Source organism: Pipistrellus hanaki (genome assembly GCF_964339955.1).
Source record: "Pipistrellus hanaki genome assembly, chromosome: 1".
In the NCBI taxonomy this organism is placed as follows: domain Eukaryota; kingdom Metazoa; phylum Chordata; class Mammalia; order Chiroptera; family Vespertilionidae; genus Pipistrellus; species Pipistrellus hanaki.
Genome location: NC_140503.1, coordinates 14,979,398 through 15,051,486, shown reverse-complemented (window position 1 = coordinate 15,051,486; position 72,089 = coordinate 14,979,398).

The following is a 72,089-nucleotide window of genomic DNA, read 5'->3' as shown; positions in this document are numbered from 1 at the left end:
CCTTAATCTATCTCATAATTATCAGCCAAGAAACAGTAATGTTAGTCAGTAGGAAATATTGTCAGGTACATGGATTTTATAGATTGCTTGTTTTCACTTGACATTGGAAAGTAGAAGTAAAATCCTTGTAGTTGCATCTTTCTAATTCCCATGAGGAAATTTCTGAAAGTCTATAAATAATTAGGAAATCAGAAGCATTTAGTGCAATCAGAGCAGACATATGTTCTTTGAATACTTTGAAAGTTCATCACATGGGGTTGTCATGTGCAACCTGAAAAGAATAACTCCTGAGGTCTAAGAAACACTGGTTCTCAGAAACAGTTAGCTCATACTTTTCATAGTGGAAAAATGTGGGATAGTGAGTAATCCTGTGGCTCTTCACTGTCCTGACAAATATAGCTCAGGTGGGGGTAACCCTAATAAAAAATACCTCACCAATTCATATAGGACCCCTTTCAAAATGGTTCCTTCAACAAATAGACATTTACCTTTTTTTAAAAAAGCTCTAATTAAAAATATAAACTATTTGCTCTTCTGATCAGGCTGGATGCATCTTGAGTTTATCAGATTGACACAGTTAGGTTGATGTGTATGTGACAATCTTTGTAAATCATTAGGCTCTAAACATTATTGTTATAATGGTGGTCGTCTACCATTTAAGCTTCGGAGATAATAAGGCACAAAGAAGTTTTGATGTGGAAGCTAAAATGATGATGCCATTAAAATAAGCTACTCTGTGGAGGCTGATCAGAAGCACCAGCTGAACACTTAGGTAGTGGAAAGATGTGAAGGACGAAGCCCTAAAAGGAAAGCTAGGACAATGAAAGAAGATGGGGAGAGTAACTAATAGGTGTTCCTTACATGTCTGTTTCCCTTCGCCGTACTTTATAATTTTGATTTAAGTCAGGAACTAGCAAGATCAACATGTTTTATATACTTGTACTAGAAAGAGTTCATGAAAATGAGTGAAAAAAAAACCTTTGAAAAATGAATATTGCTTAATAATACTGGTAATGTGGTGTAACCCCAGAAGGCAATGTCCTTGGAGTCGACATTATATACTCAGGCTCATCTTATCTTTCTGCGTTCTACATATTCATAGCCCTTTTGGTACATTCTCACCACTGACAGCTCAACTCATTATAGCAATCCAAGGCAGACAGAAAACATAGTGCAAACATATATCTCAGGCCCCGCTCTGTCAGTGAAGGACAAAGTAATAACGTAGGGAACTGTCTTCGCGCTCAAGTTGGGTGATATTCTGTCCTACTTGCCTGATTCTGTGTTAGGCTACATATCAATGTACAGCATTCTGTAAATTTGAATCCAAAATTAAAATAACATTTTATAACCTGTAAGGGTGAATAGAAATGAAAGGTCAAATGGAAGGTTTTAAAAGGCAAGAAGGAATTGAAAATCATTATTTTGGATTGGCAAAATTGACAGAGGAGTCTGTCACAGTAAGATATAACTAATAAGAATAGCTTATAGAACGTAATAGTCAATTCAATTAATAGTTTCTTCAGGACTCCTAATTTACACATTAAGCATAGGTATTATGCAAGGGGCAATATACTCACAGTTGTCAAATATTCAAATAGAAAAGATTGGGTTTCCTGGGAGGAAAACAGACAAATAAGCAGAGAAGTAGCATAATAGATACCATGTGGGTCAGCGAGAGATACACTTACATTTGGCAAAGCCATATTCTAAGTGCCATGGCCAGGATTTCAATAGAGTGGGACCATATATTTTTTGAAATGAAAGCAAGAAACTGGGGTGTAGCTCTGCAGTAGTGAAAGTTCCTAATCAAGGATGTGGCCTCTTTAGAAAGGGGGAGGTATTGAAGCTCAGGGCCTGGGTCTTTCACTGAGCTAACTTAGACCTGGTCATGTCTACTGATTGAAGTGGAGAGGAGAGGACAGGAGCCTTCAAATTAGGACTGATCTATCCTCAGTAGTTCTTGTGAGCACTCTTTTAGGTGGGCAAATAGACTCACAGAGGTTACATAACTTGCCCCAGTAATAAAATATTGATGTGTCACAGGGGTCCTCAAACTTTTTAAAGTGGGGGCCAGATCACGGTCCCTCAGAGAGCTGGAGGGCCGGACTATATGAACTACTAATTCCTACTGTAGCACCTCGGCTGCGCTCACTGCCCAAAAAACCTGGCGGGCCAGATCAGACTCCTCTGCAGGCCGCATGTGGCCCTCGGGCCGTAGTTTGAAGACCCCTGCTAGAACTAAGATGGGCCCAAAATTTTATGTTTTATTCTCATCTTTGTAGAGTAAATTGGGAAGCTTTCTTTTGACATTATTCGAGTAAGATAAAGGTTTTCTGTTTCTTGTAGGTTTTGTAAAATTTGTATGAGGAAATAATTGGGAGGTTGTTTTTCTCTTAGATTTTGTATTTTATTTTTGTTAGGGTATAGTAGGGATAGTCTGGAGTTATTGATTAACAATTGAATCTCTTTCACTGTCACTGATTTGTTTGGGTTTTCTATTTCTACTTAAGTTACTTTTCAAAAGTAATATTTTTCTAGAGGATTTTTTTATTTCAATTATGTTTTAATCTGTATTATTATAAAATTATTTTATAACTTAAAAATATCTACTGATACATTTCCATGCATTTTTCTTTCCATATGTATTTATTTCTTTTCATTGTTTAACAATCTTTATTATTGAAAGTGTTTCATATGTCTCCTTTCCCCCCCTTTGATCCCATCTAGCTCTGCCCTCCACCACAGGCCTTCTCCACACCACTATTTGTGTCCATGGGTACTTTTATCTTCTTACATTACTTATCACCTTTCCATTTTGTGCCCTTTTGTATATCTGTTTTACTTATTCTTCAGTCTTGTCCTCATTATGCTTTATTTAAATCTTAAGCATATTTATAATTGCAGTTCATATCAGGTTTAAAGTTTCTTTAAACTCATTCCATTATCTTTGTGTTTGGGGGTGTGCTTCTATTGGCTAATTATCTACTCATTTGTTGATGCTTCACAAGCTTCATAATTTTTTAGTAGATTTATGACATAATGAGTGATGCATAATTCAGTGTATGGGACTTGTTTTCTTTCTTTAAAACATGTTGAATTCTATTTTGGCAGGACTATGCTTTCAAAGCTTGGTTTTAAACTTTTTCAGGGTAAGACTGAAGTGCTAGGGCTAGTCTAGTCTTCCTCCTTTAGTGTGACTATTACACAATCTACTGATTGCCCTCAATGTCCAAGGAGATTTCTACAGTCTGGTTGCTTGGAATTTGGATGTCTCTTAGCCTCTTGTGAGATCTGAAAATTATTAGCTTAAAGCATTTTGTATTTTTTATTTGCCTAGTTTCATAGAGTTTCAACTTTCAACTTTATATGTACAGATGAGTATAAAGTCAAAGATTATTGGCTCTGTTTCTAAAGGATCAGATTTAGCATGTCCAAGGCGGAATATTTATAAACTAGATTATAAGAAAAAAATGAAAAGTCATGATGGGAGCTACACCAAAGGCTCGTTTATCCTGTGAGATATATAAACAAATAATGTGTAAAGCTCAAGAGCCTTGCTCATTTAACAAAACCAATAAATACAAAGGAAAAATAATTCATTTTTATCATTTTTTAGCACAACACTTTTCTTTTTATTTATTTTTATTGTTAAAAATGTTTCATCAGATGTCCCCCTCTTTCTTCCATTGACTCCCTCTTCATTAGTGTTTCATCAAAAAATGAATGAAAAAAATAAGCAAACAATTATAAGCTCATTGTTCATCTTATAACGTTGGTCATCCTCCAGTTTCTCAAGACCTGTAGACCATAGCATGTACATCAGCCAAGGTCACCCTCAGGAAATTGATTCTAACTCTGACGATGCAGAAGTTTTTCTCTGAGAGATGCAATAAGAAAGGTTGGGGCAAGATTCTTAGAGACTAACAATAGCAGAATGCCATTACCACTGCTGGGCTGAAGGCCAATGAGGACAGGGGAGCTGCCTCAGAATCTGCATCCTAGAAGACACAGCCACTGCTATCAACTTGACATTACGACAGGGAAGGCCCAGGGGCAAGTGTATCCAACGTTTTTCATCCTCCAACTTCTGAAAACTTTCTCATACCTCACATTTGGCAAATCCAACTAGAAATCTGATCAGTGATATGGAGAAGGAGAGGATCAAGGGCAGGGTAGTAAGCAGGGAGGGAAAGGTGGAGAATGGGTTTGAGAGTGATGAGTGTACAAAGCAAATGGAGAATACACAATACACTGAAAGGGGAAAAAAAAAAGCAAAAACAGGGCCACCAGCACTTGCTTCTTCAGATGAGTGTTTTCTTCTGTGTAGACTTTTGCTGCATTGTCTTTCTTACCTTTTTTTGTTATTCTAAAATGTACATTGCAATGTTTTGACAAAAGGGTAGTGAAATAATGAATCTAGAAATGTGTTTAGCTTCTTTCAAAAATGTACACTTAAATCAATAGGTGTGACATAACATTTACAACTCACTATACTCCCTCTGCAAAACATCAGGAAGCCTAAAAAATGAAATATACCTGGTGAAAAGTGCCTTGAATAGAACCTAATAAATCCTAGGCTAGCAGACAGTTCAAACAGGAAGACCTGCTGGGCTCTGATGCAGGAGAGTCTAATCCACTGAATAAATTGTTCCAAGAAGACTCATCCTTGTGAAAATATATTATCCTTATGACAATACCAAGGCCATCGTCCAAGACAGTTATTGGCTGTGCAAATGCCAGTAACAGAAGTGAAATATACAAGAAGACTCAAGGCGAAGAAAGTAATAGGTGATCACATCAAACATACAGAGAGATGGAAATGCCCTTGATTCTGCCAGTCTTATCTTTTACACGTGGCATTCCTGTAATCTGCCTTGGCTGGCACCACTGAACATAATCCTCAGATACATTAAAAAAAAATAACTCCAGTCCTGGCTGGTATGGCTTAGTTGGTTGGAGCATTGAAGATTGTGGGTTCAATTTCTTGTCAGGGCACATGCTTAAGTTGCAGGTCCATTGGGGTGTGGGAGGCATCTGATAGATCCTTGTTGGGGCAGGTTCAAGGAGCAACTGATCAATGTATCTTTCACATTGACTTTTCTCTGTCTCTCCCTGTCTAAAAAGTCAAATAAATATTTAATCTTCAAGAAAAAAATAATGTAAAAGATAACTTTAGAACTTCCTTTATATAAGTTAATTAATAAATGTCTCCTGAGATAAATCAACTTTGAGGCTAAAAGAGGTCTTAAAAGGAATGGAGATGTCCAAATAAACAAAAAAACAGACCTACATTAAAAATAATTTAAAAGATTATTCTAAGCACTGACATAACGTACTATTCTATTGGCATACCATAATTCCATAATTAATGTTCCTATTTTTAAAATATGCTTTTAAACTCACTGGTTCTTAGAAACAATGCTACACTGAATACAGAAGGGGTATGGGATATATGTGGATACCTCTGATGATTTAGGGCCAATTTTGTTAAGTGGACATAAGTAAAACCTTTTAAACATTTCAGGGTCTGATGATACATTCAGTTGAATTGCTTTCCTAATAATTTTTACTAATCCTGAAGCCCAAAGGCTGAACATCTGTGAACTACATCTTCAAATGTCCTTGGTTTTTGCTCAGTTCTGCTGAAGAGAGGCAGTAATGGGAGCTTTGGAAAAAAGCTATAACTTTCCTGAGGCACTGTGGAGAGTGAGACATGGAATTCTGCTCTTGCTCTGAAGTGGGTAGCTTCTTGAGCATCACCCACAGCCATTACCCAGGCTTTACTCAAACTTCCCAGGATTGCCAGACCTCCAGTTACCTGCTTTAAACTCTTCACTAAAATAGATAATTCATGCAGCTTTCTTTTTCATGATTGATTTTTATGGATACAATTAGCATCTTATTCTCTCAAATATTAAAAAAAAAAAAAAGTATCTTAGTTTCCCTCTTCCTCTCAGAACTGTCTTCTCTTTATTTCTGAGCCTTGCCATACTTTTTTATAATTCTACTCTAAGTCTTCATGTTATTTTCTCACTAGTTCTTCCTCTTCCACTTATTTCTGGAAAGAGAACACTTCCAATGATAATCTGTTCAAGTCCTTTTTCTTCTTAATATATGGGCACTCCTTTACTTATTTTGTGCAATCTTGGAATATTATTTCTTAGAACCATATCCAAAATTTGTATGTCTAGACTTATTTCCTTTCTAAATTTTGGACCACCACTGATACCTGGTCTTAGACATCTTTATAAGTTTATATCAAGGGCCTTTAGTTGAAAAAAATAATGTGAATGTGTTTAATAAATTTAAAAAAAAGAGAGGAAGGGAGAGGGAGATTGAAAAAATTGGAGATAGAAAACATCAACATAGATCAGCTGCCTCCTGCATGCCCCTTACTGGGGATTGAGCCTACAACCCAGGTGCTCTGACTCAGAATCAAACTGGGGACCTCTTAATGCATGGTCAACCACTGGTCAGGCAAGGTTCTTTAATTGTTGATGTATTCACAAGATTTCCTGACTCCTCCTGGGATAGCTGTGTTAATAAATGACACCAAAAGACTCTAAGTTATTCAGGTTTTATCTTGTTTATACCTTGACTTTCTCTAATATTTTACCTTTTCTATGCATCTTGTGTCTGTTTTCTTATGTTACTATTTTGTTCATTTCCTTCTTATCTTTGATCCTAACCAGTTTTTCTGCTTCAGATCATCTCTTTCTACATATTTTTCTAATAGTCCTTCTTCCTAAACTCATTTCTTATAGACCTATCAAGCTCAAAGTTTTCTGAAGTTTTGTATGCGTACAAAACTAAATAAAATATGCTCTGCCTGGATTTAATGTCTTATTCCATTAAGGACTCAACTTTTAGTCACATTTCTCCTCCTATAGTCTTGCCTGTCCCTAAATATCTACTCATTTCTATCTGATCTTTCAATATCAACAGACTAATTTAGCATTCTCCAAATATTTATTATTCTATTCCTTACAAATCTATGAAATTTAGTCTGAAATGCACACTTCCTTCTTTTGTTTAGAGTGACAAGCACACATTTATAAGTCACTTTTAAAAGCTGGCTCCCACATAAAAATCCTTCTTAGATCTCCTAGGAACAGTTCATCTCTCCTTTTGGCTAGAGTTCAAAGATTTTTGTTCCTTTGGAAAGTCCTATCTGTATTGCCTAAACCTATGCATTTACTTGCCTATCTCTCTTCTCGGATTTTGAGATTCAAAAAGTTAAAGCTGATTCATCTTTGTTTGTTCCTTCAGCACCCCAGAGTGTCAGGCACATTGCAGGTGCTCAATGCAGGAGCTGTCCCCTGGTGATCAGTGTGTTTCCACAGGGGGAGTGTGGCTTAGCCAGAAGCCAACTCATGGCTGGCCAATACAGCAGCAGTGGTGGGAGCCTCTCCTGCCTCCACAGCAGTGCTAAGGATGTCCAACTAATGGCTTAGACCCGGTCCCCTAAGCTATTATCCCCCTATTGGCTCTTGGAATGCCATAGGGATGTTTGACTGCCAGCTTAAGCCTGATACCCCAAAGAGTGAACCTAAGCCCACAGGTGGACATCCCCAGAGGGCTCCTGGGTAGTCAGACATCCCCCCCAAAAGGTCCCAGACTATGAGAGGGTGCAGGCCAGACCGAGGGACCCCCTCTTCCAAGTGCACAAATTTTCGTGCGCCGTTCCTCTAGTTATTAACTAAAATAAAGGTGACTTTGAACACTAGCTCTGTAATATTTATTATGTCAGTCAATCTGATAACCCAGTCAGCTACTAAGTGACTAAGTGGTGGGGACAAAAGGATAGATAGTTCACTTCCTGTGCTAGACAGCAGATTTCATCAGGCTACTCAGAATGGCACAAAATTAAAACTTATAATAGTTGTTTATTTCTGAAATTTCCCATTTAATACCTTTGGGCCATGACAGACCAAAGCTAACTGAAATCAAGAAAAGCAAAACCACCAATAAAGGAGATACTTGGCTGCAACCTGCTTTCAGACCTGACTGCTCTGTGTTTCTGTTTTGTCTTGGTTTTGGTTTTATGCTTCCATTCACTTTAGATTCTTTGAAAGAAACACATCAGATAAATGCAACCAGCAACATCCAAAATAATGACTGCCTCAAGTCTTGGAAACTGCCTTACATGGACTTGAGTTTTGGATTTTAAAATTTAAATTGGGTAGCCAATGGTTAAGGATAAAAAATAGCACACCGTACATATAGAGATAATTGCAGTTAGCACACCAATTTCACACCAATGGCTTCATGTAATTTTCACAACACTCTTGGGAGGCTAGGAGAGCATATTTTATATTTTTATAGTGTGCTGTTTAGTTGCAAAGGTTGTGGGTTTTAGAGTCAAACAACCATAGATTTAAAGTTCATCATTACCTCGCACTAGTGTGTACCTCTGGGAATATTACTATGCATCAATAGTAGTTAATTTTATGTGTCAAGCTGACTGGATCCATAGATGCCCAGGTATCTGGTAACACATGTCTCCTGGGTGTGCCTGTGAGGGTGTTTTCAGAGGAGATTAGAATTTAACCAGTGGGTGAGATAAAGTAGGTGGTCCTCCCTGGCTGGGTGTCATCTCATCTGCTAAAGCCTGCAGAGAACAAAAAGGGGGAGGGAGGAGGAGCTTTTCTCTTCTGTCTCATTGCTTGAGCTGAGACTTCTCTTCTCATCTTCTCCTGCCTCAGGCTGAGATTTTATCTTTGTCTTCCCCAGATCCCAGGCTTTAGGACTTGGACTAATTTACAGTTCTGGCTTTCCTGAATCTCCAACTTGTGGACAGCAGATCCTGAGACCTCTCAGCCTCCATCATCACACAGCCAGCTCCTCATCATAAATCCCCTTTTATAATCTATTAATTCTGTTTCTCTGAAGACCCCTGACTAACACAACAGTCTCCATCTCTTTCTCTCTATTTCATCCTCTAGAAAATGGACATGAAGAACATGAATAGGGATGTTGTGAGAATTAAGTGTCTAAAGACGTTTCATGAGTAAATGTGGATACTTTCAAATAGTAAAGATGCTGAGGATTATGGAAGAAAAATTATTTTTTGGGGAGAGCTATGTTAAACCATAACTCTGACCATGGAAACGTGGATATATCACAGTCTATTCCGAATTTCCCTTTCTTTGTTTACAGAATTGGGCTTGGTCCTTAACTATCATGGCTTGTATGAAGATTAAATGATGTAACACATTTGAAAGTCTGCTCTCTGGTAAGCAGTACTTCCTACCAGAGAGTAATAATAGGTTCCTTCATCTTTTAATAAGTCTCCTTTTATTTTTAATCAGTAAAATGGAGATTATACCTTGCTTTTCAGTCTCATGAATTTATTTTTGTGATCAAAGTAGATGATGAATATGTTTAATTAAAAATTTTAAGTGTTTAGTTTACATCTAGCCTTTATACTTATTTGATCAGGTTTTCTACTCTCTGTCAAACCGTTCATTAGAAAATCTTATTGACTCTCTTTACAAAATTTTCCAAAGGTTTGGACATTTTACCTTCCCCTATGCTGCTCCCATGCCTGCCATCTTTGCCCTGAGTGACTATTCCTACAAGTACCTCCCACAGGCACTTCTTATCTCTACAGTGAGGGTGAGCCTCATACATTATTGTCCATGTCATGTCATACCTTTGTTCAAACCCTTGAAAGATTCTGTATTTCACCTAGAGAAAGAAAGAGGCTTGCAATGCAATACTTTAAGTGATCTGTCCCCCTCACAATCAGTTACATCTGGTTTTATTAATTACAGTTCTCCTTTTGCTGATTCCCTTTCATTTATGTCTGCCTCGTTGCTATTCTTTGAATGTGTCAGCTAGACTTCTGCTTTAGACCATTTATAAGGGCTACTCCCACAACCTGGGTGTGACTTTCCTCAGATATTAACACAGTTAACCCCTCAACTCCTTCAGGTTTTCACTCACGGGTCACCACTTCAACCACACTGTTTGAAATGACAACCCTCTTCATCCTGCTTTCAAGTCTGCTCCACATGTTTGTCCACTATACTTATCCTATATAATAAAAGAGTAAGACGCAAATTAACCATCACTCTGCTACACTCACAAGCCATACCCACCAACCACACCCACCAACCAATCAGAGCGATTATGCAAATTAACCCATCCAAAATAGCTGTGGCCACCAAAAAAGCAGGAAGGAGGCTTGGGTTTCCCAGGCAATAGAGGAAGCTAAGCTTTCTACACACCCTTGCCAGCCCAGGCCTTCACTTAAGGCTACAATTTCAATTATAAAAGATAAATAAATTCCAGATGCCAAGGCCTCCACTTGGGTTGCCAGGGGGCATGGCTGGCCTGCAAACCACCACAGGCCCCTCACCCAGGCTGCCCCATACCCCAAGGGAACCCCCACCCTAATCCTGGACATCCTTCAGGGCAAACCAGCTGGCTCCCACCTGTTCACCAGGCCTCTATCCTATCTAATAAAAAAGTAATATGCGCCGAAGCCGGTTTGGCTCAGTGGTAGAGCGTTGGTCTGTGGACTGAAAGGTCCCAGGTTCGATTCTGGTCAGGGGCATGTACATTGGTTGTGGGCACATCCCTGGTAGGGGGTGTGCAAGAGGCAGCTGGTCGATGTTTCTCTCTCATCGATGTTTCTAGCTCTCTATCCCTCTCCCTTCCTCTCTGTAAAAAATAAATAAAATATATTTTAAAAAAGGTAATATGCAAATTGACCATCACCCCAACACACAAGATTGCTGCCCCCATGTGGTCAAAGATCCTGCCCCCATGTGGACACAAGTTGGCCACCACAAGATGGCCAGCAGGGGAAGGCAGTTGGGAGGGACCAGGCCTGCAAGGGAAGGCAGTTGTTGGTGATCAGGCCAGCAGGGGAGGGCAGTTAGGGGTGATCAGGCTGGCAGAGGAGGGAAGTTGTGGGCAAACAGGCTGGCAGGGGAGCAGTTAGATATTAATCAGGCTGGCATGGGAATGGTTAAGGGGTGATCAGGCTGGCAGGCAGAAGCAATTAGGGGCAATCAGGAAAGCAGGCACCCAAGCAGTTGGGAGCCAGCAGTCTTGGATTGTGAGAGGGATGTCTGACTGCCCAGTTAGGCCCAAGATCAGGCCTAAACAGGCAGTAGGACATCCCTCAAAGGATCCCAGATTTGAGAAGGTGAAGGCAGGGCTGAGGGACACTCCCCCCCACCCCCCCCACACACCCATGAACAAATTTTGTGCACTGGACCTCTAGTCAACTTATAATATATTATATTGTTCATATATTTGGAATGTCTGTTTCATGCTCTGTCTCATCCCATGGGAATATAAGTTCCATTAAAGATCAAAATTTTGTTTTATAATGAATTCCTAGCTTGCTATCAATAAATATTTGTTGAATTAAAATGAATTGAAACAGAGGTTCTATTTTTTTTTTTAAATTCATTTTGCTGATTATTGTCAAAGGCTCAGTACCTCCAATGGCATCATTCACACACAGAATCATGATCAGACCATTATTACTTATATTTTCTACATTAATTCTTGGTCCTTAGAGAAGCAGCCTATATCCTGTAACTATAACTGCTGTCCACAATTCCATTAGCATCTCTTGAGAGAAATAGAAACAAATAGAAACATAGAACTGACTTTTTAGAGCTTTTTTTTTTTTTTTTCTGATAAAAATGCATTGCTCCATGGCTGAGTGCACTTAATTTTCTTATATATTAGCAGCCAATTCCTGCATCCCATATGAAGGTAAAAACCATATGCCAGGTAGTTATATATCCTTGGAGAATAGTCCCCCAAATTGCAAGCTAGTCTGCATTAAGGATGCTAAGTTCTCAAATTCCACTGACAGAAATGTATTGAATATTTTTAAAGTAAAGTAGACATATAAATCCTCCATATGAAAATAGTCTCATATATTGCAGTTTTTAATAACTAAAAATCAAGCACATCTTCAACTATAACTTATCATTTGTATTAATGATGATTATTTGTGAAACACTGACTTGAAAAGCATGCGGTTTTTCCATATCAGGATATAGAGCATTCCCTGAGGTGCTCAGAGTGAAAAAATAATGTAAAATAAATGGCTGAGTTGGAGAAAATTAGGAGGTTCTCTTTTTGCCATGAAGTTCTGAGGTGTGGATTATAGGTTGAAAATCTCAAAATAGGCTGATTATGAGACTCTGAACTACTTAGGGTGCAAAGAACAGGACAAAACTGAGGGCAGGGACACAGGAAGACATTAAATGTGGGAATATGATGGGATATGGAAGCAGCAGAAGGTATTCTGAGAGCTTCTTCATTTTTTTCATTTTTCTTAATTTTTATTCACATCTCACAGTGATATTTTAATTTGGAGTCGCTTCTTCCCTGTTTGTCATCCCCTCTCTCCTTTGTTCTGGTTCTATTGTGTGTATGTTTGTGTGAATGTGAGTTTGTGCTTAGGTGAACATGTGTGTGTAAAGGTGGAAATGGTGAGAAAGACCAAGTTTGAAAACCAGAATAGGAAATATTGACTTATTTATGAAGTTGTGACAAAATTTTTAATTAATACATCTTGAGTTTTCCCTCTATTTTTCTTTTTTCCCCATTTTCTTCTCTTTCTACTTTGTCATGACCAATCTGATTTTTATCCATAATAGTAGAGAAAGGTGAACACCATTGATATAACAGCATGTCATTTCATCCTCTTCCAAGAAGAATTAATTTCAATGAATAATTTTCAGATACTATTGGAGGAATAGCTTGCTTCAATTACTTATATCGTCTTGGACCAATGTTATTTCAGAAGGAAGATCAAGTCAGACATAATAGAAAAAATAAACTACCTTTTTGTTTACTGTTTATATCAGGTAAAACTAACCTTATACCATTATTTATTTATTACTACATTTTAAAAAAATTGATTTCAGAGAAGAAGGGAGAGTGATAGAATTATCAATGATGAGAGAGAATCATTGATTGGCTATGACTTCCTGGTTCATAGGTTGATGCTCAGCCACTGAGTCATGCCAACTGGGTCTTAGGCCACTTTTTGAAGTAACCATAGGTATTAGGGAAAATTGTTATTCTCAGGGCAGCCATATGTCATTCAGTTGATAGAGGAAAGAGAGGGTTGCAAGTTTTCCTTGTGCATATGGGTCACTGTTCACATTTTTTTTTTTTTTGAGGCTGAAGCTCAGAGTCTGGAATTGCCTCACTGAAGGCAACAGTGCCACAGAACTGTCAGTATAACATACATAGGTCTGTATATGAAGATGAGCGGAAGACATAAGTCAGCTTCACATGGGACTTGTCTTACCATCGGCAAAAGATCTTAATCATATTTGTGGATATATTGTCTTAATTATCTGAAATGAGACTTTGTTTAATTTTACTCATTTTTCTGCGAATGTTTGGAGAGGGGAAAAAAATGAAAATTGGTAACACATGAGACAAGGACAGAGAACAAATACAAACATGCCCTTACTCAGAAAAGATTCTGATTAGATATTTTAATTAAAGATATAATAAACAGATGGTGGAATTCATATATTGGAGAATTCTCAACAGTTCAAGTGACTGTAGGGCATATATTTATGAAGTAATATAGCAAAGCATCACTAAATGTCATCTTTCTGAAAAAGAAAGAACAGCGTTCTCATTGTCATGGCAATTTCAAGAGGGTGGGCATACAGAACATAAACCTAGGTTGTGTATTAGAAGGCTGAGATGAGGTTCCCAAACCTCCATGAAAAAATAATATTTCTAAGATTGAGATTTGAGGGATGGTGAAAAGACATGTTATACATCAGCCACAGCCAGGTATTTTTCAACTCCTCTCAATAAGAAAATTAAACCATGTGGATTTGAAAATTAAGGTGATGACTCAAATCCTAGGCTGTCTTGACAGATCCACATTTCAAAACATAATTAAGGGACTGTCAACATATGATGCAAAATGCAAAACATGATGCATTACTCGGAATGTTCCACTCTGAAAGTCTGCAAATTCTTTTCAGAATTCAGAACAGCATTTTAAAATGAAATGGAGCTTTGCTTACAAACATATACAGCACAATATTTATAAATATCTGATGGGGATTATGCTGTTTGATGTCCCAAACATCACTACAAATTGTTGCCTCACCCAGAGGATTTGCTTTAATGAGAAAGAGTAATTTAGTTCTGGAATTTATTTATAAATTTTGATAAGAAAGCCAATAATAATTTTTTTAAAAGGATTTACTACTTTAGTGCACATTTTTTTCTGTATGTGTGAAATAACATTACTACCAGTTCTTTAAGCCAACCAATACTTTACAAAATAATGACTTCCTTTAAGAACATCTTTGAGGATTTAATTATTAGAAGTCAAAACTCACTTATCCCATCTGTTTATCTCTTTCAGATTATAAGTGTGTGTGTGTGTGTGTGTGTGTGTGTGTGTGTGTGTGTGTATGGATACTACATATATGATTATTTTCTTCACATAGTTCTAGTACTTTTATACACCATGTAATTTATTATTTTTTAAATTTATTTTATTGATTTTTAACAGAGAGGAAGGGAGAGGGATAGAAACATTGATGAGAGAGAGAGACATTGATCAGCTGCCTCCTGCACACCTCCTACTGGGGATGTGTCTGCAACCAAGATACAAGCCCTTGACTGGAATCGAAACCTGGGACCTTTCAATTTCCAGGCATCGCTCTATCACTGAGCCAAATTGGTTTTGGCTATACCATTTAATTTAAATATTAGCTCATAGAAACCATGCCACTAAGTATAAGTTAAAATCATGGATTTGATTGTAGCTTAGAACAACAAAATTAATTTTTTCCATAGTCACTTAAAATTAAATTGCCACCTCTTCTATAATTATTGAGCATATGCTATAGCCTAAGCAGTTAGTATTATTTACCTGCATTTATATTAAACGTTACCCCATTTTATTCATCAAGTATAATTTAATCTAAGTTTTAAGCAAATTACCTGCTAAGCCTCTTCTAATAGCAGGCAGAACAAGAAATCTAAATCAAGCCATTTTTACTACAAAGCCTGCAATTGTACTTTGGACTACACTGTGTCTGAAAACTGTTGGTCATAGGTAAGATTGTACCAAATTTAGAATTATACAAGAAATTATTTTTATATTTCTTCAATCCTATATAATAAAGAGCTAATATGCTAATTAGACTGTACAGCAGAAAGACCATCCCAAGGACCTTCTGGAGGAAGCCAGGGCTGCAAGGGCTGAGCCCCTTGCACAGATTCCGTGCATCAGGCCTCTTGCTAGTAAAATGAAATTCAGAACCAATGTGTTAGATAAAGATTGTGGTTCAAGGTAGTAGAATGCGAAAATAAGGCCTTCTTTAGTTCCTAAGACACCATTCAAATAACCCAAATGCATATAAACAACTAAAAGCATAAGAGAGGGAGTCATCCTCAGATACAAGAATACAACAAATTTCTGGAAGCTATTTACTAAAGCCCGTTTATTTATTTTATTATTTTATTTTATATTATTTTTTTTTTCAATTGCTGTATCTCAGAATGTAGAGTGACCTTGAAACATAGGAGATACTCATTAAATAAAGATAATAAATAAAGGGGCCTCAAAAGGTTGCAGAAGGGACTGAAACTGATATATATGTGCTGATTTGCTCTGTGGTATGTCAAGAGACCCCAGGATGAGAATGGGGGATGAGAGAGGGCTAAAGGGAGACATTTGAAAATAGGGAACACAGGTAACACCCACTTTTTGAAAGTTTTTACATCACTTTTATGAAAGATCTATGTTAGTACCTGTGCTCATTAACCTAAAGAAATCCATAGAGGATTTTTACTTTTATAAAGAAATGTGAAAAGAGGGTGAAGCATTGGTTTTGCATGAGTCATTAGAGAGTCATGGTGCACCTGCATCAGTGAAAGTGCTCCAGCTAAGCCCTTTCCTGGAACCACACTCAGTATCTCAGCATAAAGCCTCCAGAACTTTGAACTGTGCTTGTGAGCATCTGTGCTTTATCTTGATTTATTTTGTGCATCTGTTAGTAACATGTGTCTGAAGGTATCAGAAAAGCCTAAAAGTGCTGTATAGATATTACACCTTAGCATCAAACTGGACTGAAATGGTTTGATCATGGTGAACAAAATAGAAAGGTTGTGTGTGTTTTAAACTTTCCTGCCTTCATCATTTGTACTATTTAAATGCAGACAGAAGAAAATCTTGAAAGCTGTCAAAGTTGTTATTGGTTCTACTAGTAGCAAAGTGGTCTGTTTTAGTTGGAATTCAATACCATAAAATGCAAAGTCTATTGCTTGGATGGATTGGTGGATGTACAAAGTGTAAAGTATATTTATCATGTCATTTTAACCATATTTTAGACTTTATGTGTTATTTGTTACATTTTAATGGGGCTTTGAGTGCTTAAATATTTTTCTACATAAATTAATGGTGATTATTCACTTTATGCCAGTTTAACTTATGAATGGTTTCATAGGAACATTCGACTTTCAGATAGCAGGAGAAACCTATAGTTGAAAGTCTATATGTGGACTATGCAGGGATGGGGAAGGCCCAGCCCCCAGGCCATATAAGATCTGAGAAGTCGTCTGGTCTGGCCCTGCCAAGGCATTAGGGGTGAGTTAATAAATGTTTGACTAGACATAGTAGGCTAATTTTTAAGTTGATAAATTTGTATGGTTCACAAATGACATTATAAAATATCCAAATGGTCCTTGGCAGAAAAAAAAGGTGCCTCACCCCTAAGAGCAATCCTCTCCAACTTCACCATCCCAGACACATTTTGCCAAGGGACTAACAGTCAGTTTACCATTACAAGGCAAAACCAAAGGTTTCCCATTTCAATAAATTGTCCAAATGTTTTTGGCGAAATTTAGGTCTGTAAGAATGGGAGGTGATGTTCCAGAATGTAAAGTGCTGAAGTCTCTAGTCTAAACAGATGAGAAAGATGAAGGGGAGTGGGAAGGGAAGTTAAAGAAAAAAAGAGAAAATGTGAGCTACAGATGACTGATCAGTGATATTCGACTATAAGAGTTTTACAAAGAGAAAAAGAAATGCAGGTGAGACAGTAGTGAAAATGATATTTCCAGGACATTCCTAGAGATAACGATGACACAAATGATAAATTAAAAGCACCCATTATGAGTCAGATAAATGGGAAAATATTCAAGAATCTTTAGAATACAAAGAAAGAACAAAGAAACAATTCTAAAAGTTACTAGATGGAAAAATAATTTCATACAAAGGGATAAAAGTCAGAAACTTGCATTTTGTTTGGTTTTTAACAGGGAGTGAGAGTGAGTGCTGGAAAAAGAATAGGGAAACACCCTCCAAGTTTTGAGGACATATCATTTTGAATCTAGATTCCATAATAAAGCTAGAAAATCAGTTTCCGGTGATGACAAAACCATATGTTCCAGACATGAAGAGATACAGTTTTAGATTTAACGAATATTTTTTTTTTTAGTAACTACTATGTGTGAAGGATTCATGTAGGCACTGAAGATGGAGTAGTGACTAAGCCAGGCAAGGTCCCAGTTTAATGAATCGCACCTTCTAGAGGCAGGGAACAAAGGAACAAAAACAAACAAAAATAATAATGGGTTAAAGAGAAAACAACCCCTCAGGTTTTCTATTGATGAAACTATCAATGCCAAAAGCTTTGCCTGGAATCATGGCTAATCTTAGATTAACATCCTGGTTCTATTTATAACTACCTAACATCAGAGAAATCAAAATGTCTCTGTCAGGTTTACAAAATGCATGGAAATGCTTTCTCTCTCTGCCTTTCCTCCTTTGCTTCTTTTTCATGTTCAATTTCTTTGAATCTGTGAGAACTGAAGTACTGCAAAGTCTTTCTTCCATTAGTCTCTCATTTTGTAGCTCATTACACAGCTGCTCTAGACTTTTTGCTACCATTCTCTTTGGAACAAATCCTGGGGTAACAATTGACTTTATAACTAAACCATTTTTGTGATACCATTTCTCTCTCTGAATTTAACCATGCTATGCTAACTATGAGTCTTTCTTTAATTCATTATTTCATCTTTAGCATAATTTAAGATCTATTATTTTCTTTCTAAAGATTAATTTTTTTTCTAACTCCTCAAAGCAATTCTTTCCCATCTCAGAGTCCCTTTGCTATTTTGGGCAATGATTGCCTTTCTGCTCCCTGCTGGGATTCATAATTGTTACTTGGCAGATGAATCCTAGCATGCCTAATCATTGCTTCCAACTTTTACAATCCAATTAGCAAACAACAGTAGTGCAGGGGGTGTGTCTCAAGCAAACCTCAGAGCTGCCCTCCATGAGTTTTCAAATGTAGTGATTCACTATAATTATAGTTTTTCATAATTAAAAAACAATTGTGTCTATGGATGGTTTAATCATGATATTATATTATCTTTATACCTTTGTACATATTAAGGAGCACTTACCTAACTCAGCAAATGTTTTCCAGAGATGAGTAGATGGGGTTTTTAATATTACAAGCAAAGATGAGTTTGATTCAAGGAAGCTGGAAATAATAGAGGGCTAATAGTTACCAAAAACCTTTGCCAATAGCACCCTAACAGAAAGTAACTTACCAAATGAGGCATGAAATAATGGAAGGTTATCAGATTTATTTTTCTCTTCCCTACATCACGCTGCTACTAATGTGTTAGAAGTTCTACTTTAAACATAGCAATCTGACATATCCTTCTCAGATTATCTTGGGGGTTTTATAGGTAGGACTGAGTTTTGGGGGCAGTTTAATTTCTCTGTGTCAAGGTCTACTTTTCAAGCTTTTTATGTTATACTAGAGGCTCGATGCACGAAAATTCATGCAAGTGTAGGCCATTCTTCCTTGGCTGTAGGAAACAGCTTCCCTCCAGCAACCATGATCCAGGCTTCCCTCCTTGGGCTGCTGGTAGGCACCAGGGACTAAGGCTGGATTTCCTCAGGCCACCCACAGGCACCTGGGACCAGGGCAAGCTTCCCTTGGGCTACCCACAGGCACCTGGGACCTGCACTTACTTCCCTCCATCCCCAGCTTCCTTAGGAAGGACCTCCAGAATGACATCAGAAGATGCCCTGTCTAATTAGAATATTCCCCTCTTATTATTATAGATCTGACAGGGATATAATGTGTCATATTGTGAAGTCCTAGGCAGGAAGGTGGGGAAACCCAGGTGGGCATCCTCACTGTGCCCTTGACAGTGGGGCATATGGCTGTCATTGGACAAATGACTGGTATAAGTCAGCTGGAGGTCCCCTATATAAGGGTTCTATTGTCTGCCTTGTCTTTGTGGGGATTGAAGCAAATGTGAGTAAAGTTCGTTGACACTATTATGTAGTTAATAATTGTCATTTTATTATTGGAGGCTTGTTGTTAGAGAACAGAGGTTTTAAGAAACAAAGGGAGGAAATTTATTAAGGTTTTGGATCATTGCTCTTTTACTTGACTGTAAAAAGATTCTTAAAGAGGTAAAGAATTGAAGAACTGTGGATTACTATATCTAGGAAACACATCCTGGGTTTCACTGTGTCCCATAAAAACTTGCTATTCTTCACTTGGGACTAACCTTGTTAAATTTTCTTAAAGAGGGAAGTCTCTATTTGTAATTACTGATATTAATGTGGGTTAATGTGGATTCAGTGCAATCCCAATAAAAATCTCAGCAGGTAATTTTTTTTTTTTATATTGAACTGATTCTAAAGTTTTCATAATGAGGTAAGAGACCCAGAACAGCCCACACAATATTGAAGCGAAGATGAAAGTGGAAAGACTGGCATTATCTGATTCAAGACTTGCTATAAAGCTCTAATAATTAAGCCAGTATGGTTCTTGCAAAAGAATAAATAGCTCAGTGGAAAAGAATAGAGAACCCAGAAATAGACCAGTCCAAATATAGTCAAGAGATCTTTGAGAAAAGAGCAAAGGCAATATAATAGAGCAAAAAATAGTCACTTCAGCTAATAGTGCTGGAAAAACTGGATAGCCACATGCAAAATAATGACTCTAGATTTATTACCCTTTCAAAAAATTAACTCAAAATACATCACAGACCTAACTGTAAATCACAAAACTAGAAAACCCCTAGAAGAAAACATAAGAGAAAATCTACGTGGCCTTGAATAGGACAATGACTTTTTTAGATAGACTACCAAATGCATGATGGATGGAAGAAAAAAATAGATAAGCTAGACTTCATTAAAATTAAAAAAAAAACCTTTATTCTTTGAAGGACAATATCAAGGGGGTGAGATGAGCCACTGATTGGGCAAAAATATTTGCAAAAGACACACTTGATAAGGACTATTACTCAAAATATATAATCACTCCTCAAACCCAAATATAAAACAACCGAATTAAAATGGAGCAAAGATTTTAATAGACACTTCATCCAAGAAGATATGCAAAAAAATAACCTATAAAAATATTCCCCACATCATATGTTCTCAGGGAAACACCAATTAAGACAATAATGAATGAAATACCACTACAGACCTATTATCATGGCCAAAATTTGGAAAGTTGATAATAACAAGTGCTGATGAGGATGCGGAGCAATAAGAACTCTTCATTGCAGTTGGGAATGCAAAATGTTATAGCACTTTAGAAGACAGTTTGGCACTTTCTAACAAAAGTAAACATTTCCTTACCACACAATACAGCAATTTTTCTCCTTAATATTTACCCAAAGAAGTAGGAGACTTACATCTATGCAAAAACCTGCATGCAGTTCTTTATAGTAACTTTATTCATAACTACCAATACTTGGAAACAACCAAGATGCACTCCAGTAAGTGAATGGATAAATAGATCATGGTACACCCAAACAATGAAATATTATTCAGCACTAATAAGTCAGCTGTCAAGAAATAGGTTATCAAGCCATGGAAATGCTGGGAGGAACCTTAAGTGAACCAATCTGAAAAGGCTGCACAGTGTATGATTCCCACATGAAATTTAATTTGGTGTCCAAATATATGGTAATGCATGCATGTTTTTGACATGCTATACTTGATTTTATGGGTTGCATATACCAGCTATGAGTTTATTTGTGCTAAATTGTGCATTACTTCCCAGGTAAATGAAGGCAATATTGACACTGTCAGAATGAATAATTATGCAGCAAAGTACAAAATTAGTTAAATTCTATACTTGTTTAGAGACATTCCGTCTCTAAATAGATATTTTAAATAAGTAAATGAATATATTATTTTAATTTGTTGAGCTTACATTCACTAGTTTGTGTGTGAGGACATGATTGGACTGACATAGTGATAAGCTGATTGGCATTTGTGTGTGTATACTATCCTCAGGACATTGGAATAAACTCAATATCATGATAATCTATGAGTTAGGTTAAATTATCATCTTCATTTACAGATGAAGTCATTGGAGATTTATGTCACTCCTATCCTTTATAATATTTTATCATATTATCTGATTAATTTTCTCAATTTTCTTTGATGGAAGTGCCTTGAAAATAGGTCCCAAATTCATTTTTACTAATCATTATGTTTCTGGCACATATTACAGAGCCATGGACAGTGTATATGTTCAAGACATATTTTTTAAAAATTATTTATTTATTTCATAGTTTGCTAAGAATTTTAGTTTCATGTCACTGTTGATGGCTTATATTACTGCTTAATATATAGTCACTTTCTCCCAAAACCTTGAATAAAGGGTTGGTCATTTTGGAGGCTATGTTAACTTTTTATGGACACAGGCTAGCATTTATTGACTTGAACAAGTTATTAACTAAAAGACTTCCATTTATAACCTTTGATGGTTTCCAATTTATTTTCTCATATTATGATATATTTCATATACTATCTCTGATATTAACTACGTGAAAAAAATTTAGTGATAGAGGACCTGGATGATGTTACATTGACCCTTAGCATAAATGTCTACCATGCTTCCTGGAGGTGAGCTGGGCAATCACAAGGGCTGGGAAGAAACAAATGTTCACCCTGGATACACTGACTCTAGCCACCACTCTCAGGTACTTCGTGTTGTGAAGTGTACTGATCATAAGGCAAGTGTCCTTAGGATTCTTCCAGAGTGAGACTCAGGCCATGTTGATATCGAGGACATATTTCCTCAAGCCCAATTAATTGTGCATACTATGCCTACCTCCCACTGTGAACAAATTGGTCCCTGTGATTCAGAAGTAACTTTAAGCACCATTACTGAGATAATATGATACTATGGAAAAATGTAAAGCTAAATTAGAACCTGGGTTTCTGACTCAGCCTGGTGCTGAGAGCCTATTTAATATTAGAAAAGAGTACACATATCTTCATCTATAAATATAAAAAATCTTGCCTTTACTATCTCAGATTTTTTGTTGTTGTTGTTGAGCAATGAAATAATGTCAGAACTTTACATTTTACATAAGCTATAAAGCATCATCCAAGGGTAAGACATTTTTCTTTTCTTTACCTTTTTTTAGTAATTATTCATCAGTCCAACAAATAGGTCTTAGTACAGAACAACTGAGGACAATTACAAGGAAAGAGAGAATCAGGGAATGGATGGGGGTGAGGTGGGGGTGAGTGGGAGGGTGGCTGTGGATGAGGAAGAAAAAGAAAATAGAAAACATATAACCCTACCCAGTTTGGTTCAATGGATAGAGAATCAGCCTGCTGACCCAAAATTCCTGGGTTCCATTCCAGTCAAGGTCATGTACCTTGGTTGCAGGCTCCTGACCTACCCAAACCCTGGTCAGTGCTAATGCAACCAATCAATGTGTTTCTCTCACATCAATATTTTGATATTTCTATCTTTCACTCTCTCTTCCACTCTGTCTAAAAATTAATGGAAAATTATCCTCGGTGAGGATTAAAAAATAAAATACATAGATAGGACATCAGGAACTTTGATTTCGTTTCTCTAAGAACTTGGCTTTACATTAACCCTTTATGAGGAAAGGGCCAGTATATAGAAAAGAAATAAAATTCTGAGGGGATATCTCTTTGACACCTTCTTTATATCTTCAATTAGCACTTCTAAATTCTTCACTGTAACATCTCAGGTGCCCAATATGCCCCTTTCATTATAATTAACTCCAAAGTTTTAAAAAGGCAGCATGTTTGGAAGGATTATTAATTACTTAGAAACTTTCTAAGGTTAGTTGCCAATTACAGAGGATGTCTTTAGAATAAAATGTTTTTTAAAAAGCTGTCCATTTCTTATTTATAGAGTTGTTGGAACATAGAGGTCAGGGTATGTTGATCTCTACTCAGGATATTCTCTGAGGATAGAAACAATGTCAGCCACCCCACAGAGGAAAAATGAATAGAATGTCACATACATTTCAAAGGAGAGAATGAGTTGTGGTTATCCACTCAGTTGATTGTTAGAACTCTGGCTGCTGCTAGTTGGAAGAAATAAACTTGTTATTGAATAAACATCTAGTATGATTTACTAGAGATCCACATTCTAAATGCCTTAAATGCCTAGTCACTATGTTTAGAGTTTTCATATATTAAAATAACTCATTCCAATCACTATTAACATTTTCTGTTTTTTTGTTTTTTGTTTGTTTGTTTTTCTGGAAATGGTCTCTGAATATATAGACACTTGTTGATAGGAACATTTAGTCCATACTCACTTTTTCCCCTCATTTTTTATTAAGGTATTATATGTGTACATACCTTACGAGTCCTCACCCCAGACACTCCCATACACGCCCTCCCTCCCCAGAGTTTTGTGTCCATTGGTTATGCTTATATGTATGCATACAAGTCTTTTGGTTGATATCTTATCTCCCCCATATCTCCCTACCCTCCCAGCTGTAATTTGACAGTCTATTTGTTTCTTTACTGTCTCTGTATCTATCTTTTTGTTCATCAGTTTATAATGTTCCTTATTATCCATAAATGAGTGAGATCATGTGGTGTTTTTATTTCATTGATTGGCTTATTTCATTCAGCATAATGTTCTCCAATTCCATCCAGGTCGCTGCAAAAGATAAGAATTCCTTTTTTATGGCAGCATAGCATTCCATTGTGTAGATGTACCGTAATTTTCTGATCCAATCATCTGCTGACGGGCACCTAGTCTGTTTCCAAATCCTAGCTATTGTAGATTGTGCTGCTATGAACATAGGGGTGCATATATCCTTTCTGATTGGTGTTTCTAGCTTCTTAGGATATATTCCTAGGAGTGGGATTAGTGGGTCAAATGGGAGTTCCATTTTCAGTTTTTTGAGGAAATCCCATACTGTTCTCCACAGTGGTTGTACCAGTCTACATTCCCACCAGCAGTGCATGAGGGTTCCTTTTTCTCAGCATCCTCGCCAGCACTTGTTGTTTGCTGATTTGTTGATGATAGCCATTCTCTCAGATATATCATGCAACTGTTCTTTCTACTACTCCTTAGCCACTCCTGGTGAGCATATGCGATGGTAGGATAGAGAGGCTGAGATGTCAATGTTTTACTCACTTTCTCTGGGAACTAGGCTCATGTTTTATCTCATGGTTAACTCCAGTTACTTTGAGGTTCTGTTGTTCCATGAAGGGTGGGTAGTGGACTAAAGTAAAAGAGTGAGAGGCTTTCTAACTCAGAATAATTTGCATCTCTTTGTTATTCTCATGGCTGTTGGGAAGGAGGCATTTTAATTGACTTAGTTTCTTGTGTCCTCCCATCCCTGAACCATGGAAGCAGCCTGTCTAACAACATACATCTCAGAAAGGTAGGGGGCATAGGAAATTTTGGGGTGAAAGGGATGCTGCATGTATAATATAACAAAAGAATATGTGTCTGCAATTGTATTTTGGAGAGCTTTTCATAGATATACTATTTTAAAGTAATAAATAGTATTGTATTATTTATGCATACCATATTTTATGTATTTAATTATTTTTGAAGGGAATTTAATTTCATTATTTTTGCTGATATCAAAGACACAAGAAAAGCTCTGTATAGTTAACTTTTCCAGATATATAAATATATCATTCTAGTTAAATCCCTAGATATAGAATTCCTGGGTCGATAGATAAAGCCATTCTACATTTTAAGTTATTGCCAAAGTGCCCTCCAAAAAATTTCATTAATTTAAAACCCCATTAACAAAATGTCACCTAATATTATTTTAATGCATATTTCATACTTCTGAATTTATTACTGCTTTCTGAAGTTTACATAAAAATTTTGATTTTTTTCAAGGAATAGAATTTAATTTAGAGATAATTTGGACATATACTAGAAATATAAATAATGGTAAGAGTGTATGCATTTTGCAATGACTTTCCCTACATAGTCTCTTTTTCTATGTTAGAAAATATGTAAAATTACTTTTCTAGATTAACAACCATAAAATCTATTAGGCTGTGAGCTACTCTATTGTTTCAGCATATAGACAGAGTCTGGATCAATGAATATCTGTTAAATAAATAAATGAATGAATAACTCATAAAATTAATAAATAAATTACTCCACTTTGATTTCCAGATAGTTATAAAAACTGAAAGTACTGATGATATTACTTTTCTATAGTTATCTGGGTGGACATACCTGCCTAAGCAATGAGCTTTTCAGAGTTCTCTTTGTGGTTACCTTTATTAAATCATCTGAAGTTGAAAACTTCAGAACATTACTTTTCTAGATTAACAACCATCTATTGCTATATAATAAATTACCTCAGGTTATCCCAAAGCTTAGTGGCTTGAAATAATAACACTTAGTTTCACATAGTTTTTGTAAACCTGAAATTGTGAGTTTGTTCTGGCTAAAGGTCTTTCAAAAGGTTGCAGTCATGATGTTAACCAAAACCACGGACATCTGAATGAAGGAGAGATGAAGAGTGTTGGCGAATGAGACCTAGCACAGAATTAAAAGTCATTCATTATACTCACCTCGCATTCTTGAATATGTTTTACTGATAACTCTTAAGTGGCAGAAAGTAGCTGGTGTGGTATTCCATGTTAGTTTACGAGAGTGAAAACTGTTAACAAAAACTGTTTATGTTTATTAAAGAGTTTGGTTTTAATGCCTGTAGAGAGACCAGGGAGATCCCAACACCTAATTGAGCTAGAGTAGGTTATTAACACTGAGTATGTATCAAGCCAGGATACTAAAAATGCCTTCTGGTACAGAATATTTATCTTATTCAGGCTGGGGTTATACTTATCCTGAAATTAAAGTATGAACTACCCAAACCAAAAACTTAACCTATAAAAATAAATTTAAGTGGTCCCTTGCCAAGTATAAGCCTGGAGTCTCATCAGAAACAGACATAAAATCAGTTTAAATCCTCAATTACTGACACACAGAGAAAGCCCCTGTAAGGATGAGCTGAGTTGAACTCACTTTCCAAGTGAGGAAGTGAAGCAAGTCTGAGTGTGAGTCAGGAGCTCCAGTAAGCACTGGGAAGAACCTCAAAGAATAGAACTGGAGCTGAGGGACTATAAAATAAGCATATTACAATGAGGGATGTACGAAAGGAAAGATTTAAAAACTTTAGCCAAGAGCAAAACATTTTCAAAATAAAATGATGTAAAGTTTAAGGAAGCAAAAAAATTTCTATAAATAATACATTAATAGTTTCTAATGTTTAAAACAATTTTAAATGACTTTAATCTGAAGAAATTAGTGTTCTCAAGGCCCATACTGAGGAAATTCTACAGAATGAAACATAGGAGATAAAGAGATAAAAACTATAAAAATAATTACGGTATCTGGGTGAACAGGTTTCTTATCAATTTATAGTTAATTTATAATGAGTTACAAAAGAAAAATTCAAAAAGAAAGCAGGAGAGGTAAAATTGAAGTGATAATTCATGAGAAATTTCTAGATTTGTTGAAGATAATCATTAATCCCCAAGACTATAGTTAATTTCAAGAAGGAAAAATATATGCATAATACGTATTTAGTGTATTTGTTATCTATTGCTATGGAATAAATTACCTCAGGTTATCCCAAAGCTTAGTGGCTTGAAATAATAACACTTAGTTTCACATAGTTTTTGTAAACCTGAAATTGTGAGTTTGTTCTGGCTAAAGGTCTTTTAAAAGGTTGCAGTCGTGATGTCAACCAAAACCACAGACATCTGAATGAAGGCTTTTGTGAGCCAGGAACATCTTTGAATCTGGTTTGTTTATAAGACTGCAAGTTCTGCTCCACCAGACCTCTTCCAGGAGTGCCGGTGAACCCTCATGAGATGTGGGCTGACTTACTGATCCAATCAGAAGAAGAGAGATGGGAGCTGCTTCCTTTTTAATCATCTAATCTCAGAAGTCAAATAGCATCATTTATACAATATTCCAGCAGATAGAATTCAGACAAAAAGTCTATTCCATGTTCAAAGAAATGTCAAAAAACTTGCAGACATATTTTAAAATCACGGCAACTCACCAAAACAAACCAAAGACCACATACCAAGATATGTTAATAAAATATAAGTGTATACAAAAATAATTGACAGCCATCCTTGAAAGAGAATAACAGTTGGAAGGCAAATAAATAATATTTTCAAAGAGTTAAGGAAATGTAACTGCTAATGTAGAGTTCTAAAACTAGTTAAACTATAATCCCAGAATGAGTAAATAATCCAAAAGTTTTAACAGAAAATAAGCTGAAATAGTTTACATCATAGGCCTTTTCTGAAAGTAGTAAGGGAGTACTCGAGAAGAAGAAAATTAAATTTAGGAAAGGATCACACACACACACACACACACACACACACACACACACACTTCCTCACAAAATATATGGTTATATCTGGAAACTTACAGGGTTAGCAAACCTTGTTGCTAACTGGTTATGTGTCAAACTAAAGGAAAATTATACATAAAAATAGGAGAAGAAATAAGGGAATGCTTGCTCTAGTTGGTTTGGCTGAGTGGATAGAGCATTGCCTGTGGACTGAAGGGTCCCAGGTTCAATTCCAGTCAAGGGCATATGCCCAGGTTGTGGGCTTGATGCCCAGTAGGGGGTATGAAGGAGCAGCCAATTAATGATTCTCCTTCATCATTGATGTTTCTACCTCTCTCTTCCTCTCCCTTCCTCTCTGAAATAAATAATAGTGGCCCGATGCATTAAATTCATGCATGGGTGGGGAGGGATGTCCCTCAGCCTGGCCTGCACCTTCTCCAGTCTGGGACTCCTCGGGGGATAACAGGCAGTTGGACATTCCTCTCACAATCCAGAACTGCTGGCTCCTAACTGCTCACCTGCCTGTATGATTGCCCCTTACTGCTTCTGCCTGCCAGCTTGATTGTCCCTAACTGCTCCCCTGCTGGTTTGATTGCCCCTAACCACCTTTGCCTCTGCCTCAGCTCGCATCTAGGACCCAGGATTCCCTCCTCCAGCCAACCACAGGCACCCGGAATCCTGGGGTCCCTCCCTCTGGTCAGCCATAGGCACCCAGGATCCCAGCCAGCTTCCCTCAGACCGACTGCAACCACAGGGGATGGAGGGCAAGTGGCTTTGCCTGGGCTGCAGCCAAAATTGCTGGTGCCCAGAACTGTGGGGTGAGAGGTTTCTCTGTCTTCCCTAGGATGCAGTGTGGGCCACTTCTCTGGCTAGGATCATGAGGCAGGTGGCTTCTACATCTCCTGGGCCACACCCAGCCTCAGGTGCTGGCACCAGGTTTCTCCATCTCCCCCAGGATGTGGGGCAGGTGGACGTGAGACTTCAGTAGCTGGCTATGGCCTAGGATCATGGGTTAGGCAGCTTCTTCATCTCCAGGGCCTCAGCCAGCCTCAGGCACTGGTGCCCAACTTCTCTAACTCCCACAGGCCAGGAACAGCTTGGGGGTGATGCTGCTGCCAACTTTGCAGGTTAATTTGCATACTCACTCTTGATTGGCTGGTGGGCATAGCAGCGGTATGGTCAATTTGCATATCTCTATTTTATTATTGTGTGTGTGTATATATATATATATATATATATATATATATATATATATATATATATATCCTTAAAATTAAAACATGAAATTTTGGCATTGTGTGGAGATGGCTAATTATTTTTATTTTGAGTAAACACAATGAAATAGTTCAAACAGATAGAGGCTGACTGAATGTATAAATTCAAAGAAAATCATAGAATAGAAAGTCTCCATTTATAAATGTCACAACTATACTCAATGAACAAAAAGGTAAGAAATAAAATGATTAAAGATAGATTATATATTAAGCAATAGAAAACTGGATAAGAGATTAAGAAAACCTAATAAAATGTCCCATCAATAAGTCAAGTCCTATGGAGATAGTAAAAATGAGAGAGGCCCGACTTCTCAATGAGGCAGAGAAATAAAGGGCTTTCTTGCTTTTCTCCTATTCATCTTACTTATCAGACAGAATTTCTGGAGGACTTAGAACTCCTCTTTGTACTTTCCTATCATTATCAACATTTCATAGGATCTTCTCTGGGATTTAGCCTTCAGGAGTTATCATTAGTGAGAGTGTGATAACCATTGTTGCCTTGCTAATGTGCCCTAATAATTTTCTTACCCAACTGCACATTGTATTTATAGTCCACAAAATTTCCATTTGAGAATTTTTAATGGTTTAAAATATCTTTGTTTTAACAAAATTTTGAGGGAATGTTATAATATTAAAGTATTCTGAAACTTCAGAAGCGGTGAAAGGTAGTTTAGTAAATCTAATGTATTATCAACTTTTCTTATTCTCCTTCCATTACCACTAAGAAAGTAGGTTATTATTTTTGAAAATTCAGACTTAAGTAGATTTAAAAATGGCTTATAAAATTATTGATTTGTTAGACAAGGAAGTTTGAAGATTCCAGGAAAGAAACATGCTTTTTCCCATTCTAACAAAATGTGACTTAATATTTTTCTCTTCTCATAATGTCCATACCTCTCCACTTAGCATAGATAATTTATTGACTGTCCTCATACAGACTATGCAATGGTCCAATTGTGAAGAATTAATTTTCTTTTCCTTTTAGTTCATTAGTTTTAAAAACATATATATTGATTGTGATAAGATTATTTTATGTTAATAGAATTGTCAGTGTTGAATTACTATATCAGTGTCTTCTAAAGTTTTTATATTAATACATTTTGAAAAATAATTGAATAAAGAACCATAATCACTGGTTGCTAAGACAAAACTTACTCTTCAAAACCATAAAAAAATTTTATCCTAGATATTACAATATTCTTGTTCGTAATATTTGTAAACAATATTTGTTGTGGTTGTTTTTTAAAAATATATTTTGTTGATTTTTACAGAGAGGAAGGGAAAAGGTTAGAGAGTTAGAAACATCGATGAGAGAGGAACATCATTCTGCTGCCTCCTGCACACCCCTTATTAGGGATGTGCCCACAACCAAGGTACATACTTTTGAATGGAATCAAAACTGGGACCCTTCAGTCTGCAGGCTGACTCTCTATCCACTGAGCCAAACCAGTTAGGGCCAGTTTTGTTTTTTAAAATAAATTTAAACTTATTTGTCTAACCCCCACAATTTTGAGAGGCTTAACATAAGCATCATTTCATCATTCATCAGTAAAAAGAATAATATTTTTCGTACCATATTTAAGTCTCATGTGTCATTTATCCAAAGTCATCTCACTATATTACATGTGCAAATTATCATGGAATGTATCATTCTATGCTGAAATCACCTGTTCATAAGTATTCTCTGGATTTTTGAATTTTGTTCCTTAAATTAAGCTATTTGAGAGCAACATTCATGTTACATTTCCATTGGAGTCCTTACCACCTGGAATACTAAAGATGTATCTATAAAATTCTGAGAAAACATGTTACTTCTCCATAAATGTGTCTTCTAATTCTCCAGTAATAAAATTCAGTGTTTTGTAATATAGCAATATTTGTAAGAGTCAAGAGCATGCCTTCAGTATTTTCCAGTCCTGTAATTGTCTTCTTTACACTATTGGAAATCATTTAATTAAAAGGTTTCCAAGAGAACTTAATTATGAGGAGGTGATTTCAAATAGGGCCTGAACTTTGAGGAAACCCTATATCAATGATACCAGAAAAGGGATAAATTTTCTGTGTTTCAGATCGTTTACAGAATCAGAGTGCCCTGTTCTCTAGCAGGGTGAAGGAAGTAAAGTGAGAAAAAAGAGATACATCTGTAATACTTTCAATACTAAAAATACATTTAAAAATAATCATTTTTTAAAAGAAAACAAACAAAAATAACAAGCCCAGTCACTCTGATTTCTAATTGTATGGAACAGAATTACTAATATTAGAAAATATTTATTAAAAGCCAGGCATGGGAGGCTTCAACTGTTATCTATGTGACTCAGAGTAAGTTTTTGTATTAACTTCATAGGGAAATAGACTACAAAAAAAAAGTGAAGAAAAAGTCTTGCACGTGTATTAATAGGAGGTGTTTTGATTGCAAGGGTATTGAATAATTATTTCTGTGAAAATATTTTCAGACACATCAACACTAATACAACTGGTCTTTGAAAGTTAAGTTCATCCTAATGCCCATTAGAATTGAAATGTGCATGCAGTAACAGCACACATATTTAGAATAAGATCACAGAATTCAATAGTAAACCTTTCATTCTATAATACTTATTGCAGAGAAAATTAAGCTTTTACTCTGAGTGAGATGTTTACTCTAAGTGAGATGGAGTAGGATTGCATGTAGCCCTCATTTCTCTGTTCCACACTGCATAAAACTTTTAAAAATTCAGCAGAGAATGAGGTGTTTGGAACTCTAGTTGTCAACACATAAACATTTATTTTATTTCATGCAAAAGACACTGCGACATTAAATTAATTGATTTTATAACACATTTAGGTATAGCATCTAGAATAATTTCAAGATATTTGTTCTAGACTGTAATTTTTAGTTTGTAAATCTTTACATCCAATTTCACCTTATGTGTCTTTCTTATTCAATAACTTTTTTCATTAATGTGTCCACCACAGTTCAAGAATACAATTACTTTATTTTTTTTAACTTACTCTCACATATTTTTGTCATCACTTGTTCCTTTAGAGCAGACAGATCAATGATACATTAACCACAAGGGTATTGAAGTGATGAATATTTTTCATTCAATTGACAACCAAAAATCCAAAGGAAAAAAAATACTTCCCAGAATATGCTAAACTGTTTTATGCCACTGTATACTTTTATAGCATTATGATTATAAGCAAAACTCTACTGTCAGATCATTTAGGATTGAATCAAAATCATGCCAATTAATGCTTGCATGGCATTGAGTAATTTACTTATTTTATCTATCCCTCATTTTTCTCATCTCTAAAATAAGTAATCTATAATCTCATAAGGATAGTAACTATGACATTATGTTGTTTTGAATATTAAATAAGTTAATATACATTAACCATTTAGAATAGTGGCTGATATATATATATATATATATATATATATATATATATATATATATATATATACCATTTATAATAAGCTCCCAATAACTCTTAACTATTACTAGCTTACCTTTTCTTTGAGCAGCCCCTTCTGCACGCACTGTCTAAGCTTGCACATTTTCAGTGTGAAAGCAACTCAAAATCTGGGACCATGCTTTTTCTATGTTTGTATTTTCAACACCTTGTCTTACTTAGTCTGGTAACAGCCACTTAGGAAATACATATTTCAGATGCAACTCCATTGCCTGTACCAATCTATAATATAATCACCTATTCTTTTATCATCCCAAGAAGATTGTATAACTTCTCCCTTTGTACCTACCAGATTTGCCACATGACTCTCTCATAGTATTTTCAGTACTTTATGACATTGATATGTTTGGGTGTGTATTAGCTACCTATTTCTATGCAGCAAATTATCACAAAATTAGGAGCTTAAACCAACACAAATTTTTTTTCTTGTCAGTTTCTGCATGTCAGGTGTCCAGGTATAGGTTAGCTGAGTCCTTTTTACTTAAGGTTTCACAGAGTAAAATCAAGACATTAACTGTGGCTGCAGCCTCACCAGAGACTCAGAATTCTCCTCTAAGCTCATTGTTTTTTTGACAGTTCTATTTCCATGACATTGCATGACTAAGGTCCCCTTTTCTTGCTAGTTCCTGGAGACAGACTGCTCTTAGGGTCTTCTCACAGCATTTGTGTTTACTCTTCCAAGGTCCTCAGAAAAGTGCCTGATGCTTTCTTTTGTGTCCTTTAACTAATTAGGTCAGCCCACCAAGGATTATCTCCTTTGATTCACTTAAAGTCAACTAAGACCCTTGATTACATCTGCATTTTTTTTTTTTGCCAATTAACATGATACAAACATGGGAGTGATATCCGGATATATTGACAGATCCAGCCTGTATTCAAAAAAAACAGGGTTTATATAGTATGGGTATAATCTTGGAGATCTTAAAATTCTTCTTACCACAGCCAGTATTCTGTCAACTAATGAAATGGATGGTTCAAGGTTCATTCTTTCTCTGTATTTCCATCACCTAGTATAGTGTTCGATGGATATTTGTTAAACGAAAAAGGAATACTAATTGAGTGAATGAATGAATGAATGAATGAATATTATACTGATGGTAATTTGCCAATGCTATAAATAAAAAGGAGTGAGGACCTAAGTTTTTTTTTTTACATTTTTTTTATTAAATTATTATCTGTGTACATATTTTAACATTGCCCCCCCCCCATACATACCATCCCTCCCCAGAGTTCTGTGTCCATTGGTTGTACTTATATACATGTATACATGGACCTAAGTTTTTCATTGCCAAGATACATTGAAAAAACTAATTTTGCAGAGATAGGGACTTTGAAACAATGGTAAAAATGGTCACTTTAAATTTTTTCTTGGATTCTTGATGATTTTGAGCATCTATTAGAGTTTTATGACTCCATAAATCAAAACTAGTCAGCATTTTTATAAATTTTCTAAATAAATATTCACTAGAATCAGTTTTTTACCCCCAATTTATTATCATTGTTTGAAAACCTCCAGAGGTGGCTGGGTCCAGTTGGATTCCCATCAGGGCATGAGACCCAGGCATGGATTTTGATAGGTGAGTTCACAGAAATAAATATAAGAAAAGTCTGAAAGGAACACACTGAATACCACTTTGTTGGTAATTTAAAACAGGAAAGGACCAGTTGAATCATATACATAATATGAACTACCACAACGTAGACTGGGCATATAGGGCAAGTGGCTAGAATCAAACTTACTGCTTTGAATGTTTTCTAAATGCAAAATAGCTGTTTTAAAGTTTTCATTTTAAAATAGTCAGATTAACATTCACACATAAGGAGAACAGAAGATTTTAACTCCCCAGTTCTAATTGGCTTCTGTCTCCAGGAAAATGCTAATCTGCTTTCAGTTTGCCCCCTTCTCCCTGAGACATTTCTTTTGATCTGATTCAGAGGTCAGGGTCACTGCTATTTCTTTATATTTCCAGGAATATTCTAAATCTAAATACTAGAGACATAGACCAAACCAATTTGGAACAATGCTAGGAAAAACAATAGTCCTGTAAAACAAATAAAAGAAAGGGCTATAGTGCATGAAAATGTCTTTTGTTCATGCTTTTGCATACTTTTTCTGCATAATTGGCAATTAACCTTCATTATCCCCCAAGATCTTTACCTCCAAACAGCTTTCCTTTCTGAAGGAGGATGGGGAGAGGGAGGTGCAGAGTTTTGTGGGTGGGGTTTTTTTTTATGTTCCCCCATTTTGGTCTTTTTAAAGTTTGCTGGGTGAGTATAATTAGTATTTCCATTGAAGAATGTGTATTGTGAGTTTATGCATACTAATTTGCATTTAGAAAAAGCCACTTGAGTAAAAATCAATTTACAAGAAGGGTATAGTTTCTACCATGACTAGGCTCTTGATCAGCAGGTTTTTAAGGAGGGATAGCCATGAGGCTGCCTGAATATTTTTTTAGAATTGTGAATATTTAGAGATCTAGACTCCATAGTGTCTTATTCCCCTTTATTTATTTGAGAATTTTGTTTCCAATAAACTCAACACTACTATTAGATGGCAAATAAGTGCATCAAAGTTTGTTAAAACTCCTGTAAAATTATTTTATTTGTCACGCCTTCTCTTGGAACCTTAGTAAATCTGGTTTAGAATAGGTTTTTAAATAAGCTTGGAAGCTTAAAGCAGTAATCTTTAGTTATCTCAATAATGCATATATGGAGTTAATCCCATTTCCAAGTAATTCTTGAAATGCTTATTTAATCTGTATTTTCTAACTGCTTTGTCAAACAGAGAAATACAAGTTTGAGGCACATGGTAACTTGGAGAACTCTTACTAATAATACAGCTTACTGTATTAGATCTTTTTTCATTTTCTGGAATTTCTCATAACTAAAGCAGTACTTTTGAACACTAGGTACATATTAAATCACTTTCCTTTTATTTTTTAAAGTAATGTCTATACCTAATGTTCATACCATACCAATTAAATAATACACTCTAGAAATAGGCTTAGTTATTGCTATTTATTTATATTTTTTTAGTTTTCCAGGTGCTCTAACTTGAAGACAGGTTTTATTATCATTGGGATCAAAAGAATGATTCTGACATAAGCACACACATAATTGAAAATCACATTATAATTCATATGGCAAATTTCAGGTAATACTTTTATTAATAATAACTGTAACATTTAATAAAATATCAAATGAATATTTAGTAATCCAATAAAATATTGGGAGAAAAAGACAAGGTTTTGCAGCCATAAGAGTGAGGCAAGTCAAGAACAGAGTTGAGGCTCAAATGCCTGGGTATACACTCAGATGCTTTTCTCCATTTTTCCAAATTCAATCACTCACTGCAAATGTGGAAAACTACAGAGGCCCACAACAATAGATGCAGATCAATATATTGAGCTCAAGGTCTTCATACTGGGACACACACACTTCTGAAAGTACATAGAGATTTTCCAAGAAATCAGTCTTGGAAAATCGTTGCCCAGGTCCTTGGCTTTCATTGTACTCTTCCCTAAAATGTGTCTTCCAGAGAGTGACCTCTGCACTAGCTGCTTCTCTTTTATCACTTCCACTCTTATTTGACAAGAAACTATGGTCTTTCACATATTCTCAATCTTGTTTCCATGATTTCACAGTTTGTTGACCTGGTGTGTAAAATACCGAGCATCAAAACACAAAACAAAACACACACACACACACACACACACACACACACACACACACACACACCCTGCACTATTCAGTAATGCAGAGCTTCCTGAATGTTCCTGAAAATACAGCAAGGAGATATTCTGGAAGAAATAGTAACTAGTTGTATCACAGAAACACACTCGTGGCAAGATTGTCTCTCTCTTTGATCTCTCCATCCATCTATTTCTTTTTATATTGTTGAGGTGAGATAATTACCATAGAATTTGTATTACTTAATATTTTGGATTGGAATAGAAAACCCTCACAGGTCATAATTTTTACAAAGTCTGAGCTGACTGATGGCTTGATAATGAGGTCTCACTTACTGTTGGAAGTATATGGCAGCAGACATTCCCGGAAACTGAATTAGCTGAATCAGCCCCTTTAAATTTTTATGAAACAAATTTAAATTATATGTGCATATGTAATTCATGAGAAATTACATATTTTATTAATCTCATGGAAACCATTAAAAATCCAACCTAAAGATGTAAGGAATACATAGTTTTACCAAAAAATATAGACTACTGGTCTAGCTCATGTTACTATGGGGGATTGATGGGAATGGAATTTTGGGGTATTAATAAAATGCATAAATAAATCCAAATGAGATGGATTTTTGTTAAATGAAAGAAGAATGTTTTGAACTTTGAGCTGGCTGCAAATTGTCTAGGGTATTACTGATCTACATGGATAGGCTAGTGAAAATTTAAAAAATTTTAAAAATCTCTTTATTCTAGTTGCATTTACAAGGAAAAACAAACAAATATCAGAGCTCATTTTTCTTAGTGAATTCCTATAAGAATAGGTTTACTAGTATGTGATAGCAATTGAGGCAGACTACTGCCCTGAGAGCTTCTTTGGTATTTTTCTGTTTCCATGGAGATAGTGACTCAACCCAAGGGGGCTGTGACCTGTTGAAGATCTCAAAATCCATCAGTTAGGCCCTAGCCAGTTTGCCTCAGTGAATACATCACCAACCTGTGGACTGAAGGGTCCAGGGTTTGATTCTGGACAAGGGCATGTATCTAGGTTGCAGGCTCGATCCCGGGCCCTGGTCAGGGTGTATGTGGGAGGTAACTAACACTCTCACATCTATGTTTCTCTTTCTGTGTCTCTCCCCCCACCCTTCCTCTTTCTCTAAAAAGAAATGGGATAACAAAAGATTAAAAAAAAAAAAAGAAATCTATAAATTAAAGTGATCAGCTTTTACCACAGGTCACATCATCTCAGAAATCATAGCTTGACACCAAATGTCTTTATGTATCAGTGTCTACCAGAGGAATTTGCCCATATTTAGACCCCAGAGCAGCTGCTTCTGTTTTAATAGCATCCATACTATTTAACTGAAGGAAGTATTCTATTCAGTTTTTGTAAATTACAGCTCATTTTTTCCCTGTGAATTCTCATACATGTTTGCCTTTTTAAAAACTTAGATAGTTCTTTAACTTTCTGAGCTTAGCTGATGCTGTAGCTAATAGGCTTAATCAGATAATACATGACATATTTCTGTTTTTACCACCTCCCCCTTCCCCTTCTAATGCAGAACCCCAGCTTCTTGCAATGTCATATCTTTCTTCTTCCACCCAAACTTCTGTGGCACTTCAGCCTCTCTCTCATTTGTACTTAAACTATCTGGGTGCTAACCCTCTTGTCAGGTAACTCATGGAATTTACTGCCACTTCTTTTTAGCCATCCTTAGCATCCATGGAACACCACCCATTTGCTGGGCATGGCTGTCCTTCCTGCTCTGAAAAAACCAGCCATGCCCAGGAAATACTGGGCAGCGATGGTACCCTGTTCAAACAGGCAACATTGGCTTTTACTGAACACTCTGTTCCTGAGGGGTCTACTAGCTCTTGCTCAGCACATTTGCATTGAAGATCTTAAGTGCCAGTGCTGGAATTTTGTTCAAAAGTTGGGTTCCTTTCTTTCTTCCCTTCATTATTAGAACTGTTTCCAGCTACTTGCCTAATTTTAGAGAAATAGTGATTTTCTTTTAATTACTTTCTTCCCCTTCCACAGTATGTGTGGCTGGGCCAGGATACAGATTGGAACAATAAATATGAAGCTCTATACAGAGACTTCCCTGCTCCCCAGAAGTCGCTAAGAATGAGTGCTCATGATGTAGTTTCCTCAGTCCTTGCAAATTCACTAACAGGGAATGCTTGCTGTTGGAAGATTGATAGGCACATACTTCCAATGTTCAGTGATAGTCAAAAATTTGGTATACAGTGGGAAGCCCATTGTGGGATCCCTTAACACAACCCACATGGTTCAGGGCCCACGGGAAGCCCATGACATTCATGAAAAATCTAGAATAGTTGATGGTATTTGGGCTCACCCAAATTTTGTTTCTTTCTTTCACCACTCACACTTTTCTACTACAAGTTCAAAAATATTTTAGGAAATAAAAACTTTCAAAATGAAGTGCTCATGTAACTGCATTATTTCTAACAGCAAACAGCAAATACCAAAAAAGTTGTGTGACCACAACTCAATGATTAGTTTTGACAAGAAATGATACAATTTTATCTCTTAAAAGAATGTAAGCTCACTTTTCAAAACATAATATGAACATACATAGACTATGATTCTAAGTAATAAAGTGGGATACTCAATTATCAATATGTTATGATGTCTAGTCTAGTACATATGTAAAGAAAAGCCTGGGTGAAAACACGTTTCAGTTATTAACATGGCTTTTACTGAGCGGTGAGATAACAGCTGCTGTTATCTTCTTTGTACTTGAGAATATTTTCCAAAAATTACAGAAGGAAGGCACATGAATTTTTAAATATATTTTATTGATTTTTTACAGAGAGGAAGGGAGAGGGATAGAGAGTTAGAAACATCGATGAGAGAGAAAAATCTACCAGCTGCCTCCTGCACACCACCTACTGGGGATGTGCCGCAACCAAGGTACATGCCCTTGACCGGAATCAAACCTGGGACCTTTCAATCCGCAGGTCAACACTGAGCAAAACCGGTTTTGGTGGCACATGATTTTTTATATTGGAGAATTACTAATTTGGTTAAATAGAGATCCTAAAAGCATTCTATTTACTCTAAGAGGAGGAATTTTTCTTATGATAAGTTCCTAGGAAGTCTTTCCCTGATACAGTCATCTTTCTGTCAGCTATTAACTGCTGCCTGCCCTTCAGATGTCTTTAGGAAAAGCACAGGGGATGTATTATTTATTTATTATTATATTTTAATCCTCACCTGAAGATATTTCCCAGTGATTTTTTTAGAGAGAGTGTAAGAAAGGGGGAAAGACAAAGAGAAACATTGATGTGAGAGGAATATATCAATTGGTTACCTCCTGCACAAGCCCTGATCAGAGTCCTGACTGGGGAGGAACCTGAAGCCTAGATATGTGCCCTTGACCAGAATCAAACCCGGGACCCTTTGTTACGCAGGCTGACATTCTATCCACTGAGCCAAACCAGCTAGGGTGGGGATATATTATTTTAAAATTTTCATTCTTGTAGTCCATGCTTGATTTGAGAGAGAAAGGAGCTTCTTTCTAGGTTCCTCAAAACTCTTGCTTCAGCTAATAAGCTGTTTTTTCTGAAGGACTTGCTATTCCATTAGTCATGATTAGAGGTTTCCTTGGTTCCTACATACCTCATTATTACTTCTAAATAAAGTGCCATTTCTGAGGTGCAATATTTTACAATTAGAGCTTGCTTGATTTATCTTTTTTTTTATTTTCTACAATAACCCTTAATTCAAGGACATTTGAACTATCAACTAATTATACCCACCTGGAGAAGGAGACTTATTCTCATACTGAAATCCAGCTCCGGAATCTAATAAATTCTGACTTTTCTTCAATAAATAATTGATAACTGTAGTTGGAGATATGCATGTTTCAGTGATCATGGTCAAGTAGTACAATTATACTTGGCTGCCAGATGTGATCAATGTAAACCTGCCTGTCCAAGGGCTGATCAAAGTCTCATTGACAGGTTACATGATTCTCTGAGCCCATCCTCACCTCCCAAGTGTATGCAGTGAAGTCTCTTCTTCATTCTTCCCTTTCATCCTTCTTCTCAGAAATTCATCTATTTATAACAGGTCTTAAATCATCATTAATTTATCTCAGAAGCTCTCAATGTCTGAGACTTAGAAGCAAAATAATTTCTTGCTGAGAAAACCATACTGCATAATAGTGGGTTTAGATGAATACCAGTTTTGTAGCCAAAGTTCCAAATGGTTGAATACTAATTAGAATTCACTACTATTAAAAATGGCCATCAGTTTGTAAATAGTTATAATTTTCTTATCAGAATGATTAAACTATATCGTTAGATCAAACGATATACTGTCTCAATCACATGATAACATATATTTTTGTTATGTTTATAGTAGTGCAAGAAATGTAGAAAGAGTGAATTTTTGCTGAATTTTTGAAACTTAAAGTTTTTATCTATATGTGGGATTTGCATATGGTCTATGGAGTGAAAGCTTTATGTGGCTGCCTGGAGAAAAATGGCAGAAGTGGAAGATGGTATGGATATTGTTCTTTAGCCTACATAGGAGAAATAGATCTAACTGCTCATAGAAAGAAATAAACTTCTGAAACTTCTAGAATCCATTTAAGACTTAGAGAATAAGCCATATGGAATGACACAACACTCCTTGCTGGAGAGGGTGATTCTGTTCCTTTATGCATGAGACCTGGCATCACAGTGAAAATGGAAAATATCATAGCAGCTTTGGTATTGCAGCTATGGTAGCACTGGGGATCAGTCCTCTAGAGAGGAATACAAATAATGTTCTCATGAAGAGTGGCAGCAATTATATTGTGCCAACAGAAGAAATGACATGGGCCAGTGTAGTTGGCCAAAGCTTGTGTGAGATAAGCCAGGGCGTCTCAGAAACACCTGGTGATATTTCATCTTCATGGACTTTTGACATCTTATGGTATCTGACATAAAGACCTCATTCATATCGGTAGATTCCTGAGGCTGGTGGATATTAATCATCTACAAATATCTGCTAAAAACTTGATTTGCTCAATCTTTGTAGTCCTTTAACAAGTGTAATTATGATTTTAATATTAATACAAGTTAATTATCTCAAAGAGATCAATTTCCCATTCTCACCCAGACAGCAGATGGTAGACCCCAAATATTTTCACATATTAGATTTTTACTTGAAAACTTTATCTAAATTAAAGACAGGATGCTATATTTCTAAATTCTAGGATTACATCTAGGATTTATTCAGGTCCCTTCAATCACCATATAAAGAGTAGCAATGATGATTGTCATGTACTTAAGTAAAACATTCATATATTCTCAAGGTCAAACCAAGAAACCAACTAAATGTAGTAAGTGAGGAAGTGCACATGTAGTTTAGCTGAAACATAGGACACCTGATATTGATTCCTGTTTTTCACTGTGCTTCACCAGCCATATTATAGAACTACTGGTTCTCAACCTTTCTAATCCTTTAATAGAGTTCCTCATGTCGTGGTGACCCCCAATCATAAAAATTATTATTGTTGCTACTTCATAACTATAATTTTTCTATTGTTAATGAATTGTAATGTAAATATCTGTGTTTTCTGATGGTCTTAGGCGACCCTGCTAGCGGTTCTCAACCTGTGGGTCGTGACCTACAGGTTGAGAACTGCTGCTGTAAAGCTTAAGACCATCGGAAAATAATTTTATGGTGGGGGTCACAACAACATGAAGAACTGTATTAAAGGGTCGTGGCATTAGGAAGCTTGAGAACCACTGTACTAGAGGCTTTATGCACGAAATTCATACAAGGGGTTTGGTTCTTACAGCTGCGGCAGCTTGCCTCACACTTGCAGCTCCAACGGCATTCAGAGGGTCATCTGGAAGGACTTCTGGAAAGATGTCTGGAAGGTGGTTCAGCTGTCTGGTCTAATTAGCATATTATGCTTTTATTATTATAGATGCTCTATTCATGCAGGTGCCTCTGATTTTCAGGACTTGGTTCACTGCCAAGTCCCATGAGACTGACTCTCTAGGAAATCACTGAAGCCAAATCCTTTACGTCCCACAAATATTCTACCTTTTTAATTTTTTTAAAGTATAAGCATATGATTCTGGACCAGAAATTACTTGTCATTCTGAGATAATGCAATCTTGTCCTTCCATTTCAGGTTGTCTAGTTTGAAATACACAAATTATAATTTTTAAAATATTTTATTTCTCAGTTTTGTTGACACTTGATCAATTTATTAAAGTTATGACCAAAGATTTCCAGAATATTTGAGGAAATGTTTAAATCTTTACATTAAAAATTATATATCCAGAGTGTAATAGTATCTTACATTTGTCAAATGTTCATGAGGAACTCTCTTGAGAACAGCTTTCTCCTCATCCAAAGAATAAACAATAAGGGCAATTTTAGAATATGTTAAGCTAGATGGGTAGCCAATGCTTATATTTATAAATCTATGAAATATACTTGGTTGAAAGACTATTTGTAGGTTATTAGTTGAAAATCACTACCTCAGTTTTGGGAATTTTAGGAACATATAAAGAAATACAAGGGACTTTGGTAGAATTCAGATTATTCTCTGTATGGGACCATTGTTAAATCTGTGCCTGTGGAATGGAATTGAATATTGCAGTCCAGCTTTAATCCTAGTGGTTACAGCATAATTAGAGCACAAGAACTTTCACAAGCTGTAGCACTAAAATTAACTTCCATGTTTCTTCTATGCTTGAAACTGGAGTTTGATGGGACTCTAAAGGAAAAATGAATACTACACAGCACAAACACCCTTAAAGCAGAATATATCCACAAATAATCATTAGGAATTAAAAAATATAGTAATCTTAAGGTAATTCTCTTTTAAAAAAATAAAAACTCCATTGGGCCCCTGGAAAACTCCAGTAGTGGGACAACTTATCATTGCCTCAGGTCTGCCCCTTTAGGTCACCTAGAAATAGGGTTTCTTCCTTAATTCCTTTCCTTTTTTTATAACTCAGGAAAGATAGTTGATGCTTCAGCAGTTTTAATGATTTCCAAAGCTCCTCTTAACACAGAGTAAAAGAAAGCATAGGGAAGGCAATTCATTGCACACTTCAGAATGAAGCAACAAAGTGCTGTTATTTACCTGAGGTGTCATGATTCTGTCACTAGGTTGCTTGTGTGATGTAAATTCTCTGAATTTGAAGGAATGTAGAACCCTTCCACTCTAATTAGTAAAGTACTCACAGATCCAAAGTAATTTAACGTCATTGGAAAGAAAGAGAACAATACTGATGACTTGAAATATATTTTTGCTATTACCATAAAAAATGTGGGATATTTCTTATGTGCACTTTCCTACTTTCTAAAATAATAAATAACCTTTGAAATCACTAAAAAGCCCAAAATGAAAAAAAGTTCATAATATTGTTACCTAGAGGAAAATATTTATAACATTTTTTTTAGTTTTTTTCTCAGTCTTTTGCTATCATAACTCTGTGTAGATATAAGCTCCATGTAGATAAGCCACTGTACAATGACTTGTATGTAAGAAAACTAAAATACTATCTACTGTGCATGCATTTTTTTGTGTTCTACTTTCCTTGTTTTCAAAGAAGACTAGTTAAATGAATATTAGTTGATTACATAATTTTAATGGATGCTTAGTACATACCCACACATACACAAACATATTCAAACAATTCTATGTTGTTGTACCTCTAGATATTTCCAAAGTTCTCCATCCTTTCTAATAAAGAGGAATATGCTAATTGACCTTCATGCTGTCGCAAAGATGGCGGCACCCATAGCCAATAAGAAGGGGATATGCTAATTGTGGCTCTGCCTTCAAATATGGTGGCATCCATAGCCAATAAGGAAGGAATATGCTAATTAACATCCCCACCCTCAAAGATGGTGGTGTCCACAGCCAATAAGGAGGGAATATGCTAATTGACTCCCCCACTCTCAGATTGTGGCACCCACAGCTAATAAGGAGGGGATATGCTAACCAACTGCCATGCCCTCAAAGATGGTGGTGCCACAGCCACAAGATGGTGACAACAGTTCCCTCAGTCTCACAGCTGCCCAGGGAGGGTCTAAGGTGCAGGCAAGCCTCAGATGTCATCCATCCAGGACCAGCCATCCAGGACCAGCCCAAGGGATGACCAAACAACTGAACAAGTAGGTTGTATGGGGCTACCAGGCCGGCAGGATGGCTAGTAAGATATGACCAAACTACTGAACAATAGGCTGCTTGAGGTGATAAAGCTGGCTGGGGTACTGTGTGAGGTGACCAGGCTGGCAGGGGGGCATTTGGGGGTGGCCAGTAAGAGGTGACCAGGCCATCAGAGGGGGAAGTTGGGGGTGATTAGACTGGCAGGGGGATAGTGAGGGGTGACTAGGCCAGCAGGGGAGGCAGTTAGGGGCAATCAGGCTGGCAAAGGGAGGATAGTTGGGGACAACCAGGCTGGCAGGGGTCAGTTAGGAGTGACAGGTCAGCAGGGGAGGGGGCAGTTAGATGCTAACAGGCTGTCAGGGAGGGGTCTGTTGGGGGTGACCTGATAGGCAGCAGGGAGCAGTTAGGGGCCACCAGGCAGGCAGGCAGGTAAGCAATTAGGAGCCAGTGGTCCAGGATTGTGAGAGGGATGTCCAAATGCCAGTCTAGACAGTGAGACATCCCTGAGGGGTCCCAGATTGGAGAGGGTGCAGTCTGGGCTGAGGGGATCTCCCCTCCCCCCCACCTTGCATGAATGTCGTGTACCGGGCCTCAAGTAGTAAAATAAACTATAATGAGATCCTTCCTTTCTCTGATGCCAAAATTATTTTTATAAATGTTAAATTTAAATATGGTAAGCTGAGATTATCCATGCTCAATTTCAGTAGGAATGCCTCAGGAATATTTTCACTATCAATTTGTTGACCAATTTGCTTCCTCTATCAGTATTTAGTAACTGATTAATTATTTACTGATCTACTTTACTACTTGGGATTATCAATTATGTTTCTTCAGCTCACCATTATAACAGAAGCATCCCTTATAGTACATTGAAATGGCTCAATACTTACTACTGATAAAGGGAGCAAAACAGACTAAATTTCATGAAACAATAAAAATATGACAATAAGACAATGTTTCAAAGGTAAAATTACATATATTAAGACTTTTTCCCAGACATAGGATTTTAAATATGTGATTATAATAATTCATTTTATAGATGATGAAACATAATTAAATAAGTTAAATAACTTCCTCAAATGTATAGAAGCACTACATAGCAGATTCAAGGTGTAACATACAATTATCTATTTCATGTTCTAAATGATTATGCTGTACCAGTAGTTTGTAATTGTATTAGCATACCTATTCCAAACTGGATTCAAAGTGCCTCAAAATATCTAAATTGATATTGCTTATATAATTATTCTATATGCAAATAATTTTCATAAGTAACTAATTAAATAAAGCTAGACAAAATTTTCTAATAGGGAACCCTGGAGGCAGTTCCTACATTATGGTACAAAGCAAACAATCATTCCTTTTCTGTACCTACCTTTCTGTCAGTTCCCCCTCCCCCACCACCAATCACTCCTTTGCAAGATGTGCTATAATGATACCATTACATATCTTATTGAATTTACATCCTTTGGGAAATATGTTTTGCTCTGCAAGACTAGAGATTTAACAAAAACAAAATATTATCTTTCTTTGTTGAATTTTTTCTCCCTCCCTATGTAATTTTCTTAAAACTCTTTTACCAGTGCATAAGGTTGTATGATTTAAGACTCTAACTCCAGTTATAACCACACATGAGTTCTTCCTACAATCCCACTGAGGGCCTCTATAGTTTTTCATTTTGCATTAACATATTAAGGTTGCAAAATTTACATAATATAAAACCCACAGCCACATGGGTGGAATTAGCAGAAAACAGCACGTCTATAAATCATATTTCAAATTAACATATTTAGGTTTGCTTTATTTGCACATATGTTAGAGGATGAACATCAATATCCCTAGGAACCAGTTTCACAATATGCAATGTAAAAAATCATGGGATTTCAATGTCTTGTGTTACTTACTCCCACTGAAAAGCTTTAGGTTACCTCTGTACTCTCTTAAGGTTTTCCACTAGATTTTTCTCTGACAAGAGCTTATGTCAACAAATTATTCAACAGAATTGGCCAAGCAGGTATCTTGTTAAAAAAAAAAAAAATCATGCATATGCATAAGGTGACCCATGGATCTAAACAAAGCAATCTATAGAACATTAAAAGCACATGCCTTGAGATTAAAATTGTGAAACCTTTTTTTTATCCTTTGCTGTATCTCCAGAAGATGTGTGTGTGTGTGTGTGTGTGTGTGTGTGTGTGTGTGTGTGTGTGTGTGTGTGTGGCTGGGGTGGGAGAAGCTATTGAGTAGAAAGGTTAAGTAAAGATATATTAGGTAATTTTATATTAAATTAAGTTTATGTTGAATAATAAATTATTGAAACGTAAATGATTGAACAAGCTACCTGGGATTGGTTTCCACACATTAGAGCAAAATTAGTGAAGTGAATATAACACAAATCATTGTCAGTTCTTAGATCTCTATGGTTTGACCTTCATATGCCTACTAGTCTAAGATGATCTTAGAGAGACAGTTCTGGTTCTAAAAGTAATCTCTCTCTGGATGGCTTCATGATTCTGTAAATGGGCTACTAGGCTAGGACCACCTCTACCTTCTCTCATGGGAAGGCTTTGATGGGTGACTCCTCTTGCCCCTCTAAGCAGCTAACTAAAACTTCTGTTGCTGAGAATTGTTTGTCTCTTCCCACAGACTAGCAAGATAGAGAACTCTCCTGACATGATGAGCTTGATGCCCTGTCCTGATACTCTCAAAGTGTTTTACATTCCAAAGCCTTGATGTGAATGTTTTGTTGCATGTGTTTACCATGTCTCTTCCAGGAGACTATGATGTCTTTATTACATTCTTTTCTAGCACCTAATGCAGTGCCTGACACCAAGCATGCTCTTTTGAATAAACTCTGAGCATCCCTTTGCATCTCCTTATATGTTCTTTGGAAACACTGTGGATGCCACCCAGGATGCTTACTGAGCAGTATTAGAGAGTTCTACGTATTTAACAGTGATATGATGCAGTATGTTCTCCAGCTAAATTTTCTTGATGTCATTTGTTAACTATTAAAATATCATCACACTTCTCTATTTTTGCATTGCCAAACTATATTATTAAACTCTCAACTATAAACTGTTGTTTACCTGGTGTTACAAAATAGATTGTAAGTTTTTTTATGGGCAGGGTCAGGAATTTATATTCCACTTTCTTCCCCCATTTGAGTAGTACCATGTTAAATCCATAGCAGGATTTTTATTTGGTAATTGATTGTTCGATCCTATGTAGTGGAATAGCTTTCATTTTTCTTATAAATATAAATATCATCCAAATTATATGTCCTTCTTGAATAATTGAAGACTCTTCAAGTTTGATGTTAACAAAGGAAAAGTGGCTTTGGTATGAACATGTATCCTAAGATTCCAAAATCCCAACCTGTTTTACAAAGTCAAAACAGCCATAAACAGAGAGCTATTTCTTAAACTAAAATTTGCTGAATTACTTATTACAGAAAAATATTGCTAATTGTCTTTGTTTTTGCTAAAAACAATCTCATTAGCAACAATATTATTGTGTAATTACCTAGAAATATACCTATAAATACTGAAATGTGAAGACTTTAATATTCTTCTAATTTGCTTCTCTAATTATGGTAAATATCATTAGCTGCAATTTCACATACTCAGACCTTTAAGGTAATTATATGGCAGTAAGTCTCTACTTTAGCATTACTTACCAGAAATCAATGTGGTGAGTGAATATGAACAGGTGTAGATGCAATTTTATAGACTCTATTTGTATTATGAAAGAACAAGTATTTTAAGGGTTTCATAGTATTCAATTACACTTTCCAAGAACCAGGATGAAAACAAAAAGTGGATTCTGAGCAACCCAAATAGAAGTCCCATACTTTTACATTTGTAAATCACCCTTGAAGACAATCATAGCAAGTCTATTCACACAATATCAAAAGCACTGTTGTTTTTGGTCCTAGTCACACTAAATCAAGAATACCACAGCACAATGGGCAGGAGTGCCAATGGAATCAGATGAATTAACAGGAGGAAAAAAAATTCCCCTGGCAGGCAGATGTCCAGTTGGAGATCATAATATAAGACAGAGTTAGATACATGTTCCCAAGAAGAGCTATTTAGCACTTAGAGAAAATTAAATCCAGATATAATAACTAGTCTTTATTCTTGAGAAAAGACCACATACTTGCCAAATGGTAATAAACAATCACTCAGAATGTATATTAGAGGCCCAGTGCATGAATTTGTGCATGGGTGGGGTATGGCCAGCCTGGCCAGGGGGAGGAGACATGGGTGGTTGGCCTGCCTGCCTGCTGGTCAAACTTCTGGTGGAGGGGACAATTTGCATATTAGCCTTTTATTACATAGGATATATACTGAGTGTCCAGATTATTGTGCATTCAGAGATAATAATAATCTGGCCACCACTGAGTGTATATTAAGCAGATTATCTTTGTTCTCATGCTTGTCATTCCAAATTTCACATAGGGTGACAGGATCTTTTCTAACCCAGGAAAAGGGAGACCGTCCCTCATATGCGTTGTATCAGAGATAGATGGATGCTCTCCAAAGATCTGTGCTACCATTGCATTAGCAGAATGTTTGCTAAGGGCTGGCTGCCCAGCCAAGGATAGCATTTCCTTGTCCCTGCTCTCATTACTTTCCCTCTCCCTTCCTTACCCTCTTGGTCTAGCTCCCTCCTTTGTGATACATCCAGGCAGAAATGTAACCAAATGAGCCTGCTCCCTCTCACCATATTCCTATGCCTTATTCACATGCCCAAATGCATAGGGTCCAATGGAAATGATGCTGTTGTGAAAACCTGATTATTATTTACCAGAAAAGGGGAAGGCTAGGCATGCCATTTGTACAGCTTTACTAAACGGCTGCATTTAACACTTTTTGAGTCTATTCCCTGCTAATCAATGCAGGGAGGGGCTGGAAAAGGCAGTTTGGACGCATGCCCAGTAAGGTCTGAGTGATGTGGGAAGGTGCTTTCCAGTCAGTCACACCAGGAATAAAATTAGTGGCCAGGATGGGAGTGGCCACTGTAAGGGCAAGAAACCTGAACATTTAAACTTCCAAACAAAGGAAGTTTCCTCTCTCACTCTCTTAAACAATGGGGCCCCTGACTCCTATTGCAGGGGATATGCTCCCCTGCACCCACATGGCTCAAAGCCATGTGGAACTCCATACAATGGACTAAAGGACTTGCATTAGCTTGGATGCTGAACCACACCTGCATGCAACATGGAACGAAAGCTCAGGACACTGTACCTTCTTTTGGCTTTACTGGAACCCCAGCTGTCCCTCTTTCAGGATTGGTTTTAGGGGCAGGGCACTTTGCAACTTGAGGAATGTAATTCCATGTAAATAAAGCCTTTTTCCATATCTCATTCTCCCATGGGGGCTTCTGAAAATTCTTATTTCAGTGGTACCCCAAGAACCTTGCTCTCATGAGCGATGGGGAAATTTGATTCTCCTGTAGCAGAAGCAGTGGTACATCCTTGAGACACAGATAGAAAGAGCCCAGATCCCTGAATCTTTATGTGGAAAACCAACTGCCACCCAGAAATGAAGCACTGTGCTATAATATGTGAGTGAGTAATATGTTATATTGTGTTAGCACTGTAATCTGGGAATTTACCCCACCAGGTTTGGGATTTGTTGCTTAATGTAACTGGTGTATTACTAATACAAATGATATTTAATGACATATTAGACAACAACCTTTCTTAGAAGCTGCCAGTGGGCTTCTCCTAAGCAATCTGCTAGGACAAGGGTACATGCCTATGCCCTTGAGAAGGTAAACAAGGTTTAAGACTTTTTTATTTAGCACCAGGAAGTAGGCTAGGGATAGTTCATTTCTACTAATCTGGATAGCTTCAGTCTCTCCAATATCAAGTTTGTTTAACCTTGTTTTGTATAGAGCAGGTTCTAGATTTCAATTATCCTGCACAGCATCTTCTCAGCTGTAATCACTGGAAAAAGTGAGAATAAGCTACAGAGCATCCTCTTTATATTAGTATTTATTTTCTTGCAGACCTGATCAAATCAACCCTAAACATTTTAACTTTCACAAGGTCTAGTGCTCCCTCCCTAATTAAAAAAATGTCAGATAGTAGTCCAACTCTGTCATTTTCTAGCTGTGATTTTATGAACATATTATGAAAGTTCTCAGGATTCTGTCTTCACTTGTTCAATGGGAGAATTAGATCAAATTTTCTTTAAATTGTCTTCCTATTTCAAGCAATAGATGATATGTTTTATAAGTATAAAATGTGTGTATTTATATATAAAATATATAAATATCAATCCTACTTTTTATCAATAGATATCATCTAGCTATTTAGTATTCTCTTCTAAATATTCTTGGATAATTGTGTAGTTGGTTCTTATTTCTTCTTTTTCTCACTTATTCCAATCTTAATCTGAGGCAAATGTTAAACTGTCATGGCATTCACATGTGCCATTCCAACAATGTCAAATTTTGGTAAAAATAAGAATAATATTGAAAGCCTACACACATATTTTTATGCCACCAGACATATTTGTTGAAAGTATTTGCTCTTTCTCTTCTGTCTTAAAGTAGAACATTTTAAGGAGGACCAAATAAAGTTATTTAATTTGTCATGAAATAGATTAAATTATGTGAAAGCTTACATAGGAAATTAAATTACCAGAACACCTTGTTCTCTAAGCAACAAAATATACTTCTTTAAAAAAATTGTAATAGGTTTTCAGTTTTTAATACTTGGACTTATTTGCATAGAGCTCTCCAGAAATACTTTGTGCTATTTAAATGGCCAGATCCAATAAAACTCCATTGTTGAGCTCTTGAGAAAATAAAATGCGTACTGCTTACAGCATAGAAATGAGAATATGATTGTTTTCTAAGAATGAAAAACTTTGAGCAACTGCCTCAAGCGCAATTCAGTTTCATATTTAATAGGTAACTCAACTGAAACTGAAGTAGCCACCCAAGGTAAACCATTGTTACAACATCAAGAAGAGCACATGATAGTTTCAGTGACTACACTCTCATTGAAAACTCTGGAGAGGGAAACAGTGCAGTGGGAGTAAATAAAAAAAAAAAGGAATAAGCATGAAAAAGTCTGAACTGCTTGAATATTTTCTTTTGACTATTAAAAATGAATTATTTGGTAACTTCTTGCAGGTTGTTGATTAAAATAGCATTCTAACAGCCCTGACCATTATGGTTCAGTTTTTTGGGTGTCAGAAAGGTTGCCTATAAGATTCCAGGTCAGGGAACATGCCCAGATTGTGAGCTAGATCTCCAGTAGGGGGTATGCATGAGACAGCTGATTGATGTTTCACTCTCTTATTGATGTTTCTTTCTCTTTCTCTCTTTCCTTCTTTCCCTTCCTCTCTCTCTCTAAAACTCAATAAAAATCTTTAAAAAATGGCAATATTTGACCTTCAATTCTGAATGATAGCTTTGTTGGGTAGAGTAATCTTGGTTGTAGGTTCTTACTATTCATCACTTTGAATATTTCTTGCCACTCCCTTCTGGCCTGAAAGTTTCTGTTGAGAAATCAGCTAACAATCTTAAGGGTATTCCCTTGTAGGTAACTAACTGTTTTTCTCTTGCTGTTTTTAATATTCTCTTTTTGTCTTTTGCTCTTGGCATTTTAATTATGATGTATCTTAGTGTGGTTCCCTTTGAAAATCTTTGGTTTGGGGTTCTTTGTGCTTCTTGGACTTGTAGGTCTATTTCTTTTACCAGTTAGGGGGAGTTTTCTGTCATTATTTCTTCAAATAGGTTTTCAATATCTTGCTCTCTCTTCTTCTGGCACCCCCATAATTTTGATGTTGATACACTTTAAATTGTCCCAGAGGCTTCTTACACTATCTTCATATTTTTGGATTCTTTTTTCTTTTTACTTTTCTGGTTGGGTGTTCTATGCTTCTTCTTATGTCAAATCTTTGACTTGATTCTTGTGATCCTCTAGTCTGCTGTTGGGTCTCTGTATATTATTATTTACTTCAGTCAGTGTATGCTTAATTTCTAGTTGTTTTTTTCATATCCTCAAGGGTTTCACTAAATTTATCAGTGGTTTCTAGAAGATTCTTGAGTAGCCTTATAATCATGGTTTTGAACTCTATATCAAGTAGTTTGCTTTTCTCTATTTCTGTTATTTGTGACCTGTTTCTTTGTCTCTGCATTTTGGTTGCTTCCCTGTGTTGATAGAGTGACTTTGTGTGCTAGGTGTCCTATAGGGCCCATTGGCTCAGCCTCCCCAATTACCTGGGGTGGACACTCTTAGTGCACCTCTTTGTGAGCTGTGAAGTCAGATAAAGATCTTCACAGATAAGAAAAAGCTAAAGGAGTTCATCACCACCGAACCAATATTATATGAAATGCTGAAAGGTATTCTTTAAGAAGAGGAAGAAGAAATAACAGGTAAAGATAAAAAAAATTATGAACAGCAAATACATATCTATCAACAAGTGAATCTAAAAATCAAGTGAATAAAAAATCTGATGAACAGAATAAACTGGTGAATATAACAGAATCAGGGGCATAGAAAGGGAATGTACTGACAATTCTTGGGGGAAAAGAGGTGTCGTGGATGTGGGAAGAGGCCGGACAAAAATCATACACTTGTACACCTATGAATGATTTAGCCTCTCTATCGCGAAAGGTGAATTTTTATGTAACTAGAATTTTTGTCTTGATTTTTACACTGTCGTCTTTATTTAGTGTGTCCACATTTGTATAATGATAAGTACATGTACAAAACTCATAACTCTGAACAGACTTTCTCTATAAGCTCCTACAAACCATAAAATGACCTCTTAGGTAACTTTCTCTGTTTCCTCTTAGGTAACTTTTCCTCTTCACAGAGCTGTTGGAAAATGTAAATGAGACAATGAGAATAATATGCATAACAGAGGGTCTGAATTAAACATCAGCCCTGCTAATGAACACTAAGTATTGGAGGGCATAGGGGTCAGGGAAGGTATCATGCACACTTTTCCCTGTTTTAAAGCAGTATCCAGCATCCTTTCAGGGAATCCTTTAGGTGGGTGTTCTTCTATAGCAGCGATGGGTCTCTGTGGGCTCTTTCCAGCAGACTGTGTTCTGACTGGCACACCAGGAAGAATGTGCCATGTGAACAGGCTTTCTCTATAAACTCCTACCAACCCATAAAGTGGTCTAGGATTTGTGGGCATGAATGAGTGTTGGATATTTTATTGGTTTAAGGTCAAACAGATTTTTTCCAGCTTGTCCAGAAAGCCAAGTAGAGAATACAGTGCAGGAACAGTGGGCCAGAGGGATGGGATGATTGGAATGACCATTTCTAGGGTTCATCCCTGAACAGAACCCATGGCTCTAATTTTAGAACATACATAATTTTCTTTTTCCCACCTTTTAAAGACCATTTGTCTTTCTTTTTATCCTGGAGACTTCCTATATCCTTCAGGTATAATCCATCTTAGATTAATTTATCCAGAATTGGTTTCTTTACAATGCAAAGATTAAATAATATCCCCAGCTCACAAAGCTACAGTTTTTCATGGTTTATCATTAAACAAAAGCTAAGTTTAAACAGATGGAACCTTAGTTTGTCTTTTAAAAGAGGTGAATTGTAAATAAATCATATTTGATTTAGACACCTCCTCCACAACAAACTGCTATGATCAAGGTCATTAATTCGATTTCAGGTTTTGCTTTAATTCTACTTCATTGAATTCAATTGAAGAATATCTCCAAATTATTTTTCGTAAAAAATATATATTTCTTTTAAAGACAATTAATTGTTCAGAAATAATGTACTGAAAAACCTTCCAAGCAAATTCCTTTCATTTCCATTACTATTGTTGGACCCTGGTAATAAGCTTAAATATTAGACTAGAGATGGGCTTCATGGGTGGCTTTTTATTTCTTTTTCTTTTTGCCATTTCTTCATCTATTATGTCCCTGGAGTGTGGCCCAATTGCAGGCATTCTGTTAACCATGAAGTCAGAGTCCTGGTTATTTGCTAATGAACTGATACTGACTTCGTTTTCCACTAGCTGGCAATGCTTTAGAAGTCGTTGTTACATCATTTTCAAAATGAGTGCCAATGAATCTTCTCTGCTGTGGAAATGGAAAACAAACAAACAAAAAGTCAATTTAAAAATCTAATTGGTGTTAATAAGTATTATTTAATTCCTCTGAGCCTCCATTTCTCATCTGTAAAATGAAGAATAAAGTCTACTCTGGTGGACATTTTTAAGAATTAAGTGAAACATTTATAAAGCACCTACAATTATATCTGGCTCATAGATGTGCTTGTAGTTATTTTTCCCACAGTCTCACAATTAAAAAAGGAAAAGAACCAGGAGGTCATTATTTGATTCGCGGTCAGCTTGAGCCCCAGTGTGGCAACCGATCAATAATAACTCTCTCCATCATTGATATTTCTATCTCTCTTTCCCTCTTCCTTCCTCTCTGAAATCAATAAAAATATATTAAAAATAATAATAAATAAATAAAGTAATAGAAAATTCATATGAATATTTCCAATATATTAAAATAGTTCTTTTAGTAATGATTCTAACATTGTAACTTTATTGAGGATGGTGTTTTCAACTTAAAAAAACTCCCAGTCACAGAAATGTACTAAATTAAATTGCCATCTGCTCATTTGAAGATACATACATAAATGAAAGTCAAGGATAGGACAGTGTTAATGGAACTTGACAAGTAAATTATTAACTTGTCAGTCTTCTTTAAAAAGAAGAATATTAGCATATTTTTCTGATCAGTTAGCTATAACTATTTCTATGCAAATAACTTGTAATTTAGTTGTAATGTAAGTGTGAGTCTGTACACTCTTGCTTTTGTACTAAAGTTGGATTTAGAAAATAAAATGATTTGAATTATTCAACACTACAGTTGTCCTCAGATCTTCACAATTGTTATAACTCAAGACCCAAACAGAGTGAATAAAGAGTCCTCAGCTCCAAAGAAATTGCAAAGATAGAAACAAGTATGCAATGGACAGATAACAAGAAAAGAGTAGTATGAACATGAGACAGCTGGCATGTGGCAAAGCAGAAGCTGAGAAATGAGTTCCATCAAAATGAAAGATGAAAAATGTGATACATTTGATAATTACCTATTTTTGCTTTGAAATTTGGATGGGGAATGCTGCCATCTTTTTGGTTACACTAGGGTGCAGTGAATAGATATTCATCTGGAAGTAGATATTACCATTCCTTTAGCAATGATGTAAGAGGCACTGCTGGCAAGTAGTAGAAAATGCAAGCTCTTGAATGTGGATGAAAAACTGTATTAAAAGCCATTTCTTTTCTTTCTGGCTGTTTTCCATTAGTTGAACATGACTATTTTTTGTATTATTTTTATTGTTATTGTTGACACAATTGCAGATGCATAACCGATAGAACATGGCTATTTATTTCTTTGTTTCAGTTTTTATATTTGGTAATTAAAGAAGCCTACTTTATATGAAACCACCTTCCTATGATTAAACAAAAAAATGGAACATTTCAAGTGTTTTAAATCCAGTGGTAGACAATATGAGCGCAATAAGTAATTAAATCATTGTTTATTGAATTTTTACCATCTACTAGGTACCATATCTAACATTTTATAAGATTTATGTCATTTATCTTTTATATATTTGGCTTGGTAGAAAATAGTTTTCTTTTTTTTTTAATGTATTTTTATTGATTTTTTTATAGAGAGGAAGACAGAGGGATAGAGAGTTAGAAACATAGATGAGAGAGAATCATTGATCAGCTGCCTCTTGCACACCCCCTACTGGGGATGTGCCTGCAACCAAGGTATATGCCCTTGACCAGAATCGAATCTGGGACCCTTCAGTCCATAGGCCGAAGCTGAGCCAAACCGGTTTCGGCAAAAATAGTTTTTTGTAACATCCATAATTTGCCCAAGTTTCTCCAGAAGTGGTAGAACTTTAAACCACTATCTCTGGAAGTTATTGGACTCATAGCTTTTTGACCTTCAAGTCTTAGCACTACCATTTCCTTTATTTCCCATGACCTTGCTGCAATTCTATCCTGCCTGTCTCATTTTAAAGATTTACTGCTCCTTCTGCAGTCATTATTACACATTATTTAAAGCCGCTTTATAAAACATTTCTGTGGCGTTTTCTACACGTTTGTCTTCTCCTTCAGACACTTTACTGATTACCCTAATGAGAGAAAATTAGTCATAAAATATTTACATTGCCACTTCACTCAGGACAGAAATAATATCTGAGTGCATTATTATAGCTTCTAAATAAAAAGCAAAATAATACACATAGGCTATATTGTGCTACACAGAAATTCAGATTAAGATTTATATTTAGTGCATCATCCAATCTTTAGTGTCTAGACTATCTAAATGATTGAGGAAACTTCCCATTTAACTAAATGAGGAAATCACCCCAATCAATTATAAAGCATTTTACTTCGTTCAAGACTTTTTAATGAAAGAATTGTTTATAAAATGTCTTTGCCCATTAAAATGTTTCTCATTTTTCCATTAACTGACATGTGACTCTCTCTAAATAACTGAAATTTCTGAAAATAGGGGAAAAAATTTATTGTATCAAACAATACTTGTTCTTGTTCAGGTATAATAATTCAGATTTATAGTGAAATTGATTAATTTCAAGTTGCTTTTTTTCTCCCTACATTGAAGTTGACTTAGTAAATAAAGTCCTTGTAGTAAAAATAGAGGAAGCAGGGCCTTTGACTTAACCAGTCCAATTTTATATTTGGGTTCCACCACTTGCATGAAGCTGTTCTTTTGTGTAGAGAGCTGTCACATGATTGGGCTTTATTTTGGTAAAAGCCAGATGTTTAGATCATCTATAGCAGCAAGGAATCATAGTAAAAATACATTCTTATGTCTGTGTATGTGAGAGAGAAAGTTTTCTTTAAATAGCTATTTTCCAACCAATTAATTAATAAACATTTATTTACTATATGCTTATACAAAATACTGATACAAAATTATTGCATATTGCATAGTTATCAAATAGTTGGTGCAATATAAACTTACACTAGAAGTGTAAAAACTTGAATAAAAATGTATAAACACAAAATATTACAATTTTAAAATGAAGGCAGTGGTAGCATTTAACATGATTACTTTCCTAATTGACAGTGTCAACAAACTTTAATGGGGATTTTAAAAGGGGATACTATTTTTGACCAGATGTTTTACGAAGAAGACCTGAATTTTTTGCCCCTGCCCTTGGTCATAACCACATCTTTCCAGAGGTTACTGGTAATCTTCTCAGTTGCTGCTTCCCTGCTTCACATGAAGTCTTCTAATCTATTCTCTCTTTCTCTCTCTCTTTCTTAATCCTGCCATTGTTCTCTGCCTGCTCCCATGGGTTTGACACCTTGGATCTTCTTAGCTCTCCAGCATTGGGACCACCCCAGATAGGCTGCTTTTGCTTTGCACAATGCCCATTCTGTAAGGCCTTTGCGAATCTGTCACAGGTACTTTCTTTCTTTGCCTCTTTCTCTAAATTACATGCTTCCTTTTGAAAATGAAATAATTCCCTCACCCTGGGTTAAATGATCTGGGATCAGACATATTTCCCTGGTCATGTCTTACAGCCTACTTACACCAAGACAAACTAATTTAGCTGCTTGATCAAGATAATAGCTGGTGGAAGATCAGAATCAGGCCAATAACTACTTTAATATTCAAGACCAACAACTAACAGCTTTTTCTTCAAACAATGCTTTTCAAGACTCTCATCCTACTTTGCCCATCAATAAGTCTTACTTTAGTCCAACCATTTCTCCACTTTCCAAGACACATTAAAAACATTCAGCTCAGGGTTGAAAACTAAAATTTCTTTTTTTTTAAATAATATATTTTATTGATTTTTTACAGAGAGAAAGAGAGAGGGATAGAGAGTTAGAAACATTGATGAAAGAGAATCATCAATCAGCTGCCTCCTGCACAACCCCCAATGGGGATGTGCCCGCAACCAAGGTACATACCCTGGACCGGAATCGAACCCGGGACACTTTGGTCCGCAGGCCGACGCTCTATCCGCTCAGCCAAACCGGTCTCGGCAGAAAACTAAAATTTCTTTACTTTTGAAATACTAAGACTCTGTCAAGGTGATATTCTACATTACTACAGTAGACCTAATAAATAGATTTTTTTGGAGAGTAAGTAGTCTATACTTTCTAAATGGGGTTTCCTTTCTAATTCTATATACTTTTCAGCCTGTAATTTAATTTAATGTAACATTGTAAACAGTAATTCAAGCAGTAAAAATTTGAATGTTCATAAAGTATTCATATACTATAAGGCAATATGGAGGAAAGAGAAAGAACAATAAATGTTAAGAGGATTCTAAAATCCATAACCAACTGCAGATACTGGTTTTAAGACTGGACTCTTTAGTTCTAAGTCTAAAATACAAGTTTCCCTATGGACTCTTTCATGATTATTATTACTTCTTGAATTTAATATGTAACCGTAGTCATAATATACCAGGCATAAATCCAAGAGTCTTATATATATTGTCATATTTTATCTTTACAATAAAACTTTAAGGGTTTTATTTTTTCTCCATTTTAAGACTAAGCAAATTAAATCACAGAGAGATTAAGTAACTTGAATTTAGGCACAAAAATAGTAATTGTCATAGCCAGGAATAAACTCCATGTGGTGTCATTCATAAGAACTGAGACTTTAAGCCTCTATGGTATACTACCTTCTTGAAAGGTATGACATTCTGGTTTGCCTTAAAGTGGCATATGAACACAAAGAGTGTGACCACATTTAAAATATTCACCAGATGAATGATGAATGATTTGTTGGTTTTATATTATGAATTTAAACATAATTTGCCCAGCTGGCATGGCTCAATGGTTGAGTATGGCCTATGAACCAGAAGATCATGTTCTGATTTCTGGTCAGGGCACATGTCGATCCCAGTAAGGAGCACACAGAAGGCAGCTGAGCAATGATTTTCTCTCATCATTGATGTTTCTATCTTTTTATTCCTCTCCCTTTCTCTCTCTGAAATCAATAAGAATATATTTAAAAATAAACATAATTTAATAGTTCTCACTGTTATCAATCATGCATGCTAATATTCTATATAATAAAAGGCTAATATGCAAATTGACCAAACAGTGGGAAGACCAGTTGCTATCATGCACACTGACCACCAGATGGTAGACACTCAATGTAGGAGCTTCTCCCAGCCCACAGGCCTGATCACCCGATCAGGATCGGGCCTGTCAGCCAACCTCTCAGTCTCTTCTCCCAGCAGGCAGGCTCCTAGTACCCAATGAGGAATGGGAAACCAGGGGTGGGTGGCAGCGGACATGGGCAGTGCCAGGCCAAGGCCCCCACCCTTCCAGTCACCCCACACACAGAGGGCAATCTGTGGTAGGGGGTGGGGCCAGTGAACGAATGGGAATGGCCAGCCTCTTGGTCCCTCCCCTCGGCCAGGAGGCTCTGATTGCCTGATGGTCAACTGGAAGGAGGGGTGGGTGGAGGCACCTGGGGAAGATGGCCCTGATCCCAGGCCAGACCTAGGGACCATATACATGCACAAATTTCATGCGCCAGGCCTCTAGTCTTGTATAAAAACTTTATGTAAAATGCACAAGCATCTTTTGTTTGAAAATCCTAAATATATCCATGTATTAACACCATCTAACATTTTGTTTTTATATTTCCATGTCAAATTTGAGTGGTTTAAAATGAAAGTACTACCTAATCTATTTTTAAACTCTTGATTATAGTCACAGCCATAAATTGCTTTTTTTTAAAAAAAGAAAAAGGATAATAAAAATGACTAGAATGGATATAGCAAAATTATTTTTATCACTCTGTCCTCATTTCAAAGTCTTCCCTGATGCTATTTTGATTTAATTGTCTTTATGTGTATGTTACTAGACATGATGGATTAAAAAATAAACCACAGCTATGATTAAGGTTTGACAAGGTGGCTTATAATTAGTATTAATAAATGTGAAAATACAGTATGATCATTATTTAATATATTTAGGCACAAAATTTTTGAAGTAGGAATACCCTCTGGTATTTAAAATTTTTTTAAATTGTACTTATCTTTCAGTTTACATTAATTATTTGGTAAGAGCAACATAATCCATTTTAGGAACATTAACATAATCCCTAATCATAAGATAATGCTCATGTCCTCTTCTCTGTGGTATTGTAATATCTCCAAACTTATTTTCTTGCCTCTAGTTTTTCTGAAATTCTCTCTACATTGGTGTTAAACTGATTTTCTTACAACATAAGAACAATATTAAACCTCTTTTAAAAACACCACTGACAAAAAGATAAAATTAAAATTTCCTTGCATGACCTCTAATTTCCTCCACATCTGAACAATAACTACCTGGCATTAAAATCACTCAGGATTACTTCCTCTGTCTAAATGAATGTATTTATTTCATGTCTTTACACTTTGCTCCTGTTATTCCTTTAGCCTGACATTTGTTGTAATCTCTAGTATTCTATACCTTTAATCTTCAAAGTCTATTACCATTGAAAGCTTGAAGATATCTACCTAGTCAACATTAGATGTTTGGTCTTCCTTAGACCTTTTAACATATCTCCACTGAACATGTGATTTTTGTTTGTTTATTTTCTTGACCTATGATATTATTTAAATAACCACTCTTTACTCTTGAAGGTGTTTTTTTTTTTAATTTTACATCCAATGCAGTGCCTTACAAAATTGGTGTTTTTATAAAAGTTAAATTGTATTGAATGATGGATTCTCATTTATTTATTATTTCTCAGGACTCTGTGTGAATAGCGTGGCATGTACTATTTTATAAAAAACGTCTAACCCCAAAAAGTTTAAAAATTTTGTACTATTAAAGAAGATATATAAACTAAAATGTTTTATTTAAATTCACTTTAATAAAAAAGTAAGAGAAATTAGAATGTAGTTTCTAAAGATAAGTTTAGAAGAATAAAGCATACTTATTTTTTCAATAAAAGTTTAATATGAGAATATAATTTAAAAAGCTTCAGCATATTATTATAATTCCAATAAAGAAGGCCAAATATCAAAGTTAGAATATTTACTTTTATTACAAAGAAAAAGAATAATTTGATTGTGATAAATAATTAAGCATGTAATATAAATGACAGCAACTACAATATGTGTAAGTTCAAGCAAATTTTACACAAATGTTATGGTACACACACACACACACACACACACACACACACTGATAAAAGGGTAATATGCTAATTAGACCAGATATCTTCTGGTCTAATTAGCATATTAGCATATTAGCATATTGTGGACAAAGCCACAGTGGCCAGAACCAAGGCAGTGGATATTAGCAGTTTTCAGGCCAACAGAGGAGGGCAGTTAGGGGTGATCAGGCCAGCAGGGAGAGGCAGTTAGGGGTGATCTGGCATGCAGGCAGGCTAACAGTTAGGAGCCAGTGGTCTCGGATTGCAAGGGGGATGTCCGACTGCTAGTTTAGGCCCGATCCCAAACTGGCAGTCAGACATCCCCCAATGGTTCCCATATTGGAGAGGGTGCAGGCTGGGCTGAGGGACACCCCTGTGCATGAATTTCATGCATGAGGATATCTATATATCTATATATCTATATATCTATATATCTATATATCTATAACTATATATCTATATATCTCTATATAAGAAAATATATATGTGTGTTATATAAAAAATATATAACTATATATATGAAGGAAATAATAAAAATAGTACTGTATTAATATTTAAAAATTAAATCAAAATTTATAGTAATCAATATTAAAAATGGCCTCACTCCCAGCAAGCCCCAAACAATGGCAGCAGTCTAAATACATGTCTTCCCCAAATCCATCACAAATAAAACATAAGCATCAAAAACAACACACCTGAAACTACCAAAAAGTAAAGATTTTGTTTTCTAAATATTCATTTCCCAAAAATAGAAACCAGGGCTCCCAGATAAGTGGCTGACTCTCTGGCGGAGGCAGGGGGAAGAAAAATGAAAAGTGAGCCTGAACCATCTTGTGGTTTCATAAAATAAGGAAGTGCTTCAAAAATGATGAACAAGTGTCAAAGAGACATTTGCTTTTTGCCAAACTAAAGCAACAAGCCATTGGATTTAACTTCCTACATGGAGCAATAACAACAACAACAAAACAGAAATAATATATGAACTAATGACTTCAAATCATTGGGCTTGAGGAAATGAAGAACAGGGACCCCTGAGGGATGGGAATAAAATAAGGTGAGTACTATACAATTGCTTCTGCATACAACTTTGAGGTATTTTGCAGATCATAGCTGAGGAAGGGGGCTTGCTGGAGCTTAGACAGAACTCACAAGACTCCTAGAATTAAAGGTTATGCCACAGAGTCAAGGGCAGTTAAGATGGCTAGAGTTTACAAGGCAGAGTCCTGCAGGTGGGGCATACATTCAATATACCAGCAGTTCACAAATGTTCCCCAGCTTTGTCTTTCTGTTGAGCTCTCCCGTGTGTGTGTGTGTGTGTGTGTGTGTGTGTGTGTGTGTGTGTCTTTGTATTTGTTTGCTTTCTGTTCTTGCACATGGACTCACATTCAACCAGTAATGAATGCATGACTTTCCAGGCTCTTAAGTGTGTATGCATCCTTGTTCATGTCCACAGCCTTCCAGACTGCCCTATTGAGTTGTGGACTAGCCTGCCAGTTTCTTGCTTTTCTTAATCAGGATTGCAGCCTGAGGATAGCTGCAGCATTGGCCTTCACCATTCATTTTCCATTGTTATTACTATGGTTTCCCACACCCAGGGCCATGGAGTTTTACTGCTCCACTTTAATTCCCATCAGCCCCTTCCTTCACCAAACTTTGGTTTACAGAGCACTATCTGAGATTGGTAGAGGGGTATAGGGAGAGTATGGTACTAATACTGTATAGATTTTCACTATTCTTACCTTCATTCCAGTTATTTGTCTTGGATATTTCCTTTCAACTTGTTACTTGCCTCAATTCAAAGACCTGTTTTTGTTCATTTCATCTAATTGACCATTGACTTATGGAAAAAGGTATTTTTTAAAAATATTTTTTTATGATTTCAGAACAGGAGAGAGAGAGAGAGAGAGAGAGAGAGAGAGAGAGAGAGAGAGAGAGAGAGAGAGAAACATTAATTATGAGAGGAATCATTGATAGGCTGCCTCCTGCATACCCTCTACTAGGGATTCAACTGCAACCCAGGCATGTGCTCTGATTGAGAATTGAACTGTGGCTTCCTGATTTATAGGTCATTGCTCAACCACTGAGCAATACCAACTAGGCAAGAGAAGAAGCTGTGTGTGTGTGTGTGTCTCTCTCTCTCTGCAGTTCTGTAATTATTTTGTTAGAGTCACTGTCTTCTAGCTGCAAACAGCTTGGCTGAGATTGTCACACACATTCCCCCTGGCTGCCATTTTTAGTCAGCATTGATAATAAAATCATGATGGGAAATCTGAGAAGCTCTTAATTAGGAGAAAGCCAACCATCAAATTATTTATAATAAAGGTTTCATGTGTACAGCTGGAGAGGCATCATATGAATCTCTAGATGTCTGGGGTTGTTTTTAGTCTCAGCTCAGCTCCAAACAATGTGTGTGGGCATAGGTCCTTCACTTTCTATCTCCAATCTCAATTTCCTTTTATAAAACAAATATAAACATTTCCTCATACAAAACAGAGGTGTTTGCCTTGATTTTTAACAAGCATTTTATCTTAGGAAGTCCATGGTCTCATGAGAAAATAGATAGAATGTCATTTTTCACAACCAATATTTAGAAAGACTAAAGTAAATGGGGCTGATGTATAAATAGTCTCTAACATAGGGAGGCAGAAAATGCGAATGAATTCCTATTGCTCCATGGAAATATTGATAAATGCAATCAATTTTTAATTTGAGATGCATGTTGGTTATACATAAGTAGCCTTAGATGTCATCTATGAGAAAGGGATACTTACCAGAAATCTTTATAATTAGACATTATATAATTGGGTGGGAGAGTATAAGAAAAGTGCTGGGATTATATCTCAGATGTAATGACATTGAGCTGGCAGGAGATAGGCTAATATATCTTTTGGATGTTGAAACTCAGTGCTCCCCAGGCTGGATATTGTGCAGTGCGAACATCATTAAGTTGAACAATGTCCTCCAAAATTTTCCTTAAATGATTTTAATTTCCTTAATTAAAATGACTAAATATAAAATTGCATGATGGCTAAAAGGTCAAATGCTTGCTCTATTTTAAGAAGTGTAACTCTACTCAAATTGAGTGATTTATTATAAAGGAAATTAAATTTAATTATTCATTTGAGGAAACTGCAAAAAATTATCTTTGGTATTTATAGTCACTCTTAAATACTGGCATTTGATACCAAATTTGCCCTAGCATTGGTCCCTGGATTGTGACACAGTGTAATGTATAAATATAATTGTTTTTTTTCTAAATGCCCAATACTGGAAAAAAAATCAAGGTTTCCTAATCACATTCCAAAAATGATCATCATAAAAAATAATTAATATTTACATAAGTTTATATTCTTTTTAAAATATATTTTATTGATTTTGTAGATAGAGGAAGGGAGATAGTTAGAAACATCGATGAGAGAGAGTCATCGATCAGCTGCCTCTTCCACACCCCCTACTGGGGATATGCCCGCAACCAAGGTACATGCCCTTGACCGGAATCGAACCTGGGACCCTTCAGTCCCCAAGCCGATGCTCTATCCATTGAGCCAAACCGGTTTTGGCAACATATGTTTATATTCTTTGTTAATTCTCTAAGCACTACTTTCCACAGAAAAGAGAAACAATGTCACAATGTAGAGATGTATCATAAGCATAAAATATATATGGGATTAATACAAATCAATGGATCAAGTGAACAGATTATCCTAAAAAATATTTCAGTAAACATTCAAACAATTAGTCATTGTGTTCCTAACACATGTTTATTAATGGGTAAGTTGCTACATATCACTAATAATAAATAAATAATACAAGAGTTTAGCTATTTATAATTTAGTTAAAATCACACTAGGATTGTATAGTTTATTGTTGTCTGTACATTGATTTTAACGTGCATACTAATTCTCTGGGGAATTAATGTTAAAATGAAATTCTAATTTAGTAAATATGAGATAGATCTGAGATTTAACACTTCCAATAAGCTACCAGGTGATGCTAATGCTGTTGATTCATGAACCAAACCTTGAGTACAAGAGCAAAAGAACATATCCATGTTCTTAAGCAAAAGGTCTCAAAACATTTAGAATGCATACATTGATGATCATATTTGTGTATAAAATTTTTCTTATACCATATTCTTAATAAATGAATGTTTTATAAAGATTATAAAGAAAATAAGTAACAATAAATTATACATCCTTGTACTTTAATTTTTTATTATTTACTAATTATATATTTGTTTATCTGTAGTCTTTCCAAGTTAGAAAGCACATTTTATTGTTATTTGTATCTCATACATAAACTAACCCATCCTATATAATAAAAGGCTAATGTGCAAATCAACCAAAAGGTGAAACAACCAGTTGCTATGATGTGCACTGACCGCAGGGGGAGCACCACTCAGCCAGAGGCCAGGCTCACAGCTGGCAAGTGCAAGGGCAGTGGTGCTGAGGGTGTCCATCTGCTGGCTTAGGCTGGCTCCCTCCAAGAAGCGGGCCTAAGCCATCAATCAGAAATCCTCCAAGGACTCCTGGACTGTTAGAGGGTGCAGGCCAGGATGAAGGACCCCCCTGAGTGCACGAACTTTTGTGCACCAGACCTCTAGTTGTTTTATTAATGAGCAACAAATGCAGAGTCATCTCCTCTGCCAAAACATGTATGACAAATCTGACTTAAACTAGAAATGTTGGAAAGGACATTAAATAAGCCAAGTTCAAAGAAATTATTTTTCTTTAAAAAAATAAATCAATGTGGCCTAATAAGTCATTAAGAAATATAAGAAATGGAGGTTTTTTTTTTTCTATTTGAAACTAAAAACATTAAAAAGCTTTGACATTTTTGAACATGTATTTCCTTTAATGTTCGTCGCATGAGTTTCTTACAGATCACAAGAATTCTCATATTTTCATATTACACAGTGTTTCATAAAGTATCATACTTTAAAAAATATTAGCTTGCAAGAACATATAATAAATAACTTCAAAATGCAGTGGGTATTTAATTTTAAGACATGCCTTTAACATTTATGTAAAACGTTTTTTTGTATTCATTCAATAGAAACTTATCTGGCCACTGGGTAAAGCTAGCAATAAAACCACTGCTCCGCAAATGTGTTAAGATTGGTATTACTGCTGAACACTAATTTTGTTTGTTTGTTATTGCTTGGGCTGTTTTCTTCTACTTTTTTCTGGAAATATTTTAATAATAGTCTGAATCCACTCAATCTTGGCTTTTGCTTTTAACTCTCACCTTTTATCCTCCTTTTTACTGGCTTGGGTACTTGCCTATGGTATTCCAAATCCTAAATATCACCAGACTCTTTATGACTGGATTCTTCTCTTAGATTTCATCTTGGTATAAAATAATAGGATAGCAGCTATACTAAAGGAAAAAATGAAAATCAAAACTTCATTAGAGTTAGTTTCTCTCTAGGGGTTGACAATCACTTCAAATTTGGTAATCACTGCAAATCACTAAAATGTTACTCTTAAATTGATTATAAACAACAGAAAGGCATGGGGCAGCTTCCCTAACGAATGAGTTCACCTTACCTCCCACTCAATGAAGAATGAGAGGAGATGTGTGGACAGCATTCCTTTCCTGGCAGGTTAAAAGGCAGACCCTATACTTCAGTCCCCAAGTGAAGATCTCAGTGAGAGAGGCAGGTGGAGGGCTCCACAAATGCATAGTATCACAATCTGGATTGGAATCAGTGGTACTGAGAGAAATGCATCTTCTTTGAGAAAAAGACGGAGGGACACTGTCTGGAAAAATAAATATATTTTTATAGCATTAGGTACTCAAATGACCTGTGTCAAGTTTTCAATAGAGCCTCATACATCCAGATGTATGCAATTAAAATGTTGTGGCTCAATATGCAAGATGAGAGAAGCAAGAGAAAAATATTAAGTCAGGAGATAGAACAGTCTGGTCATAAGGGAAGAAAAAACTCATTGCTGGGGTGGAGATTGGTTCCCCCAGGCAAAAATGTATTTGTCATTGTTTGTGTGGATCTAACAAGGCATTGAAATCCATGATTATGTGAAAAAAAAATCTGCTGGATTTAATAAAACTCTAACCCATGCTAGTAAAAGAATGCATACACAGAAAAATTATTCTGTCAATCACCAAAATATGTAACACTATTATCTGCTTCAAGTGGAAAGAGAAGAGCAAAGGATCAGATCAGCATGAGCAACCTGTGCTACTTTTGATGCAATAAATGACAAAGAGTTATAAGAAAAAAACGTAAGTGGTATTTCAGGTGAAAACCATGTTTTCTTCCTCTAAGCAAAATATACACATAGAGGTTAGACCAATCTGACAGAATTAGGTCATCAACTGCCTTGCCTCAAATGTCTGCAGGGTCACTTGGGTGATACTAACCAGTAAAGTAGGCCAAATATATATGAAGATTTTGTTCTCATAGGAAGTTATCTTTAGGAATGTTGCCCAGTTCCATACTGCTCATTGTTTAGAAGTAGACATGAGATGATCTACTTTGTGAACATACTCTCCTCTGTATAATCTCCACCATTGGAGTGTGGGCAGGACCGTGAAGAGGATGAATTTTACACCATAATTAAACTGTTTTATGTCAAGAATTAGTCCCAAATGAATTATGAGTTAATTAAAATTGAGATAATCTTAGGTGGGCCAGTCCTAATAAGATGAGCCCTTCAAAAGAATGGGCTCTTCTTGAAGTCAGAGAGACATGAAGTAGGTAAGAAATCTGCTGGATTTGACAAACAAACAAACAAACAAAAAAACCAGCTAAGATGTGAGAGGGTCTATAGAGAGATCATGTGGCAAGGTGCTGTGGGCAGTATTAAGAAGCTGAGAGTGATCCCCCACTAATAGCAAGCAAGCAAAATGGAACCTCTGTCCTATAACTACCAGGGATTAAACTCTGCCACCAACCTCAAGCAGCGGCATGAGACCACTGATCCTCAGAGGAGAGTCAAGCCATGCAGACATATTGATTTCAGCCCTGTAAGTTCCTGAACAAGAACTCAGCTTATATTTGTAGATCCTGGTCTATAGAATCTAGGTGATAATAAATGAATATTGTTTTAAGCTTCGTAATGGTATCTTTTTGAAAGAGAGTTTAGCAATGTCTTAACAGGGTGAACATAATTTTACCATACAATCCATCAATTTTACTACTTGCAATTCTCTCAAATAATATGAAAATATATATCCACATAACAAATTATATGCAATGTTCACAGCATATTTATTCAAGTTGCTAAAAAGTGGAAGTAACCAAGCTGTCCTTCCATAGGTGAATGGGTAAACAAACTGTGCATCCCTATGATGGGATATTATTCATCAATAGAAAGAAATGAGTTATCAAGCAATGAAAATGATTGAAGCAACCTTAAATGCATATTCTAACTGAAAAAGCCAAATACTGTATAATTTAAAATATAATACAGTGGTTCAGTGGTTGAATGTTGACCTCAGAACAAGGAGGTCATAGTTTTATTCCTGGTCAGGACACATGCCTGGGTTGCTGGATTGATACCCAGTAGGAGGCATGCAGGAGCTGGCTGATCAATGAATCTTTCTCATCACTGGTGTTTCTAGCTCTCTTTTCCTTTACCTTCCTCTCTAAAATCAATAAAATATATTAAAAAATAAAATATAATAAATTCTGGAAAAGGCAACAATCTAGAGATAGTAAATTGAGCAATGGTTCCCTGAGGCTTAGCAGAGAGAAGGAGAGATGAGTAGATGAAGCACAATAATTCTTAGGCAGTGAAACTTTTTTGCATTTTACTGCATTTGTAAAAACACAAAGACATGACCTATGCAATGCAAAGGATGAACCTTAGCTTAACCTATAGATTTTAGTTAATAATAATGTTTTAATATTGATCCTTCAATTATATTAAATGTATCTCACCAATGCAAGATGATAATGGATATTGTGCACATAGCTGGGTATATGTGAACTGTATTATCTGTATTACCTGCTAAAATTCTCTGTAAACCTAAAATTGTTTTAAAAGCAAAGTGTACTAATTTCAGAGAGGAAGGGGAGGGGAGAGAGAGAGAAACATCAATGATCAGACAGAATCATTGATCTGCTGTTCCTGCATGCCAGGCCCACACTGGGGATTGAGTCTGCAAACTGGGCATGTTCCCTGACCTGGAATCAAACTTAGGCTTATGCTCATCCACTGAGCATCCTGGCCAGGTGAAAATCTACTAATTTTGGCCAAAATCGGTTTGGCTCAGCGGTAGAGCATCGGTCTGCAGACTGTAAGGTCCCAGGTTCGATTCCAGGCAAGGGCATGTACATTGGTTGCGGCACATCCCCGGTAGGGGGTGTGCAAGAGGCAGCTGATCGATGTTTCTCTCTCATCGATTTTTCTAGCTCTCTATCTCTCTCCCTTCCTCTCTGTAAGAAAATCAATAAAATATATTTTAAAAAAGAAAAAAGAAAATCTACTAATTTTGAATGTAATGTAAGTGAAATATAGTATCTGAAACATAACTGAATTTAGGCCTCAGCAAGAGGGCATGGTGAGTCATTGGCAATCTCTTTCAACTAGTGCTCCTGTTCCTCAACTCTGGGATTTTTTATCAGTGTGTCAAGATATTCTGATTTCTCAGGAAAAAACAAGAATGCAATGGATTTCTATGTACAATATTCTAATTTTGAAATATTGCAAATAAATCCAATTAAACTCTTAAAAACATTATTTGGAGCTAGATTTAAGCCCAATCCAATATATTTTTATTTTGACTATAGAAAATCCACTGGGCCTGGCTCACATGGCTCATTGGGTGAATGTCAATCTTTGAACCAGGAGATCAGGGTTCATTTGATTCCTGGTCAGGTCACATGACCAGGCTGTGGGCTTGATCCCCAGTGGGAGGCATGCAGGAGCCCCATCAGTGATCCTCTCTCATCATTGACTTTTCTATATCTCTATCCCTCTCCTTTCTTCTATGAAATCAATAAAAATATCTTACTAAAGAAGAAAAAAAGAAAACTGATTGGCAAAATGGAAATAAATTAGTGAATGGCTGTGGCAGATTTTATCTGGTGTGGTGCACTCCACAAGTAAACATTTAAAGCTAAAATAAAATAAATGCATCCTGTGTCAGTGCCCTGTCTGATACAGGCCAATTCCTATATGTTGATCACCTTTAAAGCAAGGATGCAAGGATGCTGTCTGGGTATTTTCTTTTTGGGTCGTTCAAAAAAAATCTAATTTAGTGGCAATGAACCCTTTTCCTAAGTACAGGATATGCTCTTCCTCTGTCACACACATTACAAATTACATCATTAAAAAGATATGTTGTAGCTGTGTTAGTCAAATGGTAGGTATACTGCAGACTAAGGAGACATTTTCAGAATGAATGGTGGCCTTTAAATCCCTTGATGTCCATCTTAGCATCAGTTAAGCAATAGTGCTTTAGTGTGGCCTCCTCACTGCATTTTCTGGCCACAGAGCTAAGAGCAGAGAAGTCAAGTCTGAATTAATATGAAATACAAATTGCAGACTTACTCTCAAAAAGATAAAATTTTCTTCCAAACTTATAAAGAAATTGCAAGCACTAAAGCAAAGAGTAGTGCTTAAGTGAGATTCTTTATACATTAGCTGTGGAAGACAGATAAACATGAATTACAGGAAGTCATGCACCATAACATGTCTGATTATAATAAATGATTCTTAAGTTTTGAAAATATATACTATACTTGATTACACCTTAAACATGCACTTACATAAATACAAGTAATCCTAAGTGATCAACAATCTCTAAAAGGCTTATAATTAATTTGATACCTAAAAAATATTTACTGAACATTTACTGAGATTTATAGATAATGTGACAATAAGATGCAGTTCCTTCTCTCAAGAAACATATTTTACAAAAGAAACAGATCTGTTCACAGTTATATTAGGACAGAAGTTGGATAAAAACATGCATTGGGGACCCCCAAAAGTGGAGGGACTAATTCCAAAATGAGATGCAAGAGGGATTTTTTTTAGGAGGAGGTAGGATTTACTAATAATCTGCAATAAACGTACAATGGGTTTTAACAGAGGAACTAGGGAATAAATGCAAGTAATGGTACAGAGTTTGGAATATATAGACAAAGCTTTGTGTCCTAGACAGATGATAAGTTTGGTGAAGATGAAAAGATGCTGAGAGAAAAAATAAAATAAAATTTTATGTTGTTTAAAGTATCCATTTTGTTTCAAAATAGCCATGTTTAGATAAAATTAAATCTAATTTTAACATAAAATTTCAGTTATTTCTGATACCTACTAGATCTTGGTCAAGTAGTTTATGTATATATGTGTATTTCCAGAGACCCTACCATAATTAGAGTGCATGACAAAATTTTTAAAGTTTATATTTATTGTTGAAAATCTTACAGATATCCCTTTTTTCTGCATTGACCCCTTCTAACCTGCACCAGCACCTGCCCCAAGCTTTCACCACCCTATTGTCTGTGTCCATGGGTTTTGCATATACATATGCAAACAAATTATTTGGTTAATCTCTTCTCACCCATCCAACCTCACCTTCCCTCTGCAATTCAAGTCTGTTCCATGTGTCTATGTCTCTGGGTCTATTTTGTTCATCAGTTTATTTTGTTCATTAGATTCCACATATGAGTGAGATCATGTGTTACTTATCTTTCTTTGACTGGCTTA